This window comes from Bufo gargarizans, chromosome 6 (genome assembly GCF_014858855.1).
Source record: "Bufo gargarizans isolate SCDJY-AF-19 chromosome 6, ASM1485885v1, whole genome shotgun sequence".
In the NCBI taxonomy this organism is placed as follows: Eukaryota; Metazoa; Chordata; class Amphibia; order Anura; family Bufonidae; genus Bufo; species Bufo gargarizans.
The window spans coordinates 1,758,515-1,819,462 of NC_058085.1; the positions used below are offsets into that span (position 1 = coordinate 1,758,515).

General features: G+C 45.1%; 1 protein-coding gene across 2 annotated transcripts; it reads right to left on the reverse strand.

Moving 5' to 3' along the window:
- Nucleotides 1-4,929: 4,929 nt before the first annotated feature.
- LOC122941275 (protein-glutamine gamma-glutamyltransferase 5-like) lies at nt 4,930-59,396 on the reverse strand. 2 transcript variants are annotated; one of them, XM_044298371.1, is made up of 13 exons: nt 59,220-59,396; nt 33,878-34,057; nt 33,453-33,695; nt 32,383-32,501; nt 28,960-29,088; nt 27,271-27,451; nt 15,054-15,192; nt 14,083-14,186; nt 13,761-14,000; nt 12,161-12,544; nt 10,568-10,728; nt 6,824-6,957; nt 4,930-6,270 (listed from the first exon to the last, which is right to left on the reverse strand). In XM_044298371.1, the coding sequence occupies exons 1-13, from the start codon at nt 59,227-59,229 to the stop codon at nt 6,123-6,125; spliced, it is 2,172 nt and encodes a 723-aa protein (XP_044154306.1). In that variant the 5' UTR covers nt 59,230-59,396; the 3' UTR covers nt 4,930-6,122. The 2 variants fall into 2 exon arrangements, with proteins under 2 accessions (XP_044154306.1, XP_044154308.1); XM_044298373.1 differs by lacking the exon at nt 59,220-59,396 and adding an exon at nt 36,196-36,328.
- Between the last annotated feature and the right edge of the window lie 1,552 nt (nt 59,397-60,948).

A 60,948-nucleotide genomic window follows, 5' to 3' on the forward strand; every position in this document is an offset into this window, starting at 1 on the left:
AAATAAGGGTCTGGCTATGACATTACTTAATTCCTTTAGGATACGGGGGTGTATGTCATCCGGTCCTGGCGATTTGTCTATTTTAATCTTTTTAAGTCGCTGATGTACTTCTTCCTGGGTCAGACAGGACACTTTTAATGGGGAATTTATTTTTGCGTTCTGCATGTCATCTGACAATTTATTTTCCTCAGTGAATACATTGGAGAAAAAAATATTTAACAGCTTTGCTTTCTCCTCATCGCTCTCTGCGACTTCCCCCTCATTACTCTTTAAAGGGCCGACACCTTCAGATTTATACTTTTTAACATTTATATAATTGAAGAACATTTTAGGGTTAGTTTTACTCTCTTTGGCAATTAATCTCTCGGTCTCTAGTTTGGCCGCTTTTATTTGTTTTTTACATGTTCTATTTTTTTCCTTGTAGTTTTTCAGTGCTTCCGTGCTCCCCTCCTGTTTCAGTGAATGATATGCTTTCTTTTTGTCATTTATTGCTTTCGTTACAGTTCTATTTATCCACATTGGTTTCTTTTTATTCCTTAACCTTTTATTACCATACGGTATGTACCTCTCACAATGAGATTTTAGGATGTTTTTAAAGATATCCCATTTTGTGGCTGTATTTTTATTTTTGAGGACTTTGTCCCAGTTAGTTTGGCCTATGGCCTCTCTTAGTTGGCCAAATTTAGCTTTTTTGAAGTTTGGTATTTTTGTTCCTCCCTGTAGAAACGCTCGTTTGAATGATAATTGGAAGGTTATTACTTTGTGGTCACTATTTCCCAGGTGTCCCCCAACCTGCACGTCTGTTGTTCTGTCCGGCCTATGTCTGAAGGAATACCGTGCAATTTGACAATGTGATCAATAAATGCCTGCGCCAGCGTCTTAGCATTGGGCAAACCAGGAAAAGGGATGAAATGCACCATTTTGCTAAAACGGTCCACCACCACCAGAATCACAGTCTTCCCCGAGGAACGAGGCAGGTCCGTTATGAAGTCCATGGACAGATGTGTCCAAGGACGGGAAGGAATGGGTAAGGGAAGGAGAGGACCTGATGGCCGTGAATGAGGGACTTTGGCACGAGCGCAAGTCTCGCAGGCTGCCACAAAACCCTCAACCGACTTACAAAGCGCAGGCCACCAGAATCTCCGAGCGATGAGATCCAGTGTGGCTCTTACTCCCGGGTGCCCAGCAAGGACCGTATCGTGGTGTTCTTTAAAAATCTTGTGTCTTAAAGCGAGATGCACAAACAACCTCCCAGGAGGACAAAGATCAGGAGCCTCTGACTGGGCTGCCTGCACCTCTGCCTCCAATTCAGGAAAAAGAGCAGAGACCACCACACCTTCAGCCAAAATGGGACCCGGGTCTTCAAAATTCCCGCCTCCCGGAAAACAACGTGACAGGGCATCTGCCTTCACATTCTTAACTCCAGGGCGGAACGTGACAACAAAATTAAACCTAGAAAAGAACAAAGACCATCTGGCCTGTCTCGGGTTCAGACGCTTGGCTGACTCCAAGTAGGCCAGATTTTTATGGTCAGTAAATACGGCAATAGGGTGTCTGGCTCCCTCTAGCCAATGGCGCCATTCCTCAAAAGCCAACTTGATGGCCAACAATTCTCTATCTCCCACATCGTAATTTCTCTCTGCGGAGGAGAGTTTTCTTGAGAAAAAGGCACACGGTCGCCAATTGGCAGGAGAGAAACCCTGAGACAAGACCGCCCCCACACCCACCTCAGAAGCATCAACCTCAACTATGAAGGGTAAAGAAACATCAGGTTGCACCAAGATGGGAGCGGAAGCAAAACTCTCCTTGATATCAGAAAAAGCCTTACGCGCCTCTACTGACCAAGAAGAAAAATCTACCCCCTTTCTGGTCATATCAGTGAGTGGTTTAACAATAGAAGAATAATTCTAAATGAACTTCCTGTAATAATTGGCAAAGCTCAAAAAACGCATCAGCGCCTTCTGATTCTCAGGAAGCTCCCACTCAAGCACAGCGCGGACCTTCTCGGGGTCCATGCGAAAACCAGAAGCGGAGAGAAGAAACCCCAGAAATTGAATTTCTGGAACCACAAACACACATTTTTCCAGTTTCGCATATAATTTATTCTCCCGCAGGATGAGCAAGACCTGACGTAAATGTTCCTTATGAGTTTTGAAATCGGGAGAAAAAATCAAAATGTCATCCAAATACACCAATACAAATTTTCCCATCAAATGATAAAAAATGCTGTTCACGAAATGCTGAAAAACGGCTGGGGCATTCATCAAACCAAAAGGCATAACCAAATTTTCTAAATGGCCCTCAGGGGTATTGAAGGCCGTCTTCCATTCGTCCCCTTCTCTGACCCTGACCAGGTTGTATGCCCCTCTTAGATCTAATTTGGAAAAGACTTTAGCCCCAACAACCTGGTTAAACAGGTCCGGGATCAGAGGAAGCGGATAAGGGTCACGAATTGTGATACTGTTCAGCTCCCTGAAATCCAGACAAGGTCTTAAAGAACCATCTTTTTTCTTAACAAAGAAAAAACCAGCGGCAACAGGTGACTTAGAGGGTCGTATGTGTCCTTTTCTCAGACTCTCAGAGATATAAGCACGCATAGCGATCCTCTCAGGTTGGGAAAGATTGTATAAACGAGATTTAGGCAGTTTGGCATCTGGGATGAGATTAATAGGGCAATCGTACTCCCTGTGCGGGGGCAAATCCTGAACTCCACTCTCAGAGAAGACATCCGAAAATTCAGAGAGAAAAGATGGTACAGTCTTAGTAGCAACCTCAGAAACAGATGTCATGAGGCAATTCTCTCTGCAAAAGTCACTCCAACCATTTATTTGCCTCGCTTGCCAATCAATGGTGGGGTTATGTTTAGTGAGCCAGGGTAGCCCCAACACTAGAGGGGTAGACAAACCCCTAAGGACGAAACATGACACATCCTCAACATGAGCATCACTCACAATTAAACGGATATTGTGAACTATGCCCTTTAATGATTTCTGAGAAAGTGGAGCGGAATCAATCGCAAAAACCGGAATATCCTTTCCCAAAGTGCACACCTGGAAACCATGAGCTATTGCGAATTGACTATCAATGAGATTGACCGCTGCTCCACTCTCCACAAAAATTTCACAAAAAATGCTCTTGCTCTCTAGCGCCACCCTAGCAGACAGGACAAAACGGGAACTACAAGCAAACGGAAAACCTTCAATTTCCGCCTCAACCCTGCCAATAGTAACAGACGGAACATTTTTAAAAGATTTTTTCCTCTTTGTTTCTTTATTATTCCCAGAGAACTGCCTGAATCTCCTAGAGGGACAAATATTTGCCAAATGATTTATACCTCCACAACAAAAACAAACCCTCCCATGAGGGCTGAATCTTCTATTGTCAGAAGCAATCAACCCCAGCTGCATGGGCTCCTGCTCAGAAGGGGCTGACAGCGACTGAGACCCCTGCGCACAGAATGGGACTGCTGCACAGTCCTGGGACCGAGTATGACAGGAAGGAGTGATCTCTCCTCTCTCTCTAAGACGCCTGTCAATACGAACGGCCTGAGACATAGCAGAGTCCAAAGAAATAGGCCTTTCATGAAAGGCAAATGCATCTTTCAATCCCTCTGAAAGACCATGGCAAAATTGACTTCGGAGTGCAGCATCATTCCAACCAGTATCAACTGCCCATCTCCGAAATTCTGAGCAGTATATCTCTGCGGATTGTTTACCCTGGCATAAGAGATGTAGTCTAGACTCCGCCAGAGCAATACGATCCGGATCATCATATATCTGACCCAGGGCTAAAAAGAATTCATCCACTGAACGGAGGGGCCGTGCCGCCTCCGGCAGCGAAAAGGCCCAGGACTGAGCGTTACCCCTGAGCAGAGATATAATGATCCCCACCCTCCGTTCCTCATCACCAGAGGAATGGGGAAGAAGGCGAAAATGGAGTTTGCAAGCCTCTCTAAAACGCACAAAATTCTCACTACCCCCGGAAAACGTATCCGGGAGCGAGATCTTAGGCTCAGAACAAACTCCATGAACGCCAGCTGAAACGGTCACTTGAAGCTGAGAAAAAGTCCTGCGGAGATCAGCTACCTCCAATGAAAGACCCTGAAGGCGTTCAGCCAAAAGTGAAACCGGATCCATGCTTGAGACGGTTATGGCGGCTTATAATGTCACGGACGTTGTACAGGAAACAAGGCAAAGCAACATGCATAAATGACTTGCTGGATCCAAAAGCTAAGGAACCAAAGGGAGACCCCTGCAGAAGACCTGGCACTTTCCCTGGCTGCTCAGCCTATGCAAAGATCCGAATGGTGGAAGTTTGCATATCCACGTACCTTGACTATATAACCCCTGAGCACCCTACAATAGTGAGGGGACACGACCACCGGCTCCCCACACAAGATACGGAGGGAGTCAGGGTCACCTGGGATCCAGCAAACAGAAAATAACAGATAAATGTTCAACACTTAACTTTGTAGCAGGCAGGAAAACAAGATCAGCATGCACACACACTCCAGGAAGAAGTATAAGCCGCCCAGAAAAGCACTCTGGGGAGGAATTTAAAGGGAAGCAATTAGTCCAACACATGACAGCTGAGAGAGGCTAACGAGATGAGGAACTGAATACCACAACAAAGAAAGTCAAGGAGGAGGTTCTGAAAGGCCTCTCTCAGAGCTTCTCAGCTGTCTGGTTGTGACACTGTGACATTGCTAGCAGCACAGCTAGAGCAGTGGAAGGCTGGCGGGCCACCGACATAAAATACATGAAGCCCTGTTTTCCTAAGACTTCATATATTCAAGTACATATTAAAGTAATGCTATCGTTCCCAATCTGACATCAGTCACAGAGAGATGTAACTGCAGTTGGCAGGGCAACCATAAGATGCCTTGTAGAATTATGCACATCTTATTAAATGTAAATGCAGATAAAAAGCTCAATTTCATATTGTTTTTATTTCCATGTGTTTTAAGTATTGTTTATGTCATTTAGGCTTTATTAGTAAAATGATGCCATTCAATCAGCAAAAACTTTAAATTGTCACTAACCGTTCACACAACTTTGCATAAATCAATAATACAAGCACAAGAAACTTTGTAATATGTTTTATCGGTGATAAATGTGTAGTTCTCCTGTTATCAGCTGGTGAATAACAGCTATCACTAACTTTCATCCCCCTGATAATTGCTTTTTACTTTGAAAAATTTACTTTTCCCATCCAGGACAGATCATCTCTGCAGAAGGATTATATTACACATGTCAATGCAAGTCGATGGGGAAGTGAGTGAGCACGAGCTGAGGAGACATACACAGACAAGCAGACGACACACCTACATGGGAAAATTAAGGCTCAGAACAAGTGCTTCATTCACAAAAATACTAAATACTTGTCTGCAATCTCCTCCCTGATCCTGGGGCTGCTTCTGAGTGACTGTGAGACAGTTAAAGAGGATATTCTCGTCTACTTTCTGTGTGTGCAGTGGATTTCAGCTAGTCTCCATCCAAGAGGAGATATTCAGCAAGCACAGAGGCAAATTGCTAAAAATGCCTTATACAAGTGGTATAATGCCTCATGTAAACACTGTACTACTACTGATTAATAAAAATTTTGTTTGAAGCTCAGCGCCACTTAAAGGCTGGGTTTCCATTTTCCGGTTTTTTTTAAGCAGATCTTGAAGCCAAAGCCAGGAGTTGATTCAAAAATACAAGACTTCAAAATTCCTGGCTTCAATAACTGCATTTAAAAAAAACTGAACCTGGAAACCGAGCCTAATACAAAAATGACATAACTAAGCCGGGACAAAATCTATTTGAGACAACATAGAAAAATGCAAGCATTTGTTCGTGACTCCATCAAACATATTTATATATAAAAAATTGCAATGACCATTCATTCATTAGTGCTTTAAAGAACTGGTGCAATTATTGAAATAAGACCCTCTATGCCATTTTTTGACTCATGTGCCATTTAGATCAACCAGAATAACCTCATTGGAGCATCCAGGGAGGATCAAAAGGGCCTTTCATGCAGTCTTCATAGCAACCTTCACCAACCAAGCGATTGGTCAAACCTCCATGTCACTGATACTAGCTGAGTACCAGCACCCCTCCAGTTTATGATCAGTGACATCAGTTGTTGACTAAAATGGTCGTGAAGCCTGTGATGACTTGGAACTTGTTGCTGCTGAAGTTCACTTGAAGCTGTTTCAGGCCGGCTTTGTATGGAACCAGCTCAAACTCCAGGATGGATTTTTCTTTTGCTTTCATGGTACCCGCACTGAAAAATAATAGAGTACATCTATCATATGACTGACTGGCTAGAACGTACAGTATGGAATAGATATATGCTACAAAAATGTAGAGTTGCTTATTCCTCATACACATGGTGCCCATGCACAGCTATGAGCCTATACTATATTATCTTGTGCATCCGATTTTAGGCAAATGCATATAGACATTTTTTTCTCCTTTTTTAAAAAAAGATATGAAATCGAAGAGAAAAAAAATGTCTGGCATATTCCATTGAATGTCATGTTACTACAATATGGCGGCATGGAGATAACTTGCTGGTCCATTACATCCATACAGAACTGAAGGAGTGAGTAGAGCCATATGTGTATGTCTTATGTGGTATCCCACAATGAGGAGGCCTTCTTAGCTTTGGAAGAGATGGATCATGCTTTAGAGCAGAAGTTTCACTTTTTTAAGTTGCAGGGTCCTGCTCGTCCTCCGAGTCAATGCAAATTTTTTCTAATCTCAGAGAACCCATTAACCTAGGGAACTATTTCTAGGACACAATCCTTAGTATTCAACTTTCTTGGTTCACTTACAGTATTTTCATCTGACTCTTCAAAAGTCCGCTGCCCTCGATCAACAGCAGGCAATCGCTTACGTCATCAGTGAGCGGATTGGAGAATATGAGTTGTACTCTGCACGGTTGGTTTACTCTTGCAGATCCCTTAGGCTGCAGGACATAAAAATGGTGATAGTATCATACCTCATGACAGTCTACATGTAACATAAAGCACAATGGGCTAGCCACCCTACAGCCTCTTATCCCACACATTGTATCCTCTCAGGACGTTCCTCTTGTATATAATGAATTTAGAGATGGATAGACACTCAGTACTAGTGAAGAGCGGCAGGGGCAATATTCAAATTCGCAATATTCCGTGAATATTTAGTAGAATATTGGTCATATAATTCGAGATTATATTCTTGTATGCGAAAATCGGCAGTGTAATATTCGCGTAATGCACGTGAAATACAGGTGTGGGTCACTGATGCTACATTTTTCAATCTGGTATAGGTTTCCTGAGACTGGAGAAAATGGTTGGCACGGCAGAACATTAGAATAGCTTTATATGCAGATAGAGTGCTCCAATATATTTGTGCTTGCGAATTTGGCAATATCTGCTACACTATAGATCAATCTAACCTACACTGACTATCTCCCCCTAACTTTCTGAATTATATATATAAGTTAACTGCCTAATATAATACAACAAACCACAGAGCACAACAATGTCACTGCTGTCGCTCTCATAACTGCCATAAACTTTAGAGAATGGCTGCTGGGGAGGTTCTTATATAGAGAGGGGTAGGCAACGTTTCTATTGGTTGCTAGGGATGTTGCTAAGCTGTGACAAAGCCTTCTCATTGGCCCACAAGCTAGAAGAAGGGAGGGATGATCACCTGATCTGTACTGTGTTAAAAAAAAAAAAAAAGAATATTAGTCATTACGAATATATAGCACTATATTCTAAATATTCGGGAATTCTCAAAGTACCAATATTCACGCTAAAAATTTGCTTTTCGAATATTCGTGCTCAACACTACTCAGTACCAGATCTATTTATCTATAAGCATTCTTTTTCCAGACTTTCTTTTATAGGCATTCTTTTTTCCCTATAGAGAGCTCTATGATAAAATTACTGAAGTAACACCGCACCCGAGCATGCTGCAATAAAAAATTCATAAAAAAAAGCCACATGCAGTTTTTGTGCCAAAAGTACATTGAAAATATAAAGGAAGGACTTCTCCTTCTCCTTCCTGCTGGATCCACTTCTGACATTTCCTAAAAAAACTGTCAGATAGTGTTTGGCGCGAATTTTCGAATCGCGAATATTCATCGCGAATATAGGCACTTTGAGAATTCCCGAATATTTAGAATATATTGATATATATTCGTATTTTTGAATATTCTAGATTTTTTTTCATCTGCACCCATGATCCCTCCCTGCTTCTTGCTTGTGGGCCAATGAGGAGGCTGCAATGTCTTTGTCTGAGCTTAGCAACATCCCTAGCAACCAATAGGAAAGTTGCCTACCCCTTGCTATATAAGAACCTCCCATTTTCTTCAGTTTTTTTAAAGTTCTGAAAGAGACAGCAGTGTCATTGCTGTGTCTGTGCTTTGCTCATTACATTAGTTAGTTATCTTATATATATAATACAGATAGTGGGAGATAGTCAGTGTAGGTTATATCCTGATATAGTGTAGCTGGTAGGTTCCAGTGCAGGGTGTTAGGTAGTGTGTAGGTTCTGCTGTCCATACATACATGCTACAGACATAGTGCTGTGATGTCACACCAATACTTGCACCAATCACTAATATGTAGTCAGACCTGCTAAAATGTGAAGTTGCACATATTGCGCCAAAATATGCGCATCATTAATTGCCAATTAGCGCAATAGCGAATATATTGGAGCACTCTATCTGCATATAAAGCTATTGTAATGTTCTGCCGTGCCAACCATTTCTCCAGTCCCAGAAAACTTCTAGCAGCTTGGAAAATGTAGCAAAAGTGTAGCAAAAGTGTCCCACTATGTGCTATATGTGGGCACTTTAAAGTTTTGCTGCTAACTGTCATATTTAATGTATTGTATTTCCTAATATCAGGCTGGCATTGTTATTACATCTATTCGCCCCTAGGTGGTGCTGGCACCACTGATATATATATCTGGGGTTTGCTAAGTTAGTTGTTAATTCAGTGTGTACAAGAGGAGAAACAAGTATATGGAGGAGCAGAGCAGGCTCAGTCCAAGATGTAGTTGCCTTTCTTTCCTCTGGGCCCTGATCAAGCTTGGAGATGACAGACCGAGTAGTCACAGCAGCCCAGCACAGACAAGTTTAACTGTGTTTTACTACAACTAACTCCTCATCCTTTCTACTACCATCAGCATTTGCACCTTATGGTGCTGGCATCACGAACACAGGGGCCCAGCCACCCAAGCACCTTAAACACCTATACCATAAAGGGCACCTCAACTTCCATCTGGCTGGTGTTCCCTGCAATAGAGAGTGCCCCGGAGGATTTTGTGCTGTCTTCCCCTCCACTGCACGCCGGCCCAGGGAGCTACAGAAAAGTTAGTACAACTACTGCACCCATTCGGCACACCACCACTCTTACTCACTCACTAAACCCCTGTGACCTGGACGTCGCAAGTGTACGTCTTTCTTTGTACTTTTCCTTAACTGCATGCGAAAGTTCACATTTTCTGACAATTGTGGTGGTCTCATTCTTACGTCATGAATGGCACATCTTCCTCTCCCTCTGGGCTGTAATTTCTAAATGTTATCGGAGATTACGTTGTTAATAAAATGATATAGTGCAACAGATCGAATTTCCATGATCCTGCATCCGACTCTGCCTCACATCATCTGTTTAAATCGATGTGGGTCTGCCATTGACTTACATTGTCCTTTTTTTCACAACAGTATATTGAGACATGTATTTGTCAAACATATGCTGAAAGGACACTTTGGCATGGCTGGCTAAAGAAAGTAAGCATCTACATTGGGCTAATTACTGGTGTACAGAGGCAGACCATGTGACTGCTATGTGGCCCAGGACAAGAAGGGGCCCAGTCCTAGTTGGGATTACTGGAGGTGAAAACTTGGTCAGGACTCTACTCTCTAAAAGAACAACTTTTAGCAAATGAGGCAGTTGAAAAAAATGGCCCTAGGGTCATTGATAGGGGTTTAGGAGGAAACCCTTCTGTCCTGTGTGGGGGCCCTGGTCTGATCCTTGCTATGGTGCCATTACTTGTCTATGTACACCATTGCTGGTGTATATGCCAAACTTAGCGTCTAAAGTACCAGCTCTTACTTCACTGAGTCCAGAAACCTCGGTGACACATACCTTCCGTCAAACGACGGACCCTTGCGCCTTCCTACAATATATATATATATATATATATATATATATATTGGAAAAGATTCAGTATAATTTGTATTTCATTTCATTCATTTAAAATGCGCCTATTGAACTCCTAAACATAGAAAGAGTGGGAATTTCAATCAATATAAGCAATCTCTATACACAAAACGATATATCAATCTGCTCAGATCCCCCTGCTCTGCAACATACTGCAGTTCCAAAGTGCTGGGCTCCCTTTAATGTAAGTCTGTGTATTCCTATGGACTGTAGCAGTCACATGAGAAATCCGTATTGAGCAATATGGTTGTTAGCACACAGACATTGAGGACAGTACATGCATTGTTTTATACACATGACGTATGCACAGTTCCATCTGGTTAACGCACACTACACATTATATCTGACAAGTCTTACATTAATCATGATCTGTGGCATTGCTAGGTTGATGTCCTTCTCGACCAGAACTTTCTCCCAGGTTATATTCTGTTCCCCCACAGCTGCCACTCTTATCAAGTTGTTATCTTCAAGGTACTTTCCATACCGTGAATATGGGATTTGCAACAAGATCCATTTCTCTGCAAATAGTAGACACCAAGCCATTAACAGAAGTTCAGACTTACAGAAAATCATTAGTGAAATTGTAATGCAACTTTCAGTGGTTCTTATGGCAATGAGGTCCATATGTCCATGTAGTAGGCCACAGACCTGGTGACCATTTCCAGTGGTCTTCAGGTCCATGTTCCATGAGACATGGCCCTAAATAGAACATGTTCTGAGTGGCCTAGAACAAGCCAAATTTGGCTGGATTGTCTCAGAAAATTTGTGATTTTTTTGCAATTGTGCAATTTAACTATACACACAATTCTGAATATGCTTGTTCTACAACCCTCAACAGTATTTTATTCGTAGAGCACCAGTTTGTTCTCCAGAGCTGCATTTTCTACTGTAAGTGAAGCATACCTCCCAACATTTGAATACCAAATTGAGGGGTATTTTCAGACACATTGCTTTCAGTTTGGACCCCAATATCATTAACACCCTTAGGGCTCATTCACACGACTGAATAAATGAGTCTGCATTCTTTCCGCAAAACCGGTGCTGACCCATTCATTTCAACAGCTGTCCTCATCTGTTGTTCCGTTCCGCAGCCCCACAAAAAAAGATAGAGCATGTCCTATTCTTGTCCGCAATTGTGGACAAGAATAGGCATTTCTATCATAGTGCTGGTCATGTGGGTTGGTATCCATAGTTTGCGGATCTGCAAATTCCGGACCATAAAACACTACGGCTGTGTGAATGTAGCCTTAGTATGTACATACACGTGTATCTATTATTTTGTGGTACAGCTGTGGAAAAAAAAGAGAAAGAAATTGACTGATGTGTGGTATGGCCAAAGGGTGCAATAGGCAACCATTTTGGAGGCTATGAAGCATGGGTATATATTGTCTCCCTGCCCCAACATTTAATTGTAGGTGAATCACTTCCAGGAAGTGTGGAACAGAAAGTACGACTCCCCAGATTTCTGATGAATTTCCATTTTTTATATTGAGTGAAAGAAATTGTAATGAAAAAAGTCACCGTCCCCCTCACCCACTTCTGTGTCAGAGAAGGTGAAACGGGTGCTCACTCTAAACACCAAATTTGTCATTGTATTTCCACTGACATATATCCCTATACAGCTCTGTGTTCAGTCATAGAGGTTATTATAAAATTGTCTGCCTGTAGTTACCACTGTTGCCATTGACTGCAAAGGAAGCTTTAAAAAATCTCTGCGCTGAGCTCTCCCTAGTGGCGGCTGCAGGAAATACAGTGTTTTCATGTCTGGAACAGGAACGCCATAGCAGTTTGTGCACCAAAAATTCGTCAGTGCTTAGAAAAGAGTGTAAGTTAGTAAATGTGATGCATTTTTAATAGTAAATCTAGCCCAGTGTGTCTCAAATGTAGTGTCGATATGCAACCCTACATTCAATAGTTTTTTTTCTGATAGATAGAATTAATTTACATTACCTTCTTTAGGCCCGAGGTCAATGTACTTGGAGTCCTTCCAGAACTGGACCCCTGGTTTCCCTGTGTGCTTCAAGGACTGTGCACTGAAGCTCAGCTTTAATGTCTTGGGAACAGAGAGAAAATTAACAGATAATAAAACCAGATTGATGGTTTGTCCGAGCTGTGGAGACTCCTTCAGCTTAAACTTCAGCAGTAGTTTTGCATCTCTTAGTGGGCGGTTTGGTTCTTCACGATCAGGAACTGGTTCTTGTTCAGGTGACATGCCATTAGAAGGGAATCCATTGGTGATGTGACCATATGGAGCACCATTTGAAGATAAATTTATGTTTCTACTCCTTAATCTTTGCAAAGCTTTCTGGAAAACCTTCCTTTCTTCAATTGTTCCTTATTAACATAGTAAAATAAAATACTTAGACAATCACACGTGGAATTTACTTCAACTTTTTGTTCATCTAACGACTTTCTGTGCTTCCCACAAACTCTTTGGGGGAGATTTATCAAAACTGTTCTAAAGGAAAACTGACCTTTTTCCCCATAGCAACCAATCAGATTCCACCTTCTTTTTTTCAGAGCTCCTTAGGAAAATAAAAGGTGGAATCTGGTGGCTATGGACAACTAAGCCAGTTTTCCTTTACACTAGTTGTGTTCTGTCAAGTGGTGGACTTGAAAGTCGATTAACTAAGCCACATGCACATGTTGTGTGTTACAAGCAGGTTTCCTGTGTGGATATTGTATACTTCTACAGTGGCATGTTTTCCAGTGGCATTGGTGGGCACATGCATGATAAAGCCAAGGATAGTACATTTCACTTCTCTTCTCATTTATTCCATGTGCAGTGCATATGGAATGAAGCGAGGTGTAACATCCTTGGCTTCCGTGATGCAGAGCGCATTCACCGAGTGCTGTCAAAGTTTGAATTTCATTTACCTTCTTCTACAGAGATGGATGGGTTTGCTGGGAGGAGCAAGTTTGAGACCCTAAACCCTAGCTGCATAAAAGCATGCTGGTTTTGTGCTGTCAGAGCTAGTGGCTGGCTCTGCACTTCTAGGCTGCTGCTAAAATCTATTTTTCACATAGAGCTCCACTTTGCCTTTCTGATTCCAACATGTATCTCTAGTATTTTAAAAACTATTTTTGATAACAAAAATAACTATAGCCATTATTATGTTCTACAGTTAATATCCAGTGCAAGGCTGGTATCAACATCACATGAACCTAGGCTTGAGGGCCTATATGACCAACTGGGTTATCAGGTTTCATGCTTGTCAACATCATGGCGGAGAGGTCCAATTGTGCCCCTCTTCTCTTATTCAGAGGCATAAGCTACAGTATATCAACTGAGGCTTTCTATGCTGGAAGGTAATGAAGCATCAGTAGGGCCCCATGATCAACTTCAGTTTAAAAAATGTGCCATCTGAAGAGGGACATCAGAGAAGGTTCCTTGACTATTTCATTGTTTTGAATGCATCTTATCATCTTATAGGGCATATATAGCATAGTAATATAAGATACATGTGATTAAAGGACTAGAGTTTCATAAAAATACTGAGTATGTTGAGGGTATACATTTCAAGAATTGCTACATACATATGCGTCCTACCTTCATCATACTTGTAGGTGTCGGTGATATCTTCACGTTCATCTGACCCAACACACTTTGTACTGATTCGATTTCCAATCAAATGGGGATCACAGAAATATTTTTCTTTATTTTTTCCGTATACTGTCCATGTCACACAGTCTGCATTCACCATGGAAAACACAAAGGGACCATCATAGTTGAGGTGGACCTCTCCTTCTTTTATAGCTTTTACGGAGGCAGGTCCACAGCAGTAAATTCCTGTAGGAAGGTACACAACATCAGGATAAGAGCCTTCCTCAGCAATGAATTGAGAGATGATGTTATCCTACTCTTACTGTACCATTGCTTGTTTCCTGGGGGGTTGGATCTAGAACTTGCCAACCTCCATATCCTGGTGGTAGATCTCTTCTTGCCATCCAGCATTCACACCATACATGGAAATTCCTAGCGGAGAAAAACATAACATAATGATCCTTATTTATGTATCATATTCTCTAGGCCATTCCTATCTACTGGCATCTAAATTCGAATGCCCCAGCATCCTGTACTTGTTCAGTGTCTGTGCAGTTTTATCTGTGGAAATCGGCATTCTGGGAAACTGTAGAATCAAGTATTTTATAAAGTCCAGGTATGAGCACTGTGCATGGTAAATGTAAGACTTGTGTATGGTGCACTACTGGATGGGGTGTATAGTTCACCCAGAATGCTCAGATGAGATAAAAGAATCCGGGAAACCTGGGTTGTTTCAGCAAAGTGTAGCTATGGGCCTGGAATTTTATGGAATGGTTGGTGGGTAGGTTGGTAGAGAGACCTGCCATTCCCACCCCTCACTCTAATATGGCATTTTACCCTAGTCTGAGATGAACCCAGGTATAGCTCCTGGACTCATTGCTGTCAGGATAAAACCGAGCTAAAAGCCTCCTTCAGGGTCAGTGTCTGGAAGCTGCATGACCTGTGTTGGCTCTGCAAAGCCTGATCCCCCTGTGTTGGATTTGAAGTACATAGGTGAGGTAACCTGATGTATAGTTAGTGTCTGGATGGACGAGGTGATTTATTTTTTTATGCCATGCGCATGTGGATGCGAAAAAGTGAATAGTGAACTTGCATGGCATTGTGTTGGATGAAAAATAAAAGCTGTTTGGGCTTTTAACCTCTGAAATGTGTGAGTCTTTCATTACCAACCCCATCACAACCACATTGACCCGCGACAGCACATACTTATGTATATGCCTGATGATCTAATTGGTGCCATTAAACAAATTATGTATTTTATCTCATTTGATGTGTGGAATGGGTCTGGGCTTTCCTTACCAGATACTGTCATTGCTTTCTTTAGAAAGTTTCTTCCCATTGGTGTCATAGTACTCATCAATTATCAGATTACTATTAGTGTCATGAGCTGAGTCAAAGTTTGTGACAACACGAGTTGGGATTCCTAAACTTCTCATCACTGGAGAAAAGGAGGCAAAAAATAGATTATTCAATCTACTTATCTACTTAAAGGCTGCAGTATTTTCATAATGTACAAGAACATCCAGGTATTTGCTTGCAGGGACACAAAATGTGAGAAAAGACACATGACTTAAGACAAAGTTTTCCATAGAATTAAATCTTAATGGCTGCCAAGAAACATGACCGCTGCTGTATAAGGCTAGGGCTACACAGCGAACTTGGTAGCGACAGCTGTCACGCTACCAGGTATTACAATGTAGCAGTTCAGCCATAGACATAAATGGGGTCATAGCACAACTTGCATGTTTGCTATCACCATGAACCTGGAATTGCAAGAAATTCAGAATTTTGTGATACCAGTGTCACGGTCGTGGCAAATGTGGGAATCGCGCTGTGACCCCATTCATTTCTATGGCTGCATTGCTACACTTTGATTCTTGATAGCGTGACAGCTGTTGCTCCCAAGATCTCCATGTAGTCCTAGACTGAAAGGTCCACAGTTATTAAATTCCCACCCCACTCATTCAGTATTACTATAGCTGCAGAGCAATGATGTCACTGCTGCTTTCCCATTCTGGAGCCCACCTACTCTAGCAGTGTCGGACTGGGGTACTTAGGGCCACCAGTGTAACTGATTCTGGGGGCCCACCTTAGGGCTCCTGCACATTAACTTAATTTTTTTCCATGTCTGTACCGTTAACTTCACTTCAATGGGGCCGCAATTTTTTTTTTTTAATAAATGACTCCGAGTGCATTCTGTGTCTGTATGTCCGCATGGCCGTTCTGAAAAATGATAGAACATGTCCTATTATTGTGGGCATTACAGACAAGGACAGGACTGTTCTATCAGAGGCCGGCTGTTCTGTTCCGCATAATGTGGAATGCACACACCCAGTATCCATGTTTTGCGGATCTGCAATTTGCAGACTGCAAAGCATCCAACGGTCATGTTCATGAGCCCTTACAGGGATAACAGAAATATAAAGATGAAGTATGATGGCAGACATTCACAGCAAAATGCACAAACATACATGTGGCAGAATGTACACATATATGAATATCCTGCACTTAAGTCAGTCAGAAACAAGACACATGCAGCGCTCACCAATCACTCATTGGACACATGTAGGACACAAAACACTTACATGGGTCACATGCCACTGATGCATACAGTTGTGTTCAAAATAATAGCAGTCAGACATGACTAACCTGATCAATCACTGTTGTTGGTAGAAATTATATTTCTACATGGCAAATAATTTACTAGCAGGTGTAGTACAGTAATAGAAACCCAACAAAGCCAACTGTCATGACATGCATGCTGCTGAATCTCTGTAATTCAATCACTTATTGCAAGGGTCAAAATAATAGCAGTGTGGAGTTCAATTAGTGAGGTCATTCAAGCTTTGAAAAACAGGTGGCAATTATTGCCCTTATTTAAAAAAGGAAGGCAGCAAATGTTGTAGATGCTGGATACATTGCATTTCTCTCTGAAATTCGGAGGAAAATGGGTCGTTCCAGAAATGGTTCAGAAGAACAACGTACCTTGATTAAAAAGTTGATTGGAGAGGGGAAAACATATAAAGAAGTGCATAAAATGATCGGCTGCTCAGCAAAAGTGATCGCAAATGCTTTGAAATGGCAACCAAAATCTGAAAGACGTGAAAGAAAGCGAAAAACTACTATTCAAATAGATAGAAGAATAGCCAAAATGGCAAGGACTCAGCCAACAATCAGCTCCAGGAAGATCAGAGAAGGTCTAAAGTTACCTGTGAAGCCAAGCTATCGGCAAGAAGCCCCCGCAAAGTCCCACTGTTGAAAAAAAGACATGTGCTGAAGAGGTTACAATTTGCCAAAGAGCACATTGACTGTCCTAAAGAAAAATGGCGCAACATTTTGTGGACTGATGAAAGTAAGATTGTTCTTTTTGGGTCTAGTGGCCGAAGACAGTTTGTCAGATGACCCCAAACACTAAATTCAAGCCACAGTACACTGTGAAGACAGTGAAGCATGGTGGTGCAAGCATCATGATATGGGGATGTTCTCATTGGGCCTATTTATCGCAGACCAGGGATCGTGGATCAGTTTGAATACATCAGAATACTTGAGGAGGTCATGCTGCCTTATGTTAAAGCGGAAATGCCCTTGAAATGGGTGTTCCAACAAGACAACGACCCCAAACACACCAGTAAACGCGCAACATCTTTTTTCCAGACCAACAAGATTGACGTTATGGAGTCGCCAGCCAAATCCCCGGATCTTAATCCAATAGAAAACTTGTGGGGTGACATCAAAAATGCAGTTTCTGAAGCAAAACCAAGAAATAGAGAAGAACTGTGGAATGTAGTCCAATCATCCTGGGCTGGAATACCTGTTCACAGGGGCCAGAAGTTGGTTGACTCCATGCACCACAGATGTCCAGCAGTTCTGAGAAACAGCGGTTATACAACTAAATAATGATTAAGTGATTCAAAGGAAAGCAAAATCTTCAAACATTTTTCAGTTTATATAGTAAATGTTTGAGTTTGTAAAGAAGAATCCAAACACTGCTATTTTTTTGAACAGTCTAATATTCACTTTTCTTAAACATTTTTTAGAGGAACAACACAAATTTGACATAGTTTTCTTCATGTTTTGATTTGGAATAGAATGTGTAGTGTTCCCAATGCATTTGTGTGTATGGAAATAAAAGCTATTTGAAGGATTTTGAGCTTTATTCACTTTTTTAAACGCACTGCTATTATTGTGAACACAACTGCACATACACCACTGATACATAGAACATATAATGCACACACCAATCACACATAGGAAATACACAATGCACACACCAAGACATTTATGCCTAACCCTCTTTAACCCTGTAGCACACTTAAAGGGGATAAAGAAGTTATCTCACTTCAGCAATTGGCATTTATCATGTAGAGAAAGTTAATACAAAGCACTTACTACAATGTATCGTGATTGTCCATATTGCCACATTTCCATCACATTATACACAGCACGTATCCATGGTTATTACCACCGTGTAATCCAGCAGCGGTGGCCGTGCTTGCACACTATAGGGAAAGGTGTTGGCCTATGCGCATTTCCAGCCTTTCACTATAGTGTGTAAGCACGGCCACCACTGCTGGATTACACTGTGGTAACAACCACGGATATGTGCTGTGTATAATTTGATGGAAAGGAGGCAATATGGACAAAAACAATACATTAGTAAGTGCCTTGTATTAACTGCATGATAAATGCCATTTACTGTAGTGAGACAAACCCTTTATCCCCTTTAAGCATAAATGTCTGGCATGAAATTTACCAAATCTTAACCTCCTCATATTGTACATAATCTACATTATAATTAAAAGGGTTGTCCTACCATAATGACCTATTGTCTATCTAAATGATAGGTTATAAATATCAGATTGCTGGGGTCTGACTGCTGGGACACCCACTGATCATGAAAAAAGGGGTCCTGAGACATTCAATTACATTACCACTAGAGTTGAGCGAACACCTGGATGTTCGGGTTCGAGAAGTTCGGCCGAACTTCCCGGAAATGTTCGGGTTCGGGATCCGAACCCGATCCGAACTTCGTCCCGAACCCGAACCCCATTGAAGTCAATGGGGACCCGAACTTTTCGGCACTAAAAAGGCTGTAAAACAGCCCAGGAAAGGGCTAGAGGGCTGCAAAAGGCAGCAACATGTAGGTAAATCCCCTGCAAACAAATGTGGATAGAAAAATGAATTAAAATAAAAATTAAATAAATAAAAATTAACCAAAATCAATTGGAGAGAGGTCCCATAGCAGAGAATCTGGCTTCCCGTCACCCACCACTGCAACAGTCCATTCTCAGATATTTAGGCCCCGGAACCCAGGCAGAGGAGAGAGGTCCCGTAACAGAGAATCTGGCTTCATGTCAGCAGAGAATTAGTCTGCATGTCATAGCAGAGAATGAGGCTTCACGTCACCCACCACTGCAACAGTCCATTGGCATATATTTAGGCCCAGCACACAGGCAGAGGAGAGAGGTCCCGTAACAGACAATCTGGCTTCATGTCAGCAGAGAATCAGTCTGCATGTCATAGCAGAGAATGAGGCTTCACGTCACCCACCACTGCAACAGTCCATTGGCATATATTTAGGCCCAGCACACAGGCAGAGGAGAGAGGTCCCGTAACAGACAATCTGGCTTCATGTCAGCAGAGAATTAGTCTGCATGTCATAGCAGAGAATCAGGCTTCACGTCAGCCACCACTGCAACAGTCCATTGGCATATATTTAGGCCCAGCACACAGGCAGAGGAGAGAGGTCCCGTAACAGACAATCTGGCTTCATGTCAGCAGAGAATTAGTCTGCATGTCATAGCAGAGAATCAGGCTTCACGTCAGCCACCACTGCAACAGTCCATTGGCATATATTTAGGCCCAGCACACAGGCAGAGGAGAGAGGTCCCGTAACAGACAATCTGGCTTCATGTCAGCAGAGAATTAGTCTGCATGTCATAGCAGAGAATCAGGCTTCACGTCAGCCACCACTGCAACAGTCCATTGGCATATATTTAGGCCCAGCACACAGGCAGAGGAGAGAGGTCCCGTAACAGACAATCTGGCTTCATGTCAGCAGAGAATTAGTCTGCATGTCATAGCAGAGAATGAGGCTTCACGTCAGCCACCACTGCAACAGTCCATTGGCATATATTTAGGCCCAGCACACAGGCAGAGGAGAGAGGTCCCGTAACAGAGAATCTGTCTTCATGTCAGCAGAGAATCAGTCTGCATGTCATAGCAGAGAATCAGGCTTCACGTCACCCACCACTGCAACAGTCCATTGTCATAAATTTAGGCCCAGCACCCAGGCAGAGGAGAGAGGTCCCGTAACAGACAATCTGGCTTCATGTCAGCAGAGAATCAGTCTGCATATCATAGCAGAGAATCAGGCTTCACGTCACCCAACATTGGAACAGTCCATTGGCATATATTTAGGCCCCGGCACCCAGACAGAGGAGAGGTTCATTCAACTTTGGGTAGCCTCGCAATATAATGGTAAAATGAAAATAAAAATAGGATTGAATGAGGAAGTGCCCTGGAGTACAATAATATATGGTTAAGGGGAGGTAGTTAATGTCTAATCTGGACAAGGGACGGACAGATCCTGTGGGATCCATGCCTGGTTCATTTTTATGAACGTCAGCTTGTCCACATTGGCTGTAGACAGGCGGCTGCGTTTGTCTGTAATGACGCCCCCTGCCATGCTGAATACACGTTCAGACAAAACGCTGGCCGCCGGGCAGGCCAGCACCTCCAAGGCATAAAAGGCTAGCTCTGGCCACGTGGACAATTTAGAGACCCAGAAGTTGAATGGGGCCGAACCATCAGTCAGTATGTGGAGGGGTGTGCACATGTACTGTTCCACCATGTTAGTGAAATGTTGCCTCCTGCTAACATGTTGCGTATCAGGTGGTGGTGCAGTTAGCTGTGGCGTGTTGACAAAAGCTTTCCACATCTCTGCCATGCTAACCCTGCCCTCAAAGGAGCTGGCATTGACACAGCTGCCTTGGCGACCTCTTGCTCCTCCTCTGCCTTGGCCTTGGGCTTCCACTTGTTCCCCTGTGACATTTGGGAATGCTCTCAGTAGCGCGTCTACCAACGTGCGCTTGTACTCGCGCATCTTCCTATCACGCTCCAGTGCAGGAAGTAAGGTGGGCACATTGTCTTTGTAGCGTGGATCCAGCAGGGTGGCAACCCAGTAGTCCGCACAGGTTAAAATGTGGGCAACTCTGCTGTCGTTGCGCAGGCACTGCAGCATGTAGTCGCTCATGTGTGCCAGGCTGCCCAGGGGTAAGGACAAGCTGTCCTCTGTGGGAGGCGTATCATCATCGTCCTGCCTTTCCCCCCAGCCACGCACCAGTGATGGACCCGAGCTGCGTTGGTTGCCACCCCGCTGTGACCATGCTTCATCCTCCTCCTCCTCCACCTCCTCCTCATCCTCGTCCTCCTCGTCCTCCAGTAGTGGGCCCTGTCTGGCCACATTTGTACCTGGCCTCTGCTGTTGCCAAAAACCTCCCTCTGAGTCACTTCGAAGAGACTGGCCTGAAAGTGCTAAAAATGACCCCTCTTCCTCCTCCTCCTCCTCCTCCTCCTCCTGGGCCACCTCCTCTTGCATCATCGCCCTAAGTGTTTTCTCAAGGAGACATAGAAGTGGTATTGTAACGCTGATAATGGCGTCATCGCCACTGGCCATGTTGGTGGAGTACTCAAAACAGCGCAACAGGGCACACAGGTCTCGCATGGAGGCCCAGTCATTGGTGGTGAAGTGGTGCTGTTCTGTAGTGCGACTGACCCGTGCGTGCTGCAGCTGAAACTCCACTATGGCCTGCTGCTGCTCGCACAGTCTGTCCAGCATGTGCAAGGTGGAGTTCCACCTGGTGGGCACATCGCATATGAGGCGGTGAGCGGGAAGGCCGAAGTTACGCTGTAGCGCAGACAGGCGAGCAGCAGCAGGATGTAAACGCCGGAAGCGCGAACAGACGGCCCGCACTTTATGCAGCAGCTCTGACATGTCGGGGTAGTTGTGTATGAACTTCTGCACCACCAAATTCAGCACATGCGCCAAGAAAGGGATGTGCGTCAAATTGGCTAGTCCCAGAGCTGCAACGAGATTTCGCCCATTATCACACACCACCAGGCCGGGCTTGAGGCTCACCGGCAGCAACCACTCGTCGGTCTGTTGTTCTATACCCCGCCACAACTCCTGTGCGGTGTGGGGCCTGTCCCCCAAACATATGAGTTTCAGAATGGCCTGCTGACGTTTACCCCGGGCTGTGCTGAAGTTGGTGGTGAAGGTGTGTGGCTGACTGGATGAGCAGGTGGAAGAAGAGGAGGAGGAAGCCGAGAAGGAGGAGGTGGCAACAGGAGGCAAAGAATGTTGCCCTGCGATCCTTGGCGGCGGAAGGACGTGCGCCAAACAGCTCTCCGCCTGGGGCCCAGCTGCCACTACATTTACCCAGTGTGCAGTTAGGGAGATATAGCGTCCCTGGCCGTGCTTACTGGTCCACGTATCTGTGGTTAGGTGGACCTTGCTACAGATGGCGTTGCGCAGTGCACACTTGATTTTATCGGATACTTGGTTGTGCAGGGAAGGCACGGCTCTCTTGGAGAAGTAGTGGCGGCTGGGAACAACATACTGTGGGACAGCAAGCGACATGAGCTGTTTGAAGCTGTCTGTGTCCACCAGCCTAAATGACAGCATTTCATAGGCCAGTAGTTTAGAAATGCTGGCATTCAGGGCCAGGGATCGAGGGTGGCTAGGTGGGAATTTACGCTTTCTCTCAAATGTTTGTGAGATGGAGAGCTGAACGCTGCCGTGTGACATGGTTGAGACGCTTGGTGACGGAGGTGGTGGTGGTGGTGTTGGTGGTACATCCCCTGTTTGCTGGGCGGCAGGTGCCAACGTTCCTCCAGAGGCGGAGGAAGAGGCCGAGGCGGCAGCAGCAGAAGAGGCCGAGGCGGCAGCAGCAGAAGAGGTAGCAGGGGGAGCCTGAGTGACTTCCTTGGTTTTAAGGTGTTTACTCCACTGCAGTTCATGCTTTGCATGCAGGTGCCTGGTCATGCAGGTTGTGCTCAGGTTCAGAACGTTAATGCCTCGCTTCAGGCTCTGATGGCACAGCGTGCAAACCACTCGGGTCTTGTCGTCAGCACATTGTTTGAAGAAGTGCCATGCCAGGGAACTCCTTGAAGCTGCCTTTGGGGTGCTCGGTCCCAGATGGCGGCGGTCAGTAGCAGGCGGAGTCTCTTGGCGGCGGGTGTTCTGCTTTTGCCCACTGCTCCCTCTTTTGCTACGCTGTTGGCTCGGTCTCACCACTGCCTCTTCCTCCGAACTGTGAAAGTCAGTGGCACGACCTTCATTCCATGTGGGGTCTAGGAGCTCATCGTCCCCTGCATCGTCTTCCACCCAGTCTTGATCCCTGACCTCCTGTTCAGTCTGCACACTGCAGAAAGATGCAGCAGTTGGCACCTGTGTTTCGTCATCATCAGAGACATGCTGAGGTGGTATTCCCATGTCCTCATCATCAGGAAACATAAGTGGTTGTGCGTCAGTGCGTTCTATGTCTTTCACCGCTGGGGAAGGGCTAGGTGGATGCCCTTGGGAAACCCTGCCAGCGGAGTCTTCAAACAGCATAAGAGACTGCTGCATAACTTGAGGCTGAGACAGTTTCCCTGGTATGCATGGGGGTGATGTGACAGACTGATGGGGTTGGTTTTCAGGCGCCATCTGTGCGCTTTCTGCAGAAGACTGGGTGGGAGATAATGTGAACGTGCTGGATCCACTGTCGGCCACCCAATTGACTAATGCCTGTACCTGCTCAGGCCTTACCATCCTTAGAACGGCATTGGGCCCCACCATATATCGCTGTAAATTCTGGCGGCTACTGGGACCTGAGGTAGTTGGTACACTAGGACGTGTGGATGTGGCAGAACGGCCACGTCCTCTCCCAGCACCAGAGAGTCCACTAACACCACCACGACCATGTCCACGTCCGCGTCCCTTACTAGATGTTTTCCTCATTGTTATGGTTCACCACAACAACAAAAATATTATTTGGCCCAATGTATTGTATTCAAATTCAGCGGGATATAAATTTGAGGCCTAGTATTTAGGCGCTGGGTGACCGGTATGGATTTACTAACAGAATTGGACTTGGAAATGCACAGTAGCGTGTGTGTGAAGTTATTCTGAATGACCCTATGTGCACCTTGAATATTATATACCCTTTTAGGGATAGATTTCAAATAGCTCTGATATAGCAGAAACCACTAAATTATGAAATTGCTAAATTGGGAATTGTATTTCAACCCAGAACAAAAAATGTGCTTTGACGGACACTAAATAACTTTCCCAGCCACAACAGGACAGCGGTAACGAGAGATTTAGCGGGATATAAATTTGAGGCCTAGTATTTAGGCGCTGGGTGACAGGTATGGGTTTAGTGACAGAATTAGGCCTCTTTCACACTACAGTATGTTGAATTCAGTGTTTTGCGTTCCGTTTTTCACGGATCCGTTGTTCCGTTTTTTGCTTCCGTTGTGGTTCCGTTTCCGTTCCGTTGTTCCGTTCCGTTTTTCCGTATGGCAAATACAGTATACAGTAATTTCATATTAAAAATTGGGCTGGGCATAACATTTTCAATAGATGGTTCCGCAAAAAACAGAACGGATACGGAAGACATACGGATGCATTTCCGTATGTGTTCCGTTTTTTTTGCGGACCCATTGACTTGAATGGAGCCACGGACTGTGATTTGCGGCCAAATATAGGACATGTTCTATCTTTTCAACGGAATGGAAAAACGGAAATACGGAAACGGAATGCATACGGAACACATTCCGTTTTTTTGCGGAACCATTGAAATGAATGGTTCCGTATACGGACCGTATACGGAACGCAAAAATCGGATCCGTATACGGAACGCAAAAAACTGTAGTGTGAAAGAGGCCTTAGACTTGGAAATGCACAGTAGCGGGTGTGTGAAGTTATTCTGAATGACCCTATGTGCACCTTCAATATGATCTACCCTTTTAGGGATAGATTTCAAATAGCTCTGATATAGCAGAAACCACTAAATTTTTAAATTGCTAAATTGGGAATTGTATTTCAACCCAGAACAAAAAATGTGCTTTGACGGACACTAAATAACTTTCCCAGCCACAACAGGACAGCGGTAACGAGAGATTTAGCGGGATATAAATTTGAGGCCTAGTATTTAGGCGCTGGGTGACCGGTATGGATTTACTAACAGAATTAGACTGGGATATGGCCAAAAAATAACCACACTATTGCTGGTTAAATGCACTTGGTGACGGGTGCAGCTTGCCCCTGATGTAGTATATGGCCAAAAAATGAACAGACTATTGCTGGTTAAATGCACTTGGTGTCACAGCTTGACCAACCACACTACTGAGGGTTAAATGCACTTGGTGACGGGCGCAGCTTGCCCCTGATGTAGTATATGGCCAAAAAATGAACAGACTATTGCTGGTTAAATGCACTTGGTGTGATAGCTTGACCAACCACACTACTGAGGGTTAAATGCACTTGGTGACGGGCGCAGCTTGCCCCTGATGTAGTATATGGCCAAAAAATAAACAGACTATTGCTGGTTAAATGCACTTGGTGTGACAGCTTAACCCTGATGTAGGCTTTAGCCAAAAAACAACCACACCATTGAGGGTTAAATGCACTTGGTCGCAGCTTGTGCTGGCGCACCACAAGACACAAAATGGCCGCCGATCACCCCAGAAAAATGTGACTGACAAACGGTCTGGGCAGCCTAAAAACAGTGAGCAATTGAGGATCAGCAGCTCAATGATCCACAGCTGCAGATCGATCAGTTAATCAAGTCCTTTGGAGGAGTTAATCTGCCTAATCTCGCCCTACTGTCGCAGCCGCAACCTCTCCCTACGCTAATCAGAGCAGAGTGACGGGCGGCGCTATGTGACTCCAGCTTAAATAGAGGCTGTGTCACATGGTGCTCTGGCCAATCACAGCCATGCCAATAGTAGGCATGGCTGTGATGGCCTCTTGGGGCAAGTAGTATGACGCTTGTTGATTGGCTGCTTTGCAGCCTTTCAAAAAGCGCCAAGAAAGCGTCACAAAAGCGCGAAGAAAGCGACGAACACCGAACCCGAACCCGGACTTTTACGAAAATGTCCGGGTTCGGGTCCGTGTCACGGACACCCCAAAATTCGGTACGAACCCGAACTATACAGTTCGAGTTCGCTCATCCCTAATTACCACCAATCTATGTACAAAAGGGTCTTAAGACCACGTTCCCTTGATCATGGGGGTCCCAGCAGTCAGACCCCACCAATCAGACACTTATCACCTGTCGTGTCATAGCTGTTGGACATTTTCACATTCCCTATCCTTAAAGGTTTTATTTGATCGCCTGTTAAAGCACCTGTGTCCACTTTTCTAGTTATCCTCTATCCACAGGATCGGGGATAACTAAGTGATCTGTGGGGGTCTGAACGCTGAAGCCCCCACTGATCCCCCTTCTTGATTGAATGGCAGGTCGAACATATGCCCTGCCTCTCCATCCATTCTCTATGGCAGGCATGGCCAACCTGTGGCTCTCCAGCTGTTGTAAAACTACAATTCCCACCATGCCCTGCTGTAGGCTGATAGCTGTAGGCAGTCTGGGCATGGTGGGAGTTGTAGTTTTGCAACATCTGGAGAGCCTCAGGTTGGCCATCCCTGCTCTATGGGGTCACTGGAGATGGCAGAGAACAGAGCTGGCTATTTCCAGTGGTCCCAATGAGAATAAATGGAGCAGCAGGGCATATGTGTGGCCTGTCACACCATCAAAAAGGGGGAACAGGACCCGTTCCTGGGATCAGTGGGGGTCGCAGAATCAGACCCCACTAATCATATAGTTATGCCCTATGGTGTGGAGAGGATAACTTGAAAACCTGGACAACCCCTTAAAATCCTCCACCACTCCACCACCAGTATCTCTTTACATGGCAACAGTGATGCCTGTAAATACGGAATATCATTACTACCGCCATGTAAACCATATGTGTCAATACTGGAGAATGTGATGGACTGTGCAGAATTTTTCAGTCATAAGTCCAACCCCCTTAGCAGGTCATAACCTTTAACAAAGCCCAAGCAAAGGTGCTAGAGGAGCAACGTGAGCAAAGGGCACAAACGGAGGGTCATAACTGAAACAGAGGCATTAGGGTCACCTGAGGCAGGGTGGTAGTGGGGATCCTGGAGCAGGGGTAACTGGAGAAGAGGCAATATTAGCAGCGCATTTAGAGTGGGGGCATCTGGAGCTGGGCAATAATAGGGGTGCAAGTCAACAGTAGCATTTGCACGTAAGATACAGACATTTAATCCTTAGGGTATATGATATACCCTTACCTCTTTGTATGCCCTTATATTGAGCCACCTATTGCATTGTATATCTGCAAACCTATGTACTTGTCATCAATGTATAAATCCATTGTGATTTCTTACATATTTCGACACATGAAGATGATATTTATGTCTCATCATACAGTAGTATCCATTTACCTGTGCACATCACAGCGGCAAAGACCCAGCACTCGCCGTATTTAACAGGTTCACAATCCTTCTTAAACCATTTTCTTAAAATAGCAGTACTCCCATTCCATGCAGACGGAGAGACTCCATTTTTATAATCTCCACTCCAGTTTCCTTGTAAGACGCCACTATCGTCGTCATTACAGTTGATCTAGGATATTATTAATCAAGTGTTACTGAAAATAGCAGATTGCAGAAATGTGCTTTATTATTTGGAAAATAGGTGATATTCAACCCCCCATAAAAGAATACAGATGTTCCCTAGTTGGACCACACATGGAACATTGTGTAAAGAATTGAGCATCAGGATTGGAGGAGCAGAGAAGGAGGACAACCAAAGAAAAACATGGAATGGATGGACTGTAGTATCCAGATAGTTTGGAATAAGGCTAGTTTCACACTAGTGGTAAAGTCTTCCGGCAGGCTGTTCTGGCATAGACTGCTAAGAAATGTCCGGACAAAACCAGCCATGCACAGCGGTATTTGTATGGCCGATTGTCCACATATTTGCAGGGTTGTGGCTGAATCTTTGCCGGTCCCCATTATAGTTAATCGGGCCGGCAGGCATTCAGGCACCGTCCAGAACAGCCTGCTGGATCTCCGTAATGCTAGTGTAAAACTAGCCTTACGATGGCTGATGGGTTCTCTAATCCCTGGTCAGGGATGGACTAGCCTACCAGAGTACCAGATGATTTTATGGTAGGCCCAAACTCTGACATTATAATGAAGTCCTAACACACAATGTCATCAAAATTCCAGAAGAAGGCAACCTCATTTGAAGATGACTTTGGAACCAATCACTCATCAATGGAGTCAGGACTAAGAAGGAGCCGGCAGAATTCTGAAGACCATTTAAGATGAAACTCTAATGAACTAATTGTTTTACCATAGAATATTTTGTTCTTCATCACTTTTAGAAAGCTTAGAGAAGTCTGAAATGATTTATGGTGGTGAATGATCTCTCTTTATGTATTGTAATTAGAGATGAGCGAATCGAATCCCACGAAGTGGAATTCGATCCGAATTTCAGGATAAATTCGATTTGCCTCAAAGCCGAATTTCCTCGTGCTTCGTGTCAGCGAATCGATTTATCCTGAAATAGTGTAAAAAATAAATTCTAACTTACCGCCTCCATTTGATCGCGACGGACCGCCAGCCTCCATCTTGCTTGAAGACCTCAGCCGAAATCCCGTGTGGCGTGAGATTACATCATCACACCGGCTTGCGTGATGACGTTAAATGTCACCATGCCAGCCGGCATGATGACGTAATCTTGCGCCGCACAGGATTTCGACTGAGATCTTCAAGCAAGATGGCTGCGGCCGGCCCGTCGTGAGCAAATGGAGGCGGTAAGTTTGATGTAATTGTTTTTTATTGTTCATTTTACACAGTTTTTAAAATCAGATGCCGCAATCATGTATGAATGCGGCATCTGAGGGGTACAATGCTTGGGGTGGCGCTATCGCAGCTCCCTGTTATTATACACGCTACTTACATAAAAATGCGCTTTGTGACGAAGTAATTTGTCACAAAGCAAATTTTAAGAAAAAAAATTGTCGAAGCAGCCGAATCGAATTTTGAAGAAATTTGCTCATCTCTAATTGTAATATGTTTTAGTAAAAGATTACATTCTTAGCAAAACTTTACTTGTGTACTTACCATTGCACACACTACTCTGCTTACATACACAGGGCTGTTTCTCTGAGTTAAATCCTTAAATGCATCTTGTAGGTAATTCAGATTCTTGTCAAGAAGCTTTAGACTGATATCCATGATATCATCTTCAAACTGCAATCAAAAGTCAGTGTAATGTTAATTTATAATCATTCCCTAGACAACGTGATATGATAAACATAAAATTACTTAAAGGGCTTATCCTGAAAAAAACAAAAAAAAACATCATTCTAAGGCCTCTTTCACACCACCATTTTTTTTGCGTTCCGTATGTGGTCCGTATACGGAACCATTAACTTTGATGGTTCCGCAAAAAAAACTGAATATACTCCGTATGCATTCCGTTTTCGTTTTTCCTTTCCGTTAAAAGATAGAACATGTCCTATTATTGCCCGCAAATCACTTTCCGTGGCTCCATTCAGGTCAATGGATCCGCAAAAAAAAATGGAACACATACTGAAATGCATCCGTATGTCTTCCGTATCCGTTCCGTTTTTGCGGAAGCATCTATTGAAATTTTATGCCCAGCCCAATTTTTTCTATGTAAATACTGGATACTGCATATGCCATATGGAAAAACGGAACGGAAAAGCAGAACAGAAACACAGCGGAAACAAAAAAACTGAACAACGGATTAGTGAAAAACTGACTGCTAAACACTGAAAAAGCCATACAGTCGTGTGAAAAAAGCCTAAAGTTGCTTAATTTGGATGTCTCCACCTCCAAAATAGTCCCTTCACATACATAACACTGGTGAGCCAGCTAGAAGACTGTTCCACTGAAAGCTGTTCTTGTTCTCTGCTCGTCAGAGTAGGAGGATACAACTATACGTGATTCCTCTGATATCCTCCTCTGACAAGTGGAGAACAATAGGCAAAGCGAATCAGGCACTTCATTATAAGATCAATTTGCGGTATAGGAACGAGAAATACAGAAAGACAGCTACTACTCATGTGTGTCTACCACAAGGTGGACACAAACTTCAGACAAAACTATAGGGGGGCACTAAGATGGACACCAAAGTAAGATATCTAAGCAGAGAAACTGAGTTTTTAATACATTATTATTGCAAATTTTGTAGCATTCTTTTCAATGAACAATAATGCTCATGGGATCCAGTGATGGCTAACCTCCGGCACTCCAGCTGTGGTGAAACTACGACTCCCAGCATGATCCACCCATTTCTGTGGAGTTCTGAGAACAGCCAAGCAAGTGTACATCTAGGGAGTAGTTTTATCACAGCTGGAGTGCCGGAGGTTAGCCACCACAGGGAAACCCCCTTTAGTACATTTTCTAACTTCTATATTGACTGAAAATGGCCCTCTGTTCTGGTGCAGGTTTTTACCAAAATGACCTCCTCCCTGCTGCCCCCAGTTTCTTGGACAAGAGGGCACAGAGCAACTTCACCCTTTATTGTGCATCCTTTTTAGGAATGAGATGTGGAGTGACAGTGCAGATGAATACCTTCATTACTTTTGGCAACGAGCAATGAGTCTTTTCTCCTCAAATTAAAATTGTGACTATTTTTGTTGCTGTTTACACTATAAAGCTCATACATTTCCACCAATATAGCTATTACTGCTATTGCTTAAATGCTATGAACACCACAGGCAGTTTTTTCTTATGACTGCACTCTACTTGTTTTGGCCTAAAAATTATATTTTCAATTGGTCTTAATTAAAAATGTTCAACAGTTTTTCCTCAACAGCTTTCAGTTTTGTGTCTCTGCAGACTGTTCCTTCTTCTCAGGAAATTCATCAGAAAGCTGTTGGATCTTTAACCCTTATTTTCTCATAAACACTCACTCATTTAAGCTAAATTCATATGAAACAGATAAGAATTTAGCTTAAATGAGTGTTATGAGATGTCAGGAGCGAAGAGATAAAGGCTACAGATGAAGCTATCAGAGCAGCTCTCTGACGTATTCACTGAGGAGGAGAAGGAACAGTCTGCAGATGCAGGAAATTGGAAGCTGTTGTGGAAAAACTATAGAGACCTATTGACAAAATGATATGTAGCCCAAAATAAGTAGAATTAACTAATAATTAAAGAATGCCCCCCAAAGGTGTCCATAGCTTTTAAATGCTTCCATACCCAATGATATTAGCTGTTAAAACTCATCAGTCTTTTTTCAGTTTCCATATCTTAAAAGAAATGTGTCACCAAAAATGTACATCTGATGGTGAAAATCTGTTTTTATTCTCGGATTATAGATTTATCGTTAATCCTGGTGACAGAATCCCTTTAAAGGGCTTATACTAAAAATAATAATAAAAAAAACACCACTCTGTAGTAACATACGTAAATAATGCAAAAACATAAGGCAAAAACCTCATTCTAAGGCCTCTTTCACACGACCGTTTCTTTTCCCGTTTACGGGCCGTTTTTTGTGTTCCGTATACGGTCCATATACGGAACAATTCACCTCAATGGTTCCGCTAAAAAAACGGAATGTACTCCGTATGCGTTCTGTTTCCATTCAAAGATAGAACATGTCCTATTATTACCTGCAAATCACGTTCCGTGGCTCCATTCAAGTCAATGGGTCCACAAAAAAAACGGAACACATACTGAAATGCATCCGTATGTCTTAAATAGAAACTAGAGACCTATTGACAAAATCATGTGACCCAAAATAAGTAGAATTAACTGATAATTAAAGAATGCCCCCCAAAGGTGTCCATAGCTTTTAAATGCTTCCATACCCAATAATATTAACTGTTAAAACTCATCAGTCTTTTTTCAGTTTCCATATCTTAAAAGAAATGTGTCACCAAAAATGTACATCTGATGGTGAAAATCTGTTTTTATTCTCGGATTATAGATTTATTAATTCCATTTCCTGAACATGATTACAGGGGCGGCCATCTTGCCTGAGCTGTTCTTAACAGCATTTAGAAAGCATTAAGAAAACGACTTTGGACACTGGTCCATGGACACAGTGGTCAGGATGGGACCGTATTGACTTCTATGGGAGAGTTTTCTGGGCATGTTCTGTGACCTGTGCAGAGGTCATTTTACAAGGAAAGAATAGATAAGCTCTGATAATCACCTACTGTGAATGGTGGATTATGCGTTATCTATACATAGAGGTGATATAATTACAGGCAGGATTAGAATGACAGATAAGCAGATAACTGCAGTAAAGTGATCTGTACAGACCAAGAAGTGGTGCCAATTATTAGGCCTAGTGGTCAGTGCAAAAACTGCAGAATTTTATGTTTTTTGTTTAAATATAGCTATTGACATGCAAAATTAAAACTAACCATCAAATGTAAAAAAAAAAAAAACACGTTAAACATAAAAAGGGGATTTAAACAATGGGTCATTTTCTGATAACACATTCCCTTTAAGTGTATACTAATTATAATCTACTATTCATTTTCAAATTGCAAATGTGTGAACTACCTGTCCAAAGTTCCATGGGCGGGGAGAAATCCAGTTCTGGTTGCCCTGGTACACAAATCCATAGTCGTTCATAACATACTCTTGTCGCTTGGGTTCATTATCCAGAAACACATCATCATCTGTCAAGTTCAGGCACGATATTAACAGGCAAATACGTAATGCATATCACAAGAGTTTGGCAATAAACCTGAGCAAGGCTAATCCTGTTCACTAGAACTTTCTCATCGTGTTAGAACACCATTTTAAACACAGTCCTTTGGAAATCACAGCTCCTACACGATATATATAAATCTGTGGCTGCTTTATTTAGGAGACACTTCCAGCAATTTTTTCAGCTATGTTAATATTATTCACCTATAACAGCCTATATGTGAATATTCTACGCATTTTTTACTAAACGGGTGGTTGATATTCTGGATACAATTATTTTGTCACTCCTTATATTCTACTTCCTGTCCTGGTTCTTTACTTCCTCTTTGTATAGACTGTAAGCACAGCAAACAGCCTTGCTTAACTTTCTCAGTCAGACCATTCACTGTGGCCAGAGAGAGTCCCCCTGGGGTAACTCAAAGCATCACACAGTACACTCTTCTGTGGCCAAACACCATATTTATTTAGGTCAAAAACAGAGCTGTCGTACTATTATCTCAACTCTACACCTACTATTATCACAAGGATTACCCTTCAGATAACATATTTCCCTAAATGGCAATAGATTATCTATCTATATAGAAAATCTTATCATTTGTGATGACTGCTACAGAAGGATAGTATTTTGTATCTAATTTCCAGTACTGCCAAAATGAAAAAGAAAAAACTGCCCAAAATTCTAAAAACGTGTTAAAAAACACCCCTTTCTGAAAGAAGAGTGCCTTTAAGGGAAAACGGCATAACTATGGTCTATGGCTACAGCTCAAGTGAATGGGGCTGAGTTGCAATACCAGACACTAGCCAGAGACATATAACCGCTATACCCCCCATTTACCATACCTGGTGCTATACTATATATTGCATACTGTGGGGTGCTGTACAGCACCCTATATAACCACTATACCCCCCATTTACCATACCTGCACACCACGGATTGAATAGTAACACAAATGTCCCCAGCTTATAGGTGGTGGCTGTGCTTCCCTTGGCAATTTGAACCTTTAGAGTGTATTGCCCGATTATAGCATTGGAAGATGGCATGATGACCACCATCAGGAAGTTGGGTCCGTTGCTTTCCACTGCTGCACCCCATGCCCTTCTTACTAACGCCTTTTTTAAGGTGAATATTGCTTTAGTTCCAGAAGTAGCATCCGGCCATGGACCTGTTAATACAAAGCAGGTGGATAAAACGTATTAGGAAAGAACAAAGGATCGTCCACATTCAAAGACAGTTGAAAGGTGTCACAATAATCTTTTATTTGTCATGCGGAGGCTTTGTTTTCATAGTAATGTTTATTCTGTGGATCATTCATTACTTCCTACAGGTGAAGCTTCGGTTACTTGCCGGTTTCCACTGAGAAGATGATGTTATCTTTCCCTTCTTGATATCCCCTTTCTTTGAATTGTAAGCCGATTAAAAATGGCTGTCCCCTCCGAACGATGAGACGTCGGTCGCTTATTTCCTCGGTGTGATGCAAAGCGTTATTTTTCTGCCTCTGCAAATCGCAGTAGTCAATTTCGAGAGCTACAGAAAAAATTGAATTCAAATTTCACATTAATGTTATGCATGCATATTATGTCAGACACTCTCAAATAGACATCTCTGACGTAAAACTAATATTAAAATGTATGTCTTCTTCTCAGGTAAATGGATCCAGAATTATAGAACCATCAGTGAAGTTGTTGAAACCAGTTGTAGGCATTTATAGAAGCAGTGTTCAGCAGTTTCTGTAACTTCCATGGTCTTCAAAACAGATGGTTGCACTTTTAGATTTAAGGGGTTTTCCAGGCTCCTGATATTGATGACCTATCCTCAGTATAGCTCATTAATATTGGATTAGTGGGGGTCCAACACACTGCACCACCACCGATCAGCTGTTCCTTGCAGACTCGGGCACTGAAACTAGCAGTTCAACAGGAAGAACAGCTCCATTAAAAGTGTAGTGGCCATTCTGGGGTACTGCAGCTCATTTACTTAAACGGCGTCTACACTTTGAATGGAGGTGTTATTCTTGCTCCATTCACAGTGATAGTCCCAGTGTTCTGCCAAATCTCTATACCTTGCCAAAAGTCTATACCGGAAGTGACAAGATCGCCAAGGAATCAGCTGGAGGAGGGTGTGTGCGGCGCTGTGCAAGCACACATCCACCGGCTTAGCAAAGAATTATTGCAGCGCCGCGATAGAAGTACTTTGTACACCGCGCGTGCGCACTTAGGGGTATAGAGATTTTGCAGCGCAAAATGTTTCATCAGATCTACCTACACCTGAGTGCGCAGGCGCCCACAAATCATCAGTTGCAGTTCATCTTTACCGCAGAGCTGAGTGCTGGATACCGAGCTCACCACATAGTAGAACGGATGCGGACCCATTTTGCGGACGTGTGAATGGAAAAGATATCCCTCAAAATGAAAATAAATTAAATAATTAAAGTTAAGCAAAAAGCATAGATGTGGTAGGCAATAACAAAGTGCTCGGCGGCACTAAATCCGGTGCTCGGCGGCACAAAATCAGAAACCATATGTCCTACCACAATCCGGGGGGTTCCAGTGCACATCCATGAATCCAGGAGGAAAAGCAAAAAAACATCCATCCCTGGGCTAGATGATTATGTGGTATTGAAGGACAGGGTGGGCAAAGAACTGTCCCTGATATTGCCCTACAGGGGGTGCTATTCTGGCCCTGATAGCTTAACCACAGACCACCCGCCCTGATAAGAGCGACTCCGTCCGGAACCTTACCCTATATAAATATGGCCCTAGTAAGCCCCTAGCCCCAAAGCCCCTGAGCCCCTGACTTCCAGGTGATCACTATATAGATCTATGTGTTTTTTGACTCATTATAAAAGTATAAGTATATCGCACCCCTCAGTGTATCACACCTATAGATAGCACACCTATGCTAGTCCTTAAAATGACTTTTGTGGCCCTATTAGCTAGCGTTTGGTGTCCCTAACAGCCTGACCCTGCTCCACACAGCAACCTCTCCCTACAATGGGAAAAAACTGAATGTAAAATGGCGGACAGATCAGGTTTATTTATAAGGTAGGGGGTATGTCCATGTGCTGAAACGTCTCAATTGGCTGTCCTGTACCACCTGATAGATGTGTCATGGGTCAAAGTTCTTCACAATGTAAAAGAATATGGCAAGCGCGAATATCTCCATATGTTCGCATGTTCGGCAAATCGCGAACACACAAAGTTTGCCGCAAAATGACCGCCGGGCGAACCGCAAGGCCATCTCTATTCACGAATGGCCTCCAGTGCTAGAGACCAATGAACAATGTCTACTATATGTGTAATAAACTTATTATAGCTCTTTGTATTATTTTATTCTTCATGTCTTATAATAGACCAAATAGAAATTATGAGAAGGAGGCTACAGGCTATAAAATAGTTAAAATACCCAACACCCCAATTAAGAACAATGGTATATTATATTGCAGGGTTCTGAGCTGTGCCACAAGACATCCTAGCAGCTTGTAAACCTTTAGGCAAGACATATAATTATAAGGTAATTGCTGTACATGGTGCATACAGTATTCAGCAGGTATATGGTTGAATATTTCTCCAGAAGGATCTTCCATTCTGTGAGGTTTATGAGATTTAGCTTGTAAAGACATCAACATTTTACAGGGTAAAGTATATCTAAAGGCACGCTATTACTGTTAGTGTTGCTTTCCCGCCATCTTGTATCTTGTTGACTTGAGTTTATAATGTGGTGATCTTGAAGTTCATCCTTGCCTGACCACTATAGAAATCTTCAGGGAAAGTCCACAATGCACCAGAAAATCCACAGTCAAAATGAGTTACATGCAGATTCTCCTGTGGATTTGACTCGGATTTCAGCCTCGCAACTTTAAAGGGTGAAATTTGTGGTGGAAATCCACAGTATAAATTGACATCTTGCAGATTTAAAAGCTTCCTTTTGGATTTTTGTAGGCGGCATGTGGAGGATATTTGCTCTTGATATTATAAGGGTATGATCACACACTTGTATTAACGTGCTGAAAATGGAGGTGTGGAATCCGCATCACACACTTTCCAATGCTATAGTTTTCTGTATCAAATCTTATTCTCACATATATGAATAAAAATAAAAAAAACATTCAAGGTTTGCAGCTATGTTCTTATATTACTCATCTTGTACTGATTTTACCTACAACCCATATTTTAGCCTAGTGCTGCATTCACATCTATTCAGAGCTGAAATCATCAAGCATTCCTTGTGTGCTCATTGTCTGTGAAGAACTTTTTCTTAGGTGTAGTTTTTACACCAGGCAGTGAACAGTAATCTAATGGAGAAAAAATGAATAATCCAACAGTATTATGGGAGCTCAGCTAAACTATAAGTGGTGTGTTTGTCGATAGGGTTGTTAACTGTTTCCCATACCCACCAGTAGAAATCTGACTACAGCTTTGGTCTATAATTCAGATTGTAACTCGTGATCACTACAAGATAAGGTATGCAACGTATTTCTAAAACAACACTCTCTGCAGATAAAATATAAAATGGTGCTCAAATGTGAGCACACTTAATATTATAGCCCTGTGTTAAAGAGGACCTTTCATCGTCCCAAACATTTTGAATTAAGTTTCATGACATATACAGCGCCACCCAGGGATCTCACTGCACTTACTATTATCCCTGGGCGCCGCTCCGTTCTCCCGTTATGTCCTCCGGTATGTTCGGGGACTTGGTTATAGTAGGGGGAGTCTGCCCTTGTTCTGCTGGGCGTCTCCTTCTCCTAGGCTGTAGCGCTGGCCAATCGCAGCGCAGAGCTCACAGCCTGGGAGAAAAAAAACGATTGGCCAGCGCTACAGCCTAGGAGAAGGAGACACCCAGCAGAACAACTGCAGACTCCCCCTACTATAACCAAGTCCCCTAAGTCTCCGCCTACTATAACCAAGTCCCCGAACATACCGGAGGACATAACGGGAGAATGGAGCAGGCCTTCTACCATGAAGGCCTGATTCACACAGTCTCCTCTTAACAGTTGTTCTAGAGATGTGTCTGCTGCTAGAACTCTGTGTGGCATTGACCTGGTCTCTAATCTGAGCTGCTGTTAACCTGCGATTTCTGAGGCTGGTGACTCGGATGAACTTATCCTCCGCAGCAGAGGTGACTCTTGGTCTTCCTTTCCTGGGGTGGTCCGCATGTGAGACAGTTTCTTTGTAGCGCTTGATGGTTTTTGTGACTGCACTTGGGGACACTTTCAAAGTTTTCCCAATTTTTTCGGACTGACTGACCTTCATTTCTTAAAGTAATGATGGCCACTCGTTTTTCTTTACTTAGCTGCATTTTTCTTGCCATAATACAAATTCTAACAGTCTATTTAGTAGGACTATCAGCTGTGTATCCACCTGACTTCTCCACAATGCAACTGATGGTCCCAACCCCATTTATAAGGCAAGAAATCCCACTTATTAAACCTGACAGGGCACACCTGTGAAGTGAAAACCATTTCAGGTGACTACCTCTTGAAGCTCATCAAGAGAATGCCAAGAGTGTGCAAAGCAGTAATTAAAGCAAAAGGTGGCAACTTTAAAGAACCTAGAATATGACATATTTTCAGTTGTTTCACACTTTTTTGTTATGTATATAATTCCACATGTGTTAATTCATAGTTTTGATGCCTTCAGTGTGAATCTACAATTTTCCTAGTCATGAAAATAAAGAAAACTCTTTGAATGAGAAGGTGTGTCCAAACTTTTGGTCTGTACTGTATATCCTGTTCATTTCCACTGTATTTGCATGGCAATGTGGAAAAGGTTAACAAACACTGAGAGACTTTTGGGACTTTCTAGCTAATAATAAGAAGCTGGTAATGTTTCACAGCTACCATAAGGTTTCAAGAAGAAAATGTTTTGGAGGGAAAAATCCAGACTTGTTTAACACTAAAACCAGATAGACTGACTTTTTGACTGTCTGGTTTAGCTATCTTATTATGCCTGAAGATTAGTTTTTGCCTGGTAAAACTGCTGAGTCATTGCCAGTATCATTTAAGTTCTACAGCAAGTTTATGAGAGATGAGAATTGTAACATTGTATTTGTTTGGGCTGAGTTTCTCCACTCCACCCCTCCCACTAGAAGGTTCTAGTTCAGCTAGAAACTGTATATAAGTACAGTATAAGTCAGAGCCCCTATTTTTCTGCAGTTAGGGATCAGTGCTTAGAAGAATAGACTCATGCCAGACTGCATAAGTGGCCAGAAGAAGATGCTGAGATAGCGATGCTTAGCCACAGACCATGGGTCGCCACTCCTAGGATCAAGATGCCCCCTGGACTACTGAGCCACAGACCGTGAGCCTTTCAGAATTTGGCCAGGGTTCGAGCCTTCTGAGAGAGAGAGAAGGACAGCTAGCTCAGGCCTTTCCTCAGCATGAACCCTTCTTCTGCCCAGGAGAAGACTGGAAAAGTCAGCTCAGTGCATTGCCTGTATTGTTTTGCTCTTGAGTTCCTACAATAAAGAAGCACATTGGTTAACTGCAGACCCTGACTCTCTAAGCTTAATTCCCATTGCGGTGCAGAATGACTTACTATCCCTTCAGGAAAGCAGCAACATGTGGTGCCACCTTGCCGGCGTCCGAGGGGCCACCTCAAACCTGGCTACTGCATATCTATATTTTAAAAAATCTGTATTTTTCTCACTGTCCGCTAAGCCTAATAGGCACAACTTCTTTGTCTGTACAGGTCCCATTTCAGTAGTCATCTCTTTATCACAGGCAGGATTAGAATGACAGATATCACCTCTCTCACTATATATATAGATACCACAGGATCCATGGGTGGGATTAAAATTTTTAACAACAGGTTCCCTACTCAACAGCGGACATGCGGCGTCATAATATATTTACATGTAATTACACCATATATATGCAACGCACATACACAAAAATACACCATATATACATGACACACACACAGTGTCGAACTGGGCTACTTAGGGCCCACCAGTGTAACTGATTCTGGGGGCCCACCATAGGGCTCCTGCACAATTACTTATTTTTTCCCCCATGTCTGTACTGTTGTGACGGTACCTCCTGTGACAGAGGTTAGAAGATCTGATAAACTGACTGCACGTGAGGTTAACTGAATGTCTCTTGATTCTCAGTATTGTTGTTTGGAAATGACCACACCTCTTGTGAGGTGCAGCTTGTGGTCATCACTGCTTCCCTATTTAGTTTGGTCTCACACTTCATTCCATGCTGTTGATATTCTCTGCTTGGATTTGGAAGAGTTGGTGTGTGGACTTTTCCTGTGTTCCTGCTCATCCACTTTCTATAAGATAAGTTGTACTTCTCTTTGTATTTGGTTGTTCCCTTGTGCTTGTTGTTTTAAGGCCTCAACGAGATGCTGGTTTGTTCACCTGGGAAGAAACCAGTAGTCTCATTCCCTGTCACTACCTCTAGGGCATTTCAGGGCTCCTAGGGTTTAGGTTCCAGCGTATGTATTTTCCCACCTTCAGGGTCTATACATACTGACAGGAGCCAGGGACAGGTTTAGGGATTTCCTAGGAGGTGACCATTCCCCTCTCCCTAGCCTTGAGGCCTAGGTCTTTGTCTTTCCCCTTCTGTTGTTATTCTGCTGTCCCTCCCCATTATTTGTGACATTATTGACCTCCTAAAAACTGCCATTTTGTTTGTATCAGTGCGGCAATGGATCCTATTTCTGCACTGGTCGGACAACTCCAGGGGCTGTCTCTGGAGGTAGCTAACCTCTGCACGCCCATCTCACAGTTCCAGAGACCACAGGCGGCTGGTTCTGACAGCGGGAACCAGGCCTTCCCTGAACCCAAGGTGGCTCTTTCAGACATTTGATTTCAGACCAGCTCCCGCCACAGGCACAGGTAAGGGCTTACCTGTGCATTGCCGGACGGGTGAGTCTACCTTACTAAAGATGGAAGCCCACATGTGTTTGCTGGAGAACACTGAGAACTGACCATCACTGGTCAAGGGTACCTGCCAATACCCTTTGGTGAGGTCCAACACAGAAAAAAACCCGGGCTTGGCCTAACTTCTCAATAAGCTCATCTACTCGGGGCATGGGATATGCGTCAAACTTGGACACCTTATTCAGACAGAGGGGCCAAAACCGCTTCCCCTAAAAACCCTGGTTGTGGGCTGTCTTCCGTACAGGTTTCCCTATCTTTTCATGGTTTGAGCAGATTCACATGGTACACCTGCTCCTGCTTTCGCCTCCCTGGCTGGTGTACCTTGTAATCTACCTCTTCAATTTTTTCAAGTACCTCGTAGGGCTTCTGCCACCTAGCTAGGATTTTACTGTCTACAGTCGGTACAAGAATCAACACCCGATCACCCGGGTTGAAGTTCAGGACCCGAGCCTGACGATTATAGCCCCTACTCTGGGCTCTCTTTGCTGCCTCCATATGCTCCCTAACCAGAGGTAACACTGTTTCCATCCGTCCTTGCAACTGGGTGACGTACTCAACAACACTTTTATGCGGTGTGGGTTGGTGTTCCCACGCCTCTTTGGCGACGTCTGACAGACTACGAGGGTGTCTGCCATATAGCAGTTCGAAGGGTTCGTAGAGTACTGGGGCACTTCTGACACTGCGAACATGAGATAGGGCAGAAGAAGGTCCCAGTCCCTCCCATCCTTAGACACTGCTCTTTTTAACATATTTTTTAATGTTTGATTAAACCTCTCTACCAGGCCATCCGTTTGCGGATGATACACGGACGTCCGAAACTGTTTTATGTGGAGCAACTTACTTGGACATAAACGGGGTCCCTTGGTCATTCAGAACCTCCTTAGGCACGGCCACTCGAGAAAACATCTCCATTTACTCCTTAGCTATGAGTTTGGCTGATGCATGACGTAGTGGCACCGCCTCCGGGTACCAAGTGATGTAGTCGAGGATGACCAAGATGTGTTGGTGCCCTCTAGTGCACTTCGGTACTGGGTCTATGGGGTCCATAGCGATCTGCTCGAATGGAACCTCAATAATTGGGAGGTGGACCGGAGGACTACGGAAATGTGGCTGGGGGCTGGTTATCTGACATGTTGGGCAAGACTTGCAATACTCTTCCACCTGTCTGAACACACTGGGCCAGTAGAACCGCTGTAGAATCCGGTCCTGCGTTTTCTGCTGGCCCAGGTGTCCCCCAAGAACATGTTGGTGGGCTAACTCCAACACGAGCTTGCGATACGCCTTGGGCACCACCAGCTGTTCAATATGCTCACCCCGTAGTTCAGTTACCCGGTACAGCATCTCCTGTTGAACTACAAAACAGGGGAACATAGACTCGGCCCCCGATTGTTGCGGATCACCCTCAACTATTACCACATTCTCCCAGGCTCAAGATAGATTAAGATCCTGGTGCTGTGCTGTACCAAAATTATCTCCGGAGAGGTTGAGGTCTGCCAACTCCGGGATCGGCGGCAAGTCCTCCACATCTCCCACCATTACATTTAGCGGGGTTGTCTCCCCCTCTTCCACCGAAGTGGCGGTCACCCGTACCGCTGGCCCTTCGGACTCAGGTTCCCAGGGTTCTGGTCTCCCACTCTGCTAGGGTTACGTCTGTCTCCCGGATATCAGTAACTTTCGTATCCGGCCATAGTGCCAGGAAACCGGGGAAGTCTCTCCCAATTATGAGTTCATACTGTAATTTTGTGGCGATGGCCACCTCATAAGTCCACCTGCCGGCCACCATTGATATATAGACCAGAGCGGTGGAATAGTCCTTTAAGTCTCAGTGAATACACACTACGCCGACCTTTCGGCCAGTGTACTCGGCGGGCCGTACCAGGGCAGCTCTTACCAGGGACATCAGGCTCTCTGAATCTAGCAGGTGGCTGTTTCAGAGGTTCCTGTGGCGCACAACTTCCTGGCATATAATGAGTGGCAGTAGCCATAGTTGGTGTCCATGGGTTCACCCCGATGGGCACAGTCGGCCCTTATGTGTCCAGGCTCCTGACATCGCCAGCAGACCACCGGGGCTGGGTCTACAGGGGGTACGTCCTGGGCGGGTTTGGCTGGCACCAACCGCCGGGTCTGGGCTGGAGATTTCCGGGGTTTGACTGGCCCCCTCCCAAAAGAACCCCCCTGTAGATTTCTGATGGCCTCGTAACGCTCCACCAAGTCGACCATCTCCAAGGCATTACCCGGAGACACCTGGCCGATCCAGTGCTGGAGGTGGTACGGCAAAGCCCTCCAGAACACATCCGCCAAGAGATGGTCCAACATAACAGTGGGGGTCAGTACGTCAGGATGCAGCCATTTTTGCAAACGGTGTAACAGGTCATAATACTGCGGTCTGGCGGGTTCAGCCTGGTTAAATTCCCATTGATGCACTCGCTGGGCCCGGACCAACACATTTACCCCCAGTCTTGCTAGGATCTCACCTGTTATGGTCAGGTAGTCGGCCACTTGATCATCGGGAAGATCGCAAAAAAACTTGCTGAAGTCCAGGCGCCAGGAACAGAGCCCATTCGTCTCGGGGTAATGCAGCATACGGGTAGGCTACCCGACACTGCTAGATTGGAATGTGTATTTCCCTTTAAGCCAGTCAGGCCGGTTACCGGCAATCCTTGTCACAGCCAGCAGAGGGAGCCCCCAGTTCAGTATAAATAGGCTAGGGCCTAACTCAGGAAGGCAGAAGTTTCTAGACTCAGTGCTGAGAGGGTAGAGTAAGCCCTGTAACCGGATTCCAGATCCGAGGAGAAGGTTCCCCTCCTGAGTCCGTATTCGTAGAAGCAAGAAGGGCATAGTTAAACAGCCTGAAGACCCAGAATAAAACAGAAGGCGAGTCTAATCAGCAAGAGGTACTCAAGGTAACAGAGGAGGTACTTGATAAAGACAGATTCAAGGATACGCCAGAGCTAGGGCATCAGACCTTGGAGAATAAGTCACATGTTCAGGATCAGTCAGGAATAGAGTGCAAGCCTCCTGTACTACAAGTCCTGTGTTTAACCCTCTGAAAATCACCTTGCTATTTCCGGCCTGTCTGTAACTTATGCAAACCCACTGTCTTCATATGCAAATCAACTGTCTTCAATGGAACTGCGTTTCCACCTATGTCCATGCATGATTATTACTGAAAACCAGTAAAGTTCCAGTTTTTGTTGGCTATCACGTGGTTACTCCATTATTCCACATAACATTACACGGCGTGTCACCGTTCAATTGACACTGGCGTCACGAACATTTATGAACTGCCTGTTCCAGCCGCTGCCCAGATTGAAGACGACAGTGAATCCCAGGTTAGTGGGTTGCCCTGCACTACAAAGCCCAGCATACCTAAAGCTACACTACTGACCCCCTGGGACACTGCATCGCTCTTTTTGGCGTCACGAACAGGATCCGCATGCTTCTGAAGTGCAGAGAAGTGTGAACTGTGTGCTTTAACTATTCCACCACCGTATTGCGAGGACTGTACCCTTTATTTCCAAGTCGGTGGATTACAATTGTGCCTGGGAGAAATCGGAGGCGCTGTGCTGTGTTGCGCTACCCCCAGGAAAAGAAAATCGTGGTTGTGGATTATAATTCATTAACTCCTCAACAACCCTGCTTGCTGTCAGGGAATGGTGATCAAGATGGCCACCGGCCGTCTAGAGTAAAGTTTCCCGCGCTGCTAAGGACCTTCGTGGGCGGATCCCTTCAAAGACATCGAAAAGCCCGCCCCTCTTCATCATCGCACCGCCGCGGCCCTGTTTCCTCTACGTCACCGCGGTCGCAGGAAGTCCGGAGTCTCTCGAGATTTGGCCTGCTTCACACCCGGCGATACCGGTAAGAACTTGTATCCGGAGGGAAGGGGATTGTTCCGGCCCTTTTAGTCGCCAGCGGCCGCATCTTATTAAACTAACATGTCAGATCCGGGAGTTGCCGAGCGGCCGGACCCGGGAGAGCTTGCGGCTCCTAATCATCCTATAGCCCCCAGCGTGATGCCCTTTACCATGCCTTACTATTTTGGGGCCCCATGGTTTCCCCGCTATAACGGAGAGGCCCATACCCTAAGAGACTTTAAAGAAAAGTTGCTGGCCTTATTCAAACTGTACCCCATAAATGCCGATCAGCAAATGGAAATCTTGCTAGCGCAACTGGAGGGGGCTGCCCGCAGAGAGGTATTATCCTGGCCTGCTGCGGAACGGAGTACTCTAGAGCAGATATTCACCCGCCTCAGGGCCACTTTTGAAACGAGGACTGCCTCAGAGATAAAGATGCACTTCTTTGGCAAGAAACAGAAGTCCGGTGAGTCCCTCCGTGACTATGCCCTATCACTTCAGGAGGCTTTGGGGGCTGTAATCCAGATAGATCCCAAGGAAGCTGATAACCAGGATCAGACCCTGAGGGAACAATTTATTACCGGAGTGTCTAGTGAGCAAATAAGGACCCAATTAAAGATGCTGTCCGCCCAACACCCTAACAGTACCTTTCTGGACTTTAAAGAACTGGCTATAAAAATTCTGGGGTCAGCAGTATCTACAGAGTTGAGCACACCACCTGAGTTATCAGCCTGCAGGTCAAAACCGTTTATCATTAACCGAGCTGAGGCCGGTCAAGCTGTTCAAGCTACAGCTACCGATACTATCGCCATGCTGACAGAGCAAGTAAATCACCTCACTAAAAGCCTAGAGAGAGTGTGCAGAAGAATGGAGGAATGGGAAAAACCTATGATGTCAGAAGAAGAGTTCCTGTCACCTCCTAAGCCGTTCCCACCTCCATACCAAGAGACTCACCCCAGGGATCCTGGGAGGCGCAATAGGGATCGCAAGCGGCCCGTGTGTACATACTGCAAAAAGGTGGGACACACAGAATCCACGTGCTGGCAGTTAAACGGGCAACCCCTGAGGCTGAGGACCACCCCTCGGGAGGTAGAACACTAGGTCCAAAAGATCCAAATTGGATGCCACGGTATGTAGGATCCCATCCTAAAATCAATGTAGAGATTAACGGGGTCCCCTTTGAAGCCCTATTAGATACTGGGTCTCAGGTCACTACTATTCAGCTGCCCGCCTTTGAAAGATTCTGGGACACCAACCAATTGACCCAGCCGCCTGAATCCTGGGTAGAGATTATCGCCAGCAATGGCAAACCGGTAAAGATTCATGGATACTGGGAACCCACCCTGCAGGTGGGAGAAGTAACCTTGCCTCAACAGGGGGTGATAGTAGTACAGGCCGGCGACAGAGGAGGACATCCTGTCATTCTAGGCACCAATGTCTTCAAAAACTGTTATGCAGAAATACTTGCCGTATTACACCAGACTCTGCCCACCGCTTCCTCTGCATCCAAGAGGGTGATTCAAAAGACTATCACTGTGTTAAATGCCCAGCAGAGGTTTTCTAACGGGAAAGGAGAAATTTGTACTGCCAGGATTCGTGATAATAAGCCTGTGACTTTGCCTCCTAATTCCCAAACTCTGTTATGGTGTCGTGCTGTCCTGGGAGTCCAAGGCCGAGATTATCCGGCCCTGGTGGAACCAATCCAGATGGAGAATTACCCTTATGTGAGAGCTGCCAAGTGCCTGGTGAATGTCTCCCAAGGTAAAGTACCTGTCCGTCTGATTAACCTGAGTGATCATCCTGTTGCGCTTACTAAGCATTACCCTGTTGCCCAGCTTTCTCAGGTGTTCTTCCAAGACATCATCCGTCTTCCAGTGACAGAAAAGCCGCCAGCTGCAGTCAGCGGATGTCCGCCGGTGCCCCAGTCACAAGTACCCTGGTGGGAAGAGCTACATGTCGGGGACGAGACTACCCCCCAACGTCAACAAGAAGGGATACTACAGCTTGTCAAAGAGCACCACCAGGCCTTCAGTAAACATGCTACTGATTATGGAGAGGTTAGTGCCATACAACACACCATACCTACTGGCTCTCATCCTCCTATCAAGGAGAGATACAGACCCTTACCGCCTACTTCATATCAGACTGTAAAAGAAATGATCCAAGAGATGAAAGACTCTAATGTAATCCGGGACAGTCGTAGCCCGTGGGCAGCACCCCTGGTCCTTGTAAAGAAGAAGGATGGTGGTATCCGTTTCTGCGTGGACTATAGAAAAATTAATCAAATAACCCACAAAGACGCGTACCCACTGCCCCGCATTGAGGAGTCACTAACTGCTCTGGGCTCCGCTGCCTATTTCTCCACATTGGACTTGACCAGTGGCTACTGGCAAGTACCCATGGCCCCGGCAGATAGGGAAAAGACTGCTTTCACCACTCCCATGGGCCTGTTCGAATTCAATTGTATGCCGTTCGGGTTATGTAATGCCCCAGGAACTTTCCAGAGACTAATGGAGCGGTGTTTGGGTCACAAAAACTTCGAAACAGTGCTGCTGTATCTAGATGATGTCATTGTGTACTCAAAAACATATGAAGACCATCTGAAACACTTAGCAGAGGTCTTTGAAATCCTTATCAAATATGGCCTGAAGGTAAAGCCATCCAAGTGCCACTTGCTCAAACCTGCGGTAAAATACCTGGGGCATGTGGTAAGCGGAGAGGGCGTACAACCTGACCCTGATAAGTTAGCGGCTGTCCGTAACTGGCCGGTCCCCACTACCGTCAAAGAGGTGAGGGGTTTCCTTGGTTTTGCCGGCTACTATAGACGTTTTATCCCCCATTTTGCTCAAATAGCCGATCCTATCCAGGAACTCTTGAGGGGGCAGCCCAAGAAAAGTCCTAGAACTCCAGTGCCCATTGAGTGGAATGAAGAAAGAGAGATAGCGTTCCAGTTGTTAAAAAAGAAACTGACCGAGCCTCCCGTGTTAGGTTATCCAGACTACAGCAAGCCCTTCCATCTGTATACTGATGCTAGCAAGCGAGGCCTGGGGGCTGTGTTAGCCCAGATCCAAGAGGGAAAAGAAAGAGTGATAGCTTATGCAAGCCGCTCCCTGAAAGGAGCTGAGAAAAATGACCAGAATTATAGTTCCTTCAAACTAGAGTTCCTGGCATTAGTGTGGGCAGTGACAGAGAAATTCAAAGATTATCTAGCCGCTACCCCATTCATTGCATTCACTGATAATAACCCTCTGGCACATCTAAATACAGCTAAATTGGGGGCTTTGGAGCAAAGATGGGCCTCTCGCCTCGCCAACTATGATTTCTCTGTAAAATATCGTGCTGGACGTACTAATGACAATGCTGATGCTTTATCCAGGCTTCCCACAGAGACAGCTCCTGATGATGTGCGAGATGCTTGGGAAGATGTAGAAATGCCGGCCTTCTACCATAAATTTGCTCAACAGGATCAGGCTCGGGCTACCAGTGACAGAGCTGCAGTTCCTTCACCCTCCAGTAGGCCTGAACTCAAAGAAGAAAGGTGGGTGAAACTACAGTCTGAAAGTAGAGTGCTGGGTGAATTGTTGGACTTCATTACCAGTGGCAGAGCCCCTGAGAGGATTCGGCGTAAGAGTACAGATCCTGAGCTCATCAAACTGTGGAGACAGCGCCATCAGCTCTTCATACAAAAGGGCCTGTTGCTACGGAGAAGCCTAGACCCATTGTCCAACGAAAGAGTGCATCAGATTCTCATACCCCGACGAGATGCAGGTATGGTGTTGGAGATGTACCCAGTGCAGTTTCTAGGTAAAATTTCTCTCAGGGCGAGTGTCAAAAAAACTCCCCCCCCCCCGGTAACAGTACGTCACGCAGTGCGTGAGGTACAGTGAGCGCCGCCGCCCGCACTGCCTGCCTGTGGGGGGACATTATTTTTAATAAGGATCACTATGGACATTATTTAGAATGGAGGCTGCTGTGGATGTCATTATAACTGTATAATGTCTGATAGGCCTAGTCCTGAGTTATATTACCCTGCCCTGTCTAATAATGTACCCTGATACCCCTTAGTTATATTACTCCAGCGGGGTAATATAACTAGGGGTATCAGGGATGGGTACATTATTATACAGGGCATGGGCAGGGTAATATAACTCAGCTCAGGACTAGGCCTATCAGACATTATACAGTTATAATGAGTAATGACACCAACAGCAGCCTCCATTCTAAATAATGTCCATAGTGATCCTTATTAAACTTAATGTCCCCCACAGTGACAGTGGCCCCCATTTTCATGTCTCCCACAGTGGCCCCCCCATTGTAATTAATTCCCCCCCATTGTAATTAATGCCCCCCCCCCATTGTAATAACCCCCATCCCCCCATTGTAATTAATGCCCCCCCAGACCATCACTCGCCTCACAGCAGGCATCAGCACTGCTCAGGGGCTCAGGGCGGGCGGTAACAGGCAGGCAGTGCGGCGCTCACTCAGTCACTGTATGTCACGCGCCTGCGCCGCCTAGTGGGAGGATCAGGCGCGTGACGTCAGTAAGTCTGACCAGGGCCGGTGCAAGGATTTTTGCCGCCCTAGGCAAGATAAAAATTGGCACCCCCGCCCCCCCCTTATCAGATCCGGAATTGCGGACCCGGATCCGCAATTCCGAACCTGAAAAAAAAATAGTACATGTCCTATTCTTGTCCCCAATAACGGACAAGAATAGGCATATTCTCTTAGTGCCGGCAATGTGCGGTCCGCAAAATGTAGTATTAATAACTAAACAATTAAATAATACACATATTGCATTGTCTACTTACCACCAGGACAATTAGATGATCTGGTCTCTGGCTGCAGTCTGGCTCTGAGGACTCCCTTGTCACTCTCTTCCCCCCCCCCTCCCTTGTCACTCTCTTCCCCCCCCCTCCCTTGTCACTCTCTTCTCCCCCCCCTCCCTTGTCACTCTCTCCCCCCCCTCCCTTGTCACTCTCTTCTCCCCCCCTCCCTTGTCACTCTCTTCTCCCCCCCCCCTCCCTTGTCACTCTCTTCTCCCCCCCCTCCCTTGTCACTCTCTTCTCCCCCCCTCCCTTGTCACTCTCTTCTCCCCCCCCCTCCCTTGTCACTCTCTTCTCCCCCCCTCCCTTGTCACTCTCTTCTCCCCCCTCCCTTGTCACTCTCTTCTCCCCCCCTCCCTTGTCACTCTCTTCTCCCCCCCTCCCTTGTCACTCTTGTCCCCCCCTCCCTTGTCACTCTCTTCTCCCCCCCTCCCTTGTCACTCTCTTTCTACTACTCCCCCCCCTCCCTTGTCACTCTCATTCTACTACTCCCCCCCCCTCCCTTGTCACTCTCATTCTACTACTCCACCCCCCTCACTCTCATTCTACTACTCCCCCCCCCTCTTGTCACTCTCATTCTACTACTTCCCCCCCCTCTTGTCACTCTCATTCTACTACTCCCCCCCCTCTTGTCACTCTCATTCTACTACTCCCCCCCTCTGTCACTCTCATTCTACTACTCCCCCCCCCCTCTTGTCACTCTCATTCTACTACCCCCCCCCCTCTTGTCACTCTCATTCTACTACTCCCCCCCCCTCTTGTCACTCTCAGTCTCATACTACTCCCCCCCCCCTCACTCTCATTTCCTCCCCCATGTCACCTCTAATGTAGCGTGGCCGAGCTCTGTTCGCTCCGCGGTACAGGAGCTTTTGTTTCCTGTACCCGGCTGACAGGAAGTGCTCACTTAGTGTGCACTTCCTTTCAGTCCGGCCGGGTACAAGAAACAAATGCTCCTGTACCCCGGGCCGGACCGAACAGAGCTCGGCCACGCTACACTAATAACTCAGCAGTCTGCAGACGCTCAGGAGGCTCAGCATGAGGGGCGCCGCCGGCCGGCCGCCCGATCATTTACCTTCATAACGATTTTTTTTTTTTTTTTACTTCAACGGGCGCCCCCTGCTGCTGACAGCGCCCCGGGCGGCCGCCCGTCCCGCCCGCCCCTAGAAACGGCCCTGGATGTACCACAATCAATCCGGTCACTTTGGGGTCCAAAAGACTGAGGCAAATATCCGCCAGCGGTTTTACTGGGTGGGCATGAGAGAAGACATGGAGAAGTGGTGTCGGGAGTGTGTAGCCTGTGCCTTGAAACGAGGTGAACACCATGATCAGAGGGCACCACTGAGACCCATTGTAAGTACTCGCCCTCTTGAACTTGTCGCCATCGACCATGTGAAACTGGAGCCTAGTCGCTCAGGGTATGTGTACGCTATGACTATTATTGACCATTTCACTAAGTTTGTTGTAGCGGTGCCTGTGAGAGACCAGACGGCCAAGACTACAGCCGAACTGTTCTGGAAACACTTCCTCCTACCCTACGGTTGTCCAGAAAAGATCCTCACCGATCAAGGTCCTGCTTTTGAGTCCCATCTGTTCCATGAACTGTGCCGCCTGCACAACTGTAAGAAGATCCGGACGACGGCCTACCATCCGCAAGGTAATGGATTATGTGAAAAAATGAATCAGACCTTGATAGAGATGCTGAGGACCGTGCCTCCTGAAACCAGGGGAGATTGGCCTAATCTGTTGCCACAGCTCATGTTCACGTACAATCATACCATACACTGTTCCACCGGGTATACCCCCTTTTATTTGATGTTTGGGCGCCAAGGGTTATTGCCTGCTGATCACTCCTTGGACGTACTCGTACCCGATTGCATCAACCCATTACCTAATACCGACTGGGTTGCTGAACACCAAAGGCGATTGAATACGGCCCAAGCTATTGTTCAGGAACGTATGGACTATGCTAGAGACCGACAGCAGAGAGACTATGACCAAGCAGCCCATGCAGAACCCTTGACAATAGGGGCTGTGGTATGGTTAAAAAATAACCGCCGTACCAGTAAACTGGACAGTAAATGGGAGCAAAGTCCCTATGTTGTCACTGCAATCCCAAATATTGGAACTCACACTTATGAGATCACCCGGGAAGGTAGGGGATCCCAAATTGTACACCGAAACCGGTTAAAGCTCTGCCTGACACCAGAACCCAGTGCCGAGAGTTCTATATCTGAACCCCCTGTGTCAGAGTCATCAATACAGCCCGAGGATCCTATGCAGGCTGTCCGTAATCTAAGGTATGACGCTGATCCCATGCATTGGCTTCTGACACCATGGTTGAACTTGTTGGTGCCCGCTCCGGCACCTACTGTACCTTTACTTCCAGAAGAGCCGGTTCAAGATGCCCCGGATCCAGTTCCCCCTCTAGTGGATCCTGTTGTTCCTGTTGTTCCTGACCAAGGTCTCACGGATGGAGATCCTCCTGTTGCTACTCTCTCTTCTACCTCGGTGCTAAGGGAAGAGGAAACCCCTGTGTTGAGAAGGTCCACCCGGATGACCAGGGGACGTCCGCCAGTCCATTTAGGAGACTTTGACTATGCTGGTGGTGTCTCCTCCCGAACAGTTGTTACTAGAAATAGCCTGCTTGACGTGTGTGCGCAAGAATGGACTCCTCCACGTGAGCCCTTGCCTGTTCTACACCCGCAGGAAAATCCTGTGTAGTTCTTTATTATACTTCAGTCAAGGAAAAAATAGACTAACCTGGTTCACCTTAAGTCCGCTGTGCCAGGTCAGCGGCCGTGCCTAAGAAGAAAGAAGACGCCCCTTTTTCTTGCGTCATTTGTTCATCAAGTCGCAAATGTTATATTTTTGTGTGAAATTGTTGTTTATCATATTTATAATGTAATGTCTAAATTATGCATCAGCTTATGTTGGTTCAGGCATGTGTGTGAGTACGAAGCCTTACTCACGTTAAAGTCTGGGGGTGTGCAGCATACGGGTAGGCTACCCGACACTGCTAGATTGGAATGTGTATTTCCCTTTAAGCCAGTCAGGCCGGTTACCGGCAATCCTTGTCACAGCCAGCAGAGGGAGCCCCCAGTTCAGTATAAATAGGCTAGGGCCTAACTCAGGAAGGCAGAAGTTTCTAGACTCAGTGCTGAGAGGGTAGAGTAAGCCCTGTAACCGGATTCCAGATCCGAGGAGAATGTTCCCCTCCTGAGTCCGTATTCGTAGAAGCAAGAAGGGCATAGTTAAACAGCCTGAAGACCCAGAATAAAACAGAAGGCGAGTCTAATCAGCAAGAGGCACTCAAGGTAACAGAGGAGGTACTTGATAAAGACAGATTCAAGGATACGCCAGAGCTAGGGCATCAGACCTTGGAGAATAAGTCACATGTTCCAGGATCAGTCAGGAATAGAGTGCAAGCCTCCTGTACTACAAGTCCTGTGTTTAACCCTCTGAAAATCACCTTGCTATTTCCGGCCTGTCTGTAACTTATGCAAACCCACTGTCTTCATATGCAAATCAACTGTCTTCAATGGAACTGCGTTTCCACCTATGTCCATGCATGATTATTACTGAAAACCAGTAAAGTTCCAGTTTTGGTTGGCTATCACGTGGTTACTCCATTATTCCACATAACATTACATGGCGTGTCACCGTTCAATTGACACTGGCGTCACGAACATTTATGAACTGCCTGTTCCAGCCGCTGCCCAGATTGAAGACGACAGTGAATCCCAGGTTAGTGGGTTGCCCTGCACTACAAAGCCCAGCATACCTAAATCTACACTACTGACCCCCTGGGACACTGCAGTAACTTTTCCCTTCACTGCCACCTTTTCGAACACCGCCAGATAGGTCTCCATATCATCCGAGGGGGTCATCTTAGGGATCGCCACACGGACAGCTTTCCGGGCATCGCGGACGTTCAGGGATGCTCCTGCCGCTTGCAATGCCATCACATGTTCTAATAGCAGCTGGTTAGTTTCCTGCTGTTGCTTGTTAGCCTCCCGCTGCTGCAAGTTAGCCTCCATGAGGGCCTTCATGATCGCCTCCATTTTTTTTGGGAAAACAGGTCGTAACCTTACCGGCTTAATGTAAGACATGCACTTTTGCCAGGGAAAAGAAAAACTTTTCGGCCTTAAAGGCCTGCCTCACTGCGTTTGCCCAAACCCGACACCAATTGTGGTGATTTTCTCTGGTAGACAGGCTTGCAACGCAGTATAGGCAACGACAACGTCTTTAACTTAAACAGTTTGGTGTTTATTCACACATAAGGATAAGCAAAACAAAAAGTCAGTTTCAAGGAAACTAGTGTTTGTTCACACCATGCAGCAATGCAGAAGTCCTTGGACACCCCAACAAGGTAGCAGGCCTTTACGCAGGCCCAAACTCCCAGGTCCCAACACAGAGACTGACAGAGCTTCATTGTCAGAGAGGAGTAAATTCCCACCACCTGACAGTGCTGCCTGTGTTTTATAGCCCAAACCAAGACCCGGCCTGGAACGTGGGGAGTAGCCACCCACCCTGCACTTTGGCTTCTCCCTAGTAAGAGCCGGCCCGGATTGGCTTTACAGCCATACTAAATAGCAAAACCATGTCAGTCAGCACTAGCTGCTGCTGACACATAAAATTACCGGCTCTTACCTAACCGAGGCCAGGAATCTCGGTGACACATACCTTCCGTCAATGACGGACACTTGCGCCTTTCTACACTACTTAGTGCACTCTGGCAGAGAATTATTACACTTAAAATAAGCACCAGTACAAAGAATGTCCCTTATAATGTTTCCCAGTACAAAAAAATGGCCCCTGATAATGTATACTAGTACAAAATTCTCCTGTTCTGTGTGCCAGTACAAAAAAAATCCCCCTCTTAGTGCCCCCAGTTGAGCCAATGTCCCCATAGGTGCCCCCATAGTGTGTGAAAGTATACAATACTCCTATATAATGCCCCAAGTAAATCCCTACACACTGCTCCTCTTCCCTTCCCCAAAGTGTCCCACATAATATACCAGTATAAAATGCCCTTATATAGTGCCCCAAACAGATGCCCCCATAGTGCTCCTTCCCCATACTGCCCCCATGTTATGCAAGCGGGTGTGGACCCACTGTGCCACTGATTGGGTATACTCTGGAAGGGGCGTAACTAAGCCACTACCTGGTCTTCACTACAGCCTCTGATGGTGAGAATAGGCTTGGGCCGTAAGGGTAGTTGCCCGGGGCTACTCCACAGCAGTCCCTGAGTCATTGGCAGCTAACCAGGGGGTCAGAGTTCTCGGTGCAAGCACCAAGGGGACTTGCGTGGCCTGGAGGTTCGGGGGCTGGATAGGCGGCAATCAATCAGTCAGTAAGCGAAGTCCGTGGTCAGAGGCAGGCGGTGAACAAAGTCCATAAACAAGATCTGAGGTCAGGGGCAGGTGGCAAACAGGAAAAGTTCATAAATAAAGTCTGAGGTCAGAGGCAAGCGGCAAACAGACAAAGTCCAGGAGTTCAATAAGCAAGGTCCGGTACACAGCAAAGCAGACAAGAGAGACACCTTAGCACTTGGAGATAGAAAAGCTAAAACCATGAGGTTGCTCAGGCATCTTCCTGTGATAGGAAGAACCTTTAAATACCTGCTGTAATCAAGCCATAGGCTGGTGAGAAAGAGGGTGTGTATGTGCTGCTTCATAGGTGAAGAGAGACACACCTATGCAATCCCAAACACCAGTACAAGTCTCCAGCTGGAAGGAAACTCTGGCATGGAACACAAATACCATAGTTAAGCTATCTGCTACCCGCGCTTGTCAGCATGGTGCATGGCGGAGGGGAAAGAGGGAGCCCGGCGCCCTGGCCCGCGGTTAGGGGCAACAGCGCTGGCACAGACCGCTGGGCTAACACCTCATAATGTGCCTCTATAATATGCCCCCATAGTGTTCTCCCCCTAACTCCATAGTGCCCCCATAATGCACCAGTATAAATACCCCTTATAAGTACCCCCAGTAGATGCCCCCATAATGTGCAAGTATAAATGCCCCTTCTTAGTGTCCACAGTAGATGCCCCCATAGTGTCCCCCATAATGTGCTAGTATAAATGTCTCTTTTTAGTGCCCCCAGTAGATGCATCCATAGTGTCCCCCATAATGCCAGTATAAGATGCCCCTTATTAGTGCCCCAGTAGATGCCCCCATAGTGCTTCTAATTTCTGCCCTCCCCTTCCCTTTAGTGCCCCCCATAATGTGCCAGTGTAAGATGCCCCCATAGTGTCCTCAATAATGTGTCAGTATAAGATTCCCCTAGACAGTACCCCATAGTGCTCCTCTCCCCCTAACTAATAATAACACTAATACTTACCTTCACGCTGGCAGCGATGCAATGCAGTCCTCTTCCAGCCCGTGACATCATCTCGCCACCTGCGCTGGCCTCTGATAGGCTGCAGGCATTAGGCCTGCAGCCTATCAGAGGAACAGAGAAGGGCCGACTCCTCTCCCCTGCCCTGCTGCAGCATTTATCTGTATCACTTATAGAAGCCACTAAGGTCCATTGTGGGGGCTGCTGTTAAGAACAGATCAGGCAAGATGGCAGCCCCCATAATCACGTTCAGGAAATACTGTAGCATTAAAAAATAAAAACAGGTTCGAAAAAACTTTACCTACAGGTTACACATGTGATATAAAAAATGTAAACTTATGACCTCTGTTCTTTTCCATAGAGCTTGTGCTGGCAATGGTGCTGGATTATTCTGTGATCTGCTGTGATAAGGTAGAGAATGGTGTATTGTGACACCGCAGAGTACGCCGTGAAACCATCTCTGAAGCTTAGAAATATTTGCTGGATGAGATCACCATTGAGGTGTCTTCTGTCCGCCAGAAAAGAAACTACAATATTTGTAGGTTTCCAAACATTAATTATGTTTTGATCTCTAAAAAACAAGATAATTACTAGTTATGTTAGGACTTACAGTAGCTTCTATCCATGCTAGCTCTGGCGCTTGCTATGGTGGATATACTATATAGCTTAAAGGGAGTCTGTCACCTACATAACATGTTTTAGACTGATGATATAGCTCTGTGGGAGGCAGATCCATAACACTGATGGTACCCATGTTTAGTTTTTCAGAGCCTCCAAAGTACCTAAAATGAGGTTTTAAAAATATGCTAATTACCTATCGCAAGTGCCCAGGGGCGGAGAGTGTGCTGCAAGTGCCCAGTGCTCCCCGCCTTACTTGCTCCTGACTCCTCCCCTCTGTATCGTCCGGCCAGCCCTGTATCCTTGTTGGGTCATTTTTGTCTCCATTCATAATCTAGAGCCTGTGCGCTTTACTGCCGGTGTACGTAACTGGCACATGCGCACGGCATATCAGTATGCCTCTGTCCACAGTGGGCAATGTACCCGGCGGTGTACCCGGACCTGTCGGTGAAGCGAACAGGCACTAGATTATGAATGGAGATGAGAATGACGCCGCAAGGATACAGGGCTGGCCGGACGATACAGAGGGGAGGAGTCAGGAGCAAGTAAGGCGGGGAGCACTGGGCACTTGCAGCACAGTCTCCGCCCCGGGCACTCTCCGCCCCTGGGCACTTGCGATAGGTAATTTGCATATTTTTAAAACCTCATTTTAGGTACTTTGGAGGCTCTGAAAAACTAAACATGGGTACCATCAGTGTTATGGATCTGCCTCCCACAGAGCTATATCATCAGTTTAAAACATGTTATGTAGGTGACAGACTCCCTGCCAGAAATGTTTAAAGGGTTTGCATGAGATTAAAAGAAAACCATAGCTGCTTTCTTCTAGGAACAGTGCACGCTTTTTCAGGGGCTGTGTCTGGTATTGCAGCATTCAAGTGAATGAGGCTTTTATGGAATACCAGATGTGGCCCTCTCTGGAAGATAGAAGCCATGTTTTTCTAATATCATACAACCCCTTTAAGTGTTTTTTATTGTAAGAACATCCTAACTAGTATATTCTTGAAACTAACCAATGATTAATCAGAATCATGTTACATACGTCTGTGTTAGTACTATGCACCATACTTTTCATACGGAAAGGCGCACTAGGTTATTAAGTTGTGTTTACACTTATTAGGGGATCTACATAATTATCTTCCACCCTTTCATGGATGCCAGTGGTTAAACCATTCTGGACAGAGACATTGCATGCAAAAAAGTCATATAAGTGGATATTTTTTCAGGCATTCTTTCAACATTTTGTAGAAAACGACCTACAATGAGATTAGTTAGGCCTCGTGTACCAGTAGAACCCTGTGTACTAGTCAAATATATGTATAGGCAGGGATCCAGTGGATCACTGCAAATAGTTAATTTAGTGCTACCGAATTTAAAGTTGTGATTTGTTGTTAAAACACTTAGGGGGTCATTTACTAACAGAACTATTTGTGGCGTATTTCTGGCATAGATTGCTGCGCGAAGGTTATTTGTCGTACAATGTGCGACTTTCCCACTCACGCCATGTCTAAAAAGGGGTGTGTGGTGGGGAACGGGAGGGGCCGACAGACCCGTCTCATTTAGCATTTTCTATGCCTGTTTTTAGGGTCTAAATTTAAGCCAGCGAGGAAGTTGGCGTAGCTGTAGACTGGCGGTGGATAGACGGTGGCTCTTCAAAACTTCGGCGGATCCACCTCCAGTGCACTGGGTTATTAAGACCAGCATTTAAAACGCTGGTCTTAATAAATGACCCCCTTATTTTCTTTTGCACTACATATTCTTGATGATTGATTAGGTGCAGCATAGAGTAAAATCTGGCAGCATTGTAGTTAGTTGATAGGTGAAGGGCTGGACCCACCTCCTGGTGGGGAGTTCAGAATTTGCAGCCTGAAGAGAGGACATGTCTGTGAGAACTCCACAGAACTAGGCCTGATCCAGGGAAGATCTATCCCTGAGACTCTACCGCCAGCGAAGCTACTGAACACAGAGATAATACCTCCGAGAGTAAGAGACCAGATTCCATTTATGGTTGAGAATCGTGAGATCATTCTTTGGAAAGACAGTGAGGTACCGCTGGATTATGGCGCTAAGACTTTACTGGATGTGGAAAAAGTTTAACTACCTCTGATACCTCCACACTTCAAAGATACTCTAGACAACCCATCTAGCACCTGCTACCCTCAGACTGGGCATGGCAGAGGCAGTAAAATAAGAATTGTGTTGCATGCCTCTGATTATTCGTGAGCACTGAGAACCATATTTAGAGAGAGAGAGTGAAAGAGAACTGAGAGACTTAGGGAGGATTACCTCCATTATTGTTGTTACCTATATGCAGCCATTAGGAAGAGCACTACTGTGTAACTTACTACTGAACTGTTCCTATTCCTGCTATCTGTACTACTGGTCATTGACTTCACCACCATATATCCATGGGACAACCATTCACCATGAAGGGGATCCCACCTAACACCCGGCAGGGGTTTGCCCCTTTGTGTATTTCTATTGACTACAGCACTTATATGGACTACAGCTCACACATGCCATGTAGTGACTGCCCCACAGGCCATGTAGTCCTTGACAGATGTAGTCCTTAGGAGTCATTATGCAAGTATATACAATTTTCAAGAACTTTTGATGCAGCTGTCGAAGGTGGAGCTGGAATTTTTGCAGATTTTCTGTATCACAACCGTTGCACTCTAGTGGAATAAGTCAAATCACAAGTCTATTCTACATTCATGAAATTTTCACGTGCCTGTCGTGTGATATGGGGGAGGGGAGCTACAAGCAAATTATGTGGCAACTGACACTGAAGAAGATGTGTAACAAAATTCCACACGAAGGCCCAGCCTAAGGTTAACCGTATAATAAGTGACTAAAATGTGACAAAAAGACCAACACAAACATATAAGGTATAGATAGACTCCTACACAGTCGTAATTTAAAGTGCCTGGACCCCAAAACAAAATCTCTTATTGACACCCCCTTCTCCCCATCACCACCTGCCATACACCAGTATGTTCCAAACTGGCAGAGAAGCCTCTGGGCTCCCTCAGGCACCAGTTGCACGCCTTGTAGCTATGCCTGTGGATGAATTAAACACTTGCTTGGCTCCACAAACCTTGCATTGATTACAAGTGACCTTCCACCTCATTGATATGTCCGATCTATTCCTACATATGTGCGACTTACCTTGTGTCATTCTCCTCGTGTCTTTTTCCCTCCTGCACTTAGCTGGAAGCACCTCCACTAGGTGGATTACAAAGTGACACTGAGGGCTTTGTTGTCTGCTGGATGGAATATAAAACTGGGAAGGCGAGGTGGGGCGGCAGGAGTCATTGCTGGCTTTCTGACTTGGTAAATCACAACTGGTTTGCTCACTTGAAAGAAATTTTTTCTTGCCAACCTTGCTTAAAAGTAGGTGTGGTAACAGATTACTGGGTTTTATGATTTCATCACTGTCATGGAGGAGCACTTTCTTCTACATTGTCTGACTAGACACTATTTAAACATATGAGGATGACATCAAGTTATAATATTGCTACTTTTTGGAATTTTGCTTACATATTACATTTTTACTTATTACCGTATATTTTTCCTTATAGCAAATAATAATACAATTTCCGTATAGGACCATTAACCTCCAGGGAACTGTACATATGGAATATGACAATGCATATAAACAATACTAAAAACAAGCAAGTACAATAACCATGAGGTTACTAAGTGACCGACTGGTACAGAAGGAGAGTGGGCACTGCCTGCGATGGCTTACAATCTATAAGGTTTTGCTATATACATTTATGTTTTACTCTCTTCAGTAAACATTTTCCAATAAAATGCATAGGACACATAGCTTACACCTTTCAAAATCCAGGTTTTCAACCTGAGGTACTGTATGTTTCACCTAAGGTACTTGTCTTGTCTCTGGGGAATACTGTACTGCCACTGTCCTCATTCTGTGCTTTTAATAGGTGTATATAATCAGAGTATTTAAGGTTCTTTGACTTTTTTCATTTAAATACGGGGTAATTGCCTTAGAAATGTTTTAAAACATGACTACAGGTGATATCCTCTGTTATGGAAGTGGGTGTGGAACCAATGTGTCAACCCAACAGATTTAACTTCGAGCTACTCCTAAGGCATCTTTCACACGAGCGAATTTTCCGTCCCGGTGCGATGCGTAAAGCAAACGCATAGCATCCAGACTGAATTCTGACCCATTCATTTTAATGGGTCTATGCACGTGAGCGTTGCTTTTTATGAATCATTTCAGCGTTCAGGAAATATCACAGCATGTTCTATATTATGTGTTTTTCACACAGCTCCGGTTCAATAGAAGTGCATGGGGCTTGCGTGAAAAATGGATTGCATCCAGATACATTCCGGATGCAATGCGTTTTTCACTGATGGTTGCTAGGAGATGTAGATTGTTATTCTTCAGTTTTTTTTCATGCCCGTGAAAAACACATGAAAAACTGATTGCACCTGCATGAAAAAAAATGAAACATTGAATGCAGTTGTAGACAAAACTGACTGAACTTGTGTGCAAAACTATCATTTTTTTCCTGAACAGATCCTGACACAATCCGTATTGTTCTTGAGAAAGAGGCGCCAAGGGTGTTGTCCTGGCAGTCCTCTGATTTTCACCATTTGACCCCTATACATGTATCTGGACTTCGCTGCAGGGGATCCACTAGGCCGTTACCTCTTGTAGTAGTCTCTGTTTGGTTGATGGCTGACCACAGAGGTCAAGAAACCAATGCTGAGCCCTGAAGGGACAGGCAGAATTGTAGTCAGGGACAGGCGTTGGTCAGGGCAGGCAGAGTTTGTACAATTAAAAAACATAGCCGAAGGTCAGGGAAGGTAGCGAAGGGTCAATACAGAGATCAGGCACAGGTCAGGTCAAGCAGCAGAGGCT

Bases quoted from the DNA above. Each gene is read 5' to 3' on its own strand.
- LOC122941275 (XM_044298371.1), bottom strand. The intron at 33,696-33,877 runs GCAAGTAACCGA...TTGTATTAACAG, and splicing joins CATCTTCTCAGTGGAAACCG to GTCCATGGCCGGATGCTACT. The intron at 29,089-32,382 runs GTAGTTCACACA...TTTTGATTGCAG, and splicing joins GCCCATGGAACTTTGGACAG to TTTGAAGATGATATCATGGA.